The sequence below is a fragment of the Sinocyclocheilus rhinocerous genome, unplaced genomic scaffold (genome assembly GCF_001515625.1).
Source record: "Sinocyclocheilus rhinocerous isolate Xijiao unplaced genomic scaffold, SAMN03320098_v1.1 scaffold599, whole genome shotgun sequence".
In the NCBI taxonomy this organism is placed as follows: Eukaryota; Metazoa; Chordata; class Actinopteri; order Cypriniformes; family Cyprinidae; genus Sinocyclocheilus; species Sinocyclocheilus rhinocerous.
The window spans coordinates 527,698-584,248 of record NW_015652138.1 but is presented as its reverse complement, the minus strand read 5'-3'; the positions used below and the strand labels follow the sequence as shown (position 1 = coordinate 584,248).

Sequence of the window (56,551 nt, the reverse complement as noted above, 5' to 3'; positions counted from 1 at the left end):
GTGTATGCATTAGTATGTTTAGCTGGGGGAAAGCTATCAGTAATATTTTCTCCATTTGCTGTTTGACAGTAAATTAGCTACTCCAACACTAGCACGCACCACAAAACAAGAAAACTTTCCACATTAGTGTTAGCAAGATAACCATACTAACACAAGCACATATACTAACATTCATACAGACAAGCTATGCTATCTTTGCTCTGTTAAACACTGTAGTAAAATGAATGGGTGGGGTGAGCAGTAGCTCATTAGCATTTAAAGAGACATGCACCAAAACAGAGCTGGTTTTGACAAGGTAAAAAGGGTGATTTTTTTCACAACCACTGAGGAATTTTAACCAAAAAATGTTACAGACATTTCAGAAATACCCTAAAGAAACATTGAACAACTTGTGTGAAATGGGCATTCGATGTCACCTTTAAACCTTTATCAGCCAATTCCGATAACGTTCCAATAATATCGTACATCCCTACTATTTATGCTCCCTGTGTTTATTCAGGTCTTAAGTGCTTTGTGTCCTAAAACTTGTCAAGGTTGCTCATACAAGATGTAGTTAATGTAGTTCAGTGTCATGAATCAAGATGTTGTTTCTTGATATTGATATTTCAAGCAGAATAATAAAAATAACGGTCACTAAACCGATCAAAAAGAGGACACTACATTCTATTTCAAGTATAGGCATATTAAAGACAGGTTAAATACTTTGTTCCCACTATTAAATACATGTTAGGCAATTTTCAACTTTTTGGATTATTATTATTATTTTAAATAAATGCCTCCCCTAGTAAAAAAAATCCATAATTTATTTAAAATACATTTATTTCATACTAAGTATACCTCAAATCCATTAACATTTGGCATATCACTTAAGACTTACTGATATAAAATTATAATTTAACTTTATTTGGAGTATTTCTTTATTGCACAATGCACATTTCTTAATAGTATGCCTAAAATGTGTTTTAAAATCACTATTAATAAGGACTGTATGATCTTTGTATAATATCAGTCTTTAAATGCAAGATATTTAAAGTGTACCTGAAGTATACTTGCAATAGTTCCACTTTAGCACAATCAAATATACTTAAGTATATCTTTAGTTGGACCTCGGCACTACTTCCGCACAATTAAAGTGGATTAAGCACAAAATTATTTGTTCCAGTTTAGCAGACTTTAAATATACCAGTTTAGTATACCAAAAGTACAATTGCAGGGTATTTTTATTAAGCACTTAAATATGGCATTTTTTGGGAAAAGACAATGGTGGGAAAAGTTACTTTAAATAGCCGTTGCCAGCAAGGCATTCTTTCTTTCTTTCTTTTTTTTTTTAACAGATCAAGACAATATATATATAAAAATAAAAAACACTTGTGTCACATCCTTGGCCCCTTAGTCATGTTTCAGTCAAAATGCATTTGTAGAATACAAGTTCACAGAATAGAGAATATGAATATAGTTTTGCAAGGCTGCAGTCGAGCTACCCAGCAAGAACTAAGGCACAGACAGCTCTCAGATGCAACTTTTAATGTTTGTCTGAGATGCAAACGCCTGGGAATCCAAAGTGCCCAGTCAGGAGACTTAATTCAAGGGTAGCCCTACAAGCTGACAGAAAAACAAAATCTTCCCTCTCTGATATGTGTTACATAATACATCACACAGACACGCAGAATCCTCCTGGCACAGCTTAAAACTTTGAATACTGTTGTGCTCACTGTCAAATGAAGGATTTATGATTTTGCAGTTTGCATGCTTCTCCTAAAAGCACTAACAATCAATGCATGCAGCCTTTTAATAAAGTATTGAAGAAAACTTAAGGATTTAACTAAGCTGTAACTGAAAATAGACAACTTTTTAAGACCAAATAAGAAACAGAAAAATGTAGATGTATGTCAAATTTGAGAAAGAACCCTAAACCATGACCTAGATAGCTTTCAAAGGATTTTCGGGATGTGCTCGAAGCTGAATACCTTAATCTGAAAGGCATGGATAATGACTTCTAAACAAATAACGAATTTTAATGAATAATATTTAAAAAATATGCAGTATATGAAGTCACTCCTTGAGCTTCAATCAGTGTGAAATACAAATACTGGCTTTGCTTCACACCCTTAATAATTATGCTTGACATTCCAGTTTGTCCTTTGGATCACACTTTAGTTTAAGGACCAGTTCTCACTATTAACGAACTATTAACTTTAATAGTTAATAGGGTGAGTTTAGAGGGCGAACTAGTTGTTAGGTTTAGGTATGGTGCGGATTAAGGGATCTAGAATATGGTCATGCATTATTATGTGCTTTATAAGTACTAATAAACAGCCAATATGCTACTAATACAAGCAGCTAGTTAATAGTGAGAATTGGTCCTTAAACGAAAGTGTTACCATGCTTTGCATAATTACAAATATACTATGTTTTGACCAAATTCTAAGGCAGCATCACAGGCATACTTTGCTGAGTAGGCAATAATAATGGATGAGCTTAGAGAAACGCAGGGCATTTTTATGCATATTTACATATATTTTTATGCTTTGCAACATGCTAACATCAAAGTCTCTGGCATCAGTTGTGGGTTGAGACTTTTGTGTGTCTCATGAGGAACCCTGTTTGTGTGGTGCAAGCAGTCGCTGCCTAGGTATATTATTCCTAATCAACCATTTATGAGATCGTATTTCAGTTAGGATGCTGCCTTGGAAAGCAGATACCTAGACAATACAACAGTTCGCTCGATTTGAAGATGTTGGAGACTGCTGCAGAGTGATGCTAACAGCGCATTGATCGCTTAACTTAAAGATCAATTAGGACACTCACCAAACACAGTTCTGGCGGGGACAGATTCCCTGTTTAGCCAGAAGGACACCTGGGACAGGATCACGGTCATGATACACGGCAAATATGTCTGGATGACAAAGTAACCGATCTTCCTCTTGAGGTGGAATTGTGTTTTCATCACAACATACTCTCCTGGAAGTGAAAGAGAAAGAGATCTTTGAAGGAAGCCATATATACATTAATTAATGAGTATTATGAAAATTAATTCAATTAATCATGCAACCTAACCCGCACGTACGACAACAGCAGCACAGAATGAGAAAGTCTACTTCAGACAGACAGACTTGACTTCTCAAGCTACTTTGTGTCTTCTACAACAATATCTCCATTTAGGGACTTTTCTCAGCAAGTACTGATATGCAAGATTAATTATAATGAATCTGAATGGATATCATGTAGTTATTTCATTCACTATTTCTTTACCCTAATGCATATAATAATGCTTATGCAGTATGCGTTTATTATTATGCCAAATCATTATTCCTTAATCACTGCACTGCATATTTTTTGTTTCATGTTTTCTCATGGATTGTCCATATCCACGTGTATAGAAAACATAATGGTGTTTATGCACTTTATGCCTGATGCTGCTATTTTGCACCTGAATTTCCCACATGGGAACAAATAACCATATAGAGCTCATATGTTGCAGCGTATGTGTTTTCATCTGGAAGATGTGATATTTAGAGCATTTGCAAAAATCATTCCTAGTTGATATTAGAACTATTCAGGAGATGTTCATGATTTTAGAGTGTATGATGTTTATCAGATGGTTTATATGCAAATATGGTGCTTTAAATAGAACATGCTCTTTCCAGATGATGCTCTTTTTCACATTTCTGTATTGTGCTTACTGAGATGCAAAGTAGAATTCGTGTTGTAGTCTAAATTGGCTTTCGGCAAACTGGCATTTTTTCTTTAATAAAAAAATCTTTCATCACAAATTATGTTAACATACTAACAAATCTGAGAGAATAGTACACTAACACAATGCATTTCCTGCCCCAGTGAAGAGCAAACCGTCAGTCGGTCAAAATATTGTAACTGTCTGATCGATAATGACAAGGTATTCACCGTCTGACAACTAAATCCACCAAATCATATGTGACCCTGGAGCACAAAAGCAGTGTTAAGTCGCATGCCAAAAATCATTAGGATATTAAGTAAAGATCATGTTCCATGAAGATATTTAGTAAATTTCCTACCGTAAATATATCAAAACTTAATTTTTGATTAGTAATATGCATTGCTAAGAACTTAATTTGAACAACTTTAAAGATGATTTTCTCATGATTTAGATTTTTTTGCACCCTCAGATTCCAGGTTTTCATATACAGTAGTTGTATCTCGGCCAAATATTGTCCTATCCTAACAAACCACACATCAATGGAAAGCTTATTTATTCAGCTTTCAGCTGATGCATAAATCTCAATTTCGAGAAATTGACCCTTAAGACTGGTTTTGTGCTCCAGGGTCACATATTATTGAAAAAGGAGGTAGTCCATTGAACCAACTTTGGACCCTTTTGTTACCTTTATCAACTGGCCAATAAAAGAGGGAGCAGAATAATAATTTGCATATCCACAAGGGAAATGATAAAATCCGGAGCAAGCTACTTTGGCTAAACTTGCTAAAACATAACCATAGGCTTCGTTTCTAAACATCACAGGGTCAAAACACACACCAGTGCTGGACTGCACCACACCCGAGTCGACCGTCTGTCCCATCAAGTCATACTGGTTGAGACGGGAGCCATCGTCAGCCACGACCACAGACTGCGCCGCCCCTCGTGTCCAAACATACACCACTTCAGCCCTCGTGTAGGCATCTGATGCAAACAAACAAAACACAAAATCAACTGTCTGAAGTCAAAAAGTCACTTGTCAGCTGTCAGAGCTTGCTGGGGTCATATACTGCAGTGGATTCTCAAGCGCAGGGGAGACGCAGCACACGCTGAAATATTTAGAGCCTCGTGGATTTGAGTCACAAGCTTGTTTTTTATTCATGTGTCCCCCCCCCTCTCATTCTTCCTCCAGCGCAGACGCATCTGTTCTTTCTTTTCAAGGATTAGTTGGTAGCTAAATCCATTCGGCTGGTTGTGTGGACTCGGTGAATGACGTGTTTTGTCAGAGATGATGAAGAGAAAGTCCCCATCTGAGACTCTGAGTAGCATCTGAACTTTCCACGGAAGCAGTACTTACAGCTGCCGAATTTGAGAGGGCAAGCATGGGCGTCCATTGGGAAGTCCTCCAAGTGCATGGGACATTCAGCTCTGACTGTAAGCCTGAGACAGAGAGAGAGACAGCAGGATACAATATTATAACCTTGGCAGTTATAGAAATGCATTTGGACAGTATGATGATGCATATAAGTATGTATTATTTGTATAGAATTGTTATTAAGCGGTGTAAAGCAATGCATTAAAATGGAATTCAACTGAAGTGCAGTCGCTGCTCACCCATTCTGAATTTAAAGATGTAACCATACATTTTACCATTTGTGTTTATTATAGTATTTAATTCACTAGATTATCCAGATATAGGCATTAAAATGACGGGAGTGCAGTCCATATACAGTAAGTTGCGAATGCTCTGCATATCAAAGCCTAGAGACCGGCTAAATATCAACATTCCCTTGTCATTTGAGGTGTAACATAAGGATTGCATAATAAAATGTTAATGTAACTCTCTGTAAATTATTTATTTGCCAAACAAAGGTAATTTTCTGCATATCTGTGCCAGTTCCCGGGTGAGCGGATCCACGTCAGCTTTGGCGTCTGCGCTCTCTTGCTATGAATCGTCATTATTGATCTGCATTCTCATTGGTTTGTTGGCATGTTGGTGATTTCATGTGTAATCAGAAATCAGTCCACAAATTGCTCGCCCAAGCACAAAAATGTGAGGAATTGTTGCTGTATATTGTCCTGTTTCCTCAAGCAAAGAATTTCTAAAGTTCACTCAAAAAAATCTTTATACAAGTATAGCATCATATTACTATTTATTTAATAGTTAGTAATTAAAGTAACTGCCACTTAATGGCTATTCAAGACGTCAACACGTGCCACCTGTCCTCTCTGATAAATTAATGCATAAATTAACTAGTACACTCAGTTAAAGAAGTCACCACTCGCCACTGATATATAGAGTATACAGTGATCAAATATTTTAGTTAGGGCCGGCCCTAGCATTTTGGGGCCCTAAGCAGTTTTTCAAAAGTGTTTTCAAGTTATAAATATGAAAATATATTTACTTATTAAGCAAACTTTAAAAAATGTAAAAGTTGAACCATTGCTTTCAGAGAAATGTATCAAAATTTAGTGAGATTCATGCTTTAATAAAGCAAAAACACCTGCCAATGAGTTACAAAATTACAATAGTGAATATATTATTATTATTATTATTAATAGAAAATAATCTCTTTTCTGAGCTGGCATATTTTAGTCCAGATTAAAATGCAAAAATGTATAAGTGCATTTTAAATGTTTTAAAAGGATTTAAGTATTTGGTGTCGTTTGATAAACGCCAAAGCGAATACAATACTTAATATCTGTTTGAAAACATTTAAATACTGTTGTGACCTCCTTTCTTCTCCATCACAAGCAGGTGTCAGAAAGTATTTCCGCAGTATTTCTGCTGTTCCATAAGCGCCACCTACTGTCCGAGAGTGAACTTGCATTTTTATTTACCCCTACTGATTTTGTTCAGACCGAATTTTCATGCAGTGTTGTAAATGAAAATTAAGCTAATATGCGTTCTAAAATCCAAACAATTCAGATAATAAGGTATCCAGAAATATTAACCTATTTTGAAGTGCCCACGATAACAGTGCACCGCTGTTTCATTGACACAGCGTCTTCAAAGCGCTAAGCGATAAGACACGATACAGCAAACAAAATTCATCACTTACTCTTCATTTTTAAACATTAATGCACAAGACTGACACAAGCAAAGCTATTATTATTACCACGTATTACTGTCTGAACCCCTGGGCCACAGGGGCCCTATGCAACCGCTTATATCGCTTATTAGGTAGGGCCTATTTCAGACAGGAATTACTACAGCTCAGTTCTCCCCACATTTACAGTACAGAGTCGCACACATACACAATCTCACTCCAGCTTGACAGTGTGATAAATCAGTAAATGTCATCCCCTACGGTACGTTCCTCCCATTTTTAATTTTGTTGACTCAAATATGAACTTCCATCTTCACCCTAATCTACTAATTAAGCAGAATAAAGGATTCTTTATAACATGTGCTGTCCTGACCTGTGCATTAGTCATGGTATTTATGACAAAATATGCAAAACATACATTTATAGACTCACACTAATACTCTTACAAATATATATTTGAATATATTTCTATACGGAGAGAGATGGAGACCCAGATCACTTTAGATCAAACACCATCATTAAAAGGAAATGACATGAAAAGGTGATCAGATGCACCATCTGTTCTTTCCAAGCAGAGGAAAATAAGCAGCAGCTTCACCTCATGGTGTAAAGCAGAGTTCCTTCCTCTGTGATCCGCAGAAGTTTGTTAGGCATGGTCATGTTATGGGCGACTGACTTCTTTCCGTTGTGGAAAAACGTGTCGGGGGTCCAGATTTTGCTGGCCATGAGATTGTTGAGACGGAGCACAGCCATAGGACCTTTGAACTTCAGCCTCTCGTCCTTCCAGCTCTGCCTGAAGAACACATCGATGGTGTACTCCTGCAAGACCACCGATAACACATCGTTTTCTCATCCCATGTAGAAATAGTTAGTGAAACATGTTCATAGTTCATGTGATGAAATACCCGTGATTCCTGATGTCTGTGTGAACTTGAGGGGAAGGAACATCTACTAAAAATTACCTTGGAGCAAGATTAAGATAGCTTTGCATTTGCATTTTCAAATTGAGTTTGTTTCACTAAAAATGTGTTAGATACACATAACATGTTCCATGTCCTTTGCTCGTTGTCAAACGGCCAAATGCATGGCTTGGGTATGTTTGGATTATTTAATTAGCATTTTATTAATTGTCTGGAATGCTCTTTTATAGTGTTGTCATACAATTTAGGTGTGTGTTATTATTTTATTAACTCAAAATTGCATCTGATGTGCTTTATGTATGTTAACTGTTTTTCCAGCATGCTTGCATTTTGCCTATTTAGTGTGTTGTCGCTTTGTGTGCTTGCATGGCTAATTGTGGGAATGCTCTTTGTTGTTATTGAGTTATTGTGCTGATGTTTTGCTGTTCCTTGTTGTTATTTCTTTTGTTATTTAAATTTTTTTTAAACATCTTTCCAAAGGACTGTGGTTGAAAATTAGCCAGCTGGCTAACACTGGCACATTTACAGAAATGTTGATTAATGTGTGTTGTCTTTTTAAATAAAGAAAATAAAAAAGATACCGTATATATATATATATATATATATGACAAGTTGTATATATACATATATGTATGACAAGAGTGTAACTTATATATAAATAAAGTTACACTCTTGTTATACAATTACAGTTCATAGTGACCAGGTGCTGTCAAGCTCCAAATATGACAAAACAAGCCCTTTTTCATTTATCCTCAAATGCTTTGAGGATTCTAATTGAGACTTGTAGTTATAGAGTGGCTTTTGTGTAGTAATTTCAGTAAAAGCGCAGTCATCAAGAGGAGCCATAAGCTTTCTGAAGCATTGGTGGCCATAATTAGCGGCATGAATCATTCTAACAACTACTGATCGTCATAGCTTTTTTTCATTTTCGCATGATCATCCATCATGACACAGATACAGCCGGATGTTCTAGGTAGAGTCACATAACTGGGTGAATGAAATGTACAGCAGAAAAAAAAGTCCAACATAACTGCAGCATTTTACTCTTTTTATGAAATTAGCAGACTTGATTTACAGGCATGCATGGATAACATGTAGAGTTGCTTCATAAAGGAACTTATGTTTGGCAGGAGAAATCTGATTCGATCAGTATCTGATATTTTGCAGGATATGCCATTATGTTATGAAAAAAAGATTAAATTTCCTAATCAAGTATATACAGTGGCTCCAATAGATCACTAAAGATATACTTAAAAATATCTGAATGTCATTTCGCTAGATGACAACACTAAGTGGCATCTGCAAACAGATAATGCTAGAGCTCTACTCAGAACTGACTTGACTTTTTTCTGCTATTTTTACAATGTCAAAGTTTATTTTTAGTAGATGCACCTTCCCTTCAATTCACACAGGCATCAGGTAGTTCATCACGTGAACTATGAACATGTTTCACTAACGCTTGAACAAACAAGTGCCATATTATGGTGATAAAATATTTTGTGAAATGTTCTGCTTGACAAGCGTCTAGTGCTTAAATCTAAATAAATAAATATCACTTGGTTTGATATTTTATGTATTCCAAGACATTAATCTATTTTATTTATTTATTTTTTACATGTGATTGAAGTGTCCCAACCTATTTTTTTTTTATTATGTAAAGAAGTAATAAGAAATATGGGTTATGGTGTTATAATCAATTCGTCATTTCCAAGTTTACTTCCACTATTATTGAATACCGGATCTGGCTTTCACATTTACAGATTATTTGTGACCCTGGAGCACAAAAGCAGTCTTAAGTCGCTGGGGTATATTTGTAGCAATAGCCAACAATACATTGTATGGGTCAAAATTATAGACTTTTCTTTTATGCCAAAAATCATTAGGATATTAAGTAAAGATCATGTTCCATGAAGATATTTAGTAAATTTCCTACCGTAAATATATCAAAACTTAATTTTTGATTAGTAATATGCATTGCTAAGAACTTCATTTGAACAGCTTTAAAGATGATTTTCTCAATATTTAGATTTTTTTGCACCCTCAGATTCCAGATTTTCACATAGTTGTATCTCAGCCAAATATTGTCCTATCCTACCAAACCATATATACATCCATGGAAAGCTTAAAAATGGACCCTTATGACTGGTTTTGTGCTCCAGGGTCACATTTACAGATTAAATCATCACATTTCAAGCTTTTCAGTGTGGTAAAAACATTTAAGCATGTAAATGACTCTTCTGAACACTGGCTACACAGAAAACCTGTGACATTTATAGAAAGTAAAAAAGTTTTACCATGTCATGGTCCGAGACCGGCCCAATACTCGTCACGAAAATGTCAGTCTTGACTTCGGTTACACGCTCTGTTGAAGCAAGAAATTAGGAGTTTGAGTGTCAATCAGAGCTGGCCATTAGTTTTAATCCAGAGGTTCAACCTGCCTGACTTTGATCGAATCGAGGTTCAGCAAACTCTCCACACTCCACTTACATGGGTTCTGTCTCTCTCTGGCATCCCGCTTCTAATAATTCCTGGGATATTTTTTTCCCTTCTTCTTTTCACAAAGCATTAAAATTTCTAATCACATCAAGCAAACCTTACAATAACCTATAAATACGTTGGAGTCTTTTATGAAGAAATGCACCTTACTTTCTTGCCTCCTCGAAAAACAGCATGTCTATGTGCCATGGAACGATTACTGATGTTGACAGAAGTTGTTAGTCAGCTTTACTTGCTATTTATGACATGTTGACACTTTGTGGGCGCTAAGGTAATGCGTGTAAGGTCAAACAGACGCACTGAAAATTAAAAATTATATGACACATGTGTGAGGAGTTCCTTGCCAGCTCAATGAATCATTCAGTTCCATTCAAAGCTAATTTATGTCAGGTGTTAAATGATCTGCATTTATGTGGAAAACAATGTTCACTTGATGTGCTTTTGCCTGGCGGACTTGTTCAGAACAAAACTGCTCTCCACCATCGCCTTCATCACATTTTTGACGAGGCATGCTTTTGCATTTAATGTCTTTCAATGACCGCATTTTCAAAAGTTCTTTCACCATCTGATCTCTTGCTTTCATTACAATTTCTTTCTACTTTCATGATTGTTTCATAACACTAAATTAACATGTAACAACAATGTAACATGTTTAGCAAATAATACTATTTTAGTTCTATTATGTAAGGTGTACATTTTCAAAACTCTTTGTACAAACTGATCACACTTGTAACACAGCTTTTCAAACCTGATCGCATACTTTCATTACAGTTATGCATTTTATCAGTCCACATAATCATTGTTGAAAAACACTAGATTATTATATGTAATGAGAACATTTGGTTTAATCACCGAAACACAACAGTATGATCTTCTTTCCATTTAGTACCTTTGCAATAAGATCATTCAAATCACCCTGTTTGTAAATTAAAGATGTTACATTGTAACATTAGGAAATACACTTGCATTACTTATGTTATGTGACTGACATAAAATCCATATGGTAATAGTATGTTTGTATGGTATGTTTGCAATAGTATAACACACGCACACACACACACACACACACACACACACACACACAAACACATATGTTGAAATGCTTGAAAAGGGCATTGCTGATGACGCAAGATTAGTACTGAGAGTTTTGAAATGTACATTTATTTGTGAAAATAGCAAAGCTATTAGAAAATCATCATATAAAGGAAATATCTGCCACCTTTAAAGTCTCTTACTATGATGATTTAACTGTGAGGGAAAAATGCATTTGGCAAGTAAATATAATGGTGCTAGTGTAATTCTGAGGTGTTGCAATACAAACAACTTATAAAACTACTTATTTATAAATAAAAGGTGAATGGAAACTGTTTCCTCTGCAGAACATTACATTTACATCTAATACATTTTTTTATTTATTTTTATCATTATACCCACAGAAGTCCATGCTGCATCCTACCACCAAAATGAAAATATTAGCAATAATATTACATAAAACTGCTAAATAAGTGATTTAGAAACCTACTTCGATTGGAACATGATTGGTTACTGATTTATTTTCCCGACGTGAAAAAGTGCTGTTACATCCGTTTGAAGATGCAAGTTTAGAAATCTCCCACAGGGCTGAAAACTGGGACACGAATGCATGAGGCGAGAAATCCTCAGAGAAACTTCTGCACCTACCTCCGAGTCCAGGCCTGAGACGGTTGTCGTAGCCATCGAGGAGGCTGTCCAGAATCCTGGTGAAAACTGTGGTGTTGTCTTTCTGCTCATCTGCGCTTTGACTGGAGCTGACAACGCAAAACGGCAGACGTTTTATTCAAAACCCATAATCAACAGCAAAGGGTGGCTATAACACACTCTGATGTGAAAAATCAATGCAACACCCTCCTCGGGGTAACTCTGAAACATCCAGCCTGTTTAAAGGGAATGTGCAATGCAATAGCCTGCAGATAAACAACAAATCTCCTTCCGTCTTAGGAGCAAAGGGGGATATACACAGGAACAATGCATTATTAATTAGCTAAAATAATCTTTTAGATGCAAATGAGAAGCATGAGTTCTAGCAACATGAAGCCAAATCCTAAAAGACGCACCCATGGCTGCAAAGAGAATGAATTCTGTCGCTCATAAATATTTCAGACGAATGATTAGGAGCAAAATGCAGTTTAATCATATAGTGTAAAATGGTACTTTATGAATAAGAGCCTGTGAGGACGGTGGTCAATTTGTGCTCCTCTAAAAACAATCACCGGCTGACCGTTCATTCATAATTGCTTGCTTTTTTGTTCAAGTGCGTCTGCAGACTCAATAAACACTGTTTGGTGTTGGAATCAGATTTGAAGGAGAGGATGAGGTCATCGCGATTAGTTAGCATGGACCGTGGATGGAGGTGTTTTCAAACAGAGAAAAGCGAGAGGGAGAGACGCGACAGACCCCAAAAGAGAGAGACATCACGCGCACTGAAATGCAAGTTAGCCTTGTATCCCGTGTATTTCATATCTGGCATGTCTTATTGCATATTATAAATCTTCCAGTAAAGCAACATGGACAACTATTGATTCAAAGCAGTTAAATAAAATTTAAGCACAGTTGTCAGATGATATATGCTCGCCGTCGCTGAGAAGAACAGTGCATGCTTTTTGTGCTAATTTCATGCACTCATTTCAATCAGTCTTAATGTCTCCCAGCAGAACATGCAATGAAAGTCTGAGACCACTTTGCTGGTTTTCACTGTGTTTTCAAAGAAAACTTATGACGTAAAGACGCTGTACTATTTCTAGGTCACTAATCAAATGTAAGCAAATTTCGATACTGACCCTTTTAACTCTTTTCTACGAAGATCAGATTACCTTGCTTTAATTAAAACAAACATTTTCAAATCATACTGGTTTGTACAAGTTGCAGACTCGAGCCGTATGCTCTCAAATGTTTTTTTGCTATCAAATTCTGATTAGTTTTTATTTTTGTTCTATTATATAAATGCAAAACATAGGCATTTTCACAAGTGGGCTCTCACACCTTTGGACCTCACTGGATTCAACAACAGTCAACGAGAATAAAAATAAAACGAGAAGACTTCCACCCTCCCCCATCTGCGCACGGAGACATACACGCACATGCACACAGACCCCATGAGCGACACGGAAAAGGGGTCATGAGAGGAAAATGTAGTCTCATATATTACGCATGCATGCGAGTACAACACTCACAGCATGCCAGCCTGACCCAAAATTACATCTCCACTGTTACCTCAGAGAAAAATGCACAAAAACATCATAGCTCAGGGCATTTTTATTTAGTAATAATGAACTCAAATATATATTTTGGCAGATTTGGTGATAGTAGGTTGAAAGAGGAACCATACAGACATGAATAACACATTGCAAAATCCATGTGCTTATATGAGCAGCATACAGATCCCCATTGAACATTGTACAGCAACCCCATCTACAGGTCATCTGAACAGAACAGTGTGAATGCATGCTCTCACAGCAGAAGCTAACAAATGAGACCCTGTATGCTTATGGCATTTTTAAAGTATTGTTATAAAATATTCATGGGTATGTCAACATCGCTGTGACGGTCACCTGTCTAAACCTATAAAATATATCTAAAGCAAGCAAAATGTTGCATGGCATTTGTAATCACTTTACAATCTTTATTTTACAACCATGATTTTTGCAAAATAATTTAATAATATGCATCATTAAACATGTTTTTTTTCTTTATATATTATTAGTATTGTAACTAATCATTTAGAAGTAAATCCGCAGCATAATTATCTGCTAACAGTACATATAAATCCAAGCTGCATTCATGAAAATATGAACTCATTAGTTAATATTACACTTTAAACATTAAATTAAAATGAAAACCTGAGACCTCTTTCAAGCCAAATCCTCCCAAATAAATAGTCATGTTTGGTTAGAAACCTTTGCATTTGTCCTTACATTTAAAATAGCACTTGGCTGTAGTTTTAGAAATATCTTACTGCATGTTTTTGTCTAAAGAAAGTAATTCAGTGATGTTGCGTATGGATGATAGACATTCACAGTTTTTTTTATTTCCTACTTCAAAATGTATGTCAGCAAAATTCACCTATAGATGAAAAACACTCAATGAAGCATGCAGTATAACAGTGAAAGAAAGTTGCAGCAGAATGAAAACCTTAATGAAAGCTTCATTAGCATGACATCCTCTTTGAAGTCTGAGGTTCTGATCTTGGTCTAAGTTAACATTGTAGGTCTAGATCAAAGAGCTACATTTAGATCAAAGCACTTACATATTAACTGAACATTACTGTAACTACAGCATAGAGAGTGCTCTTTATCAAAAGTAGAGAATGTGTTAATCATTCCAAGATGTGAGTGAAATATGCACCAACTTCAGGTGCGTAAACATACCTTTTTCCAGCCAAAACGCTGGCCACCAGTAAACAGGCCCAAATCCAAAGCCAAGCTGCTCCTCTTCCACCCCACATCATTCTCCAAAGGATGAATCCCCACTAAAGAGGAGAAAATACAATCATTCAAAGAAACCCAGGGTTTTCCTCTCTGTTCTAACTAAAGTGGAGCAATTGCAGGAAGAAGTGAGGTATGTGGTTGTCAAAACCCATACCGCGATTATAGGGAGTATATGCATTAATATACCTCCGTAATATAATTAAAAATATGTTTTTAGACAGACAGGGTCTGCTAGTGTCAGCTCACATGCAACTACTCCCACAGTTACCAATCAATGTCTGTCTGTGGGATACCTCTAATTTTATATTTGTTATGCGATTTGTTGAGTCGCAATAGAGTGATGTGATCATCTAAATACAAATCCTAAGAAAGCACAGTACCCTATGGCAGTTTAAGAAGTGCTGAACAAAATGTTCATATTTCCCCTTTTTAACCTTTGAAATATAATTCAAAGCTTGAGCATATCTACTCTAGAGGAGCAATCACGAATACTGTGCATTAATGTGGTCCTTACCCCTTTATAGCTTACATATAGTGTAGATTAATACTAATGCAATTATATACATGATCAGAATTAAGAGTAAACACATATCACAGTTTTGCATGACACAATACGACAGTCATTACGTATGCCACACGACCCACTATGCAAATACTCAATGTTTAATTGCACTTTCCCATTTTAGAATATTAATCTGTGCTACCTAACAGAGGTCTATATATGTAGAAATACACAGACACAGCTATCGGTGTGCCTTCATTCCGCCGGTTGGCATACGCATTAACGCAAATCATTCCACACACAATCGGCGCGTTAATCCTGCATTAACATCATACAGAATGATTTACAGCTCTATGTAAAAACCGTGATCACTCGCCGAGGCACTCTCCGTGATGCCCACATTCAGATCGCACCACATAGATTTGGGCGAAACTCCCAAGGATTATAATGCTTACACAATCCCTAACGTTCTCACTTTTTGAGTTCTGTCGCGAGAGTGCATCATCAAAAGCACGTTTTAAGGTATCTCTGAATTAGTGTTGGGCGTGCGCCTCGGGGTTGCTCCTAAACGTGTAGTACTTCAATTGGAGTAATTAAGCAAACAGTGCGCATCATTTCAGACCATCGCCAAGTTCACAGCAATCATGCATACCACAAACATCATGCAGAGATAAAAGCACCCCATAATCCATTTTAGATTTCCAGGAATATGGGACTACCTTTATGCAGTTGCGATCCCTCAACCCCCGGTTTTACAATATCCAAGACACAAGCATCAAGACTTACGTTAAATCGATTGCACTGTATCGTCAAACTTTTGCACACGTCTATTCTGTCTGGATGCGAGGAGATGATGCTCTGAGATGTGAGCTGTGCTGAATTTGAGCTCGAGGCTGCTGCCGCTGCTGCTGATGATGCTGCTGCCGAGCGCGCGCAGCTCTGGCACACTCCTCATCAAAACTCTTCCCAGTTTACAGCAAATTAGTCATCTACCAACCCCAAATCCACAAGAATAAAGCGTTACTACAGCAGAACAATGGCGCTATGTCCCTGAAATGAGATCACTTGAGTACGTGGCGATTGTGATTCAGAATAGAAGGTGGTAGCTACCAATCTCACATCGAAAGACCAATCCGTCCCGTTTTTATATGCAGCACAATTGCATTTGCGCTGCTGTCGACTTAATCTCTTTCAGTGGTTGGGAAATCAAATCCTCTTCCATTTTTTTTTACCTGGATCTCGCCTCTTTCGTGCTCTCTTGCATTGCGTTGGAACAATAATACACCGCGCATAGTCTCCATCACAGTTAACATGCTATTAATTATTACAGCAACGTTGTTGAGCGCTGCCACGTTAAAGGCATGCCAGGCACGCATTCAACAATATGCACGCCAATCCGCAGTGCATGCACATGCATATACAACGCAAATAAAGTGGAATGCATGCATCTCTCACCGAAAAATCCCGATGGCTCGAATCTTTTCCAAAATCACCTTGAAGCAGTCTCTACAAACCCTCGTCTCACCGACTCGCCCGCCCACCGCCTAGAATATCGCACAGCTATATATTTGTAAATCAAACGCTTAAGGAAGATCCGCAGTCCTTACAGCGCATCTGCAGAGGAGCTTTTCTGATCATTTGCGTAGTGAGGACACAAACTAAATGCCGGTGGGTGTTTTAAACGTGACATTAACGAGGAAAATAGCGCAGCTTATTAGAGGCCACGTCGCGAGCATCGATCTCAGCCTGCTGGGTGTTGGAGAGCGATGCTGAGACGATCTGAAACATAGCACAGCTTTCATACAAACTCCACAGCGTCTTGACGTTTATGTGTCCGTGTGCATGTTCATGCATGCGCGAGACAGGATCTAACAAGAAATCACGATGAGCAGCCTTGTATGCCTCTTGCGCTCGCTGTCATTAGTATAGCTCCACTTTAACCTGATGCAATGCGAGCAACAGCTGCAACGCAAATACTTTTAGTTCTAAAGTTTTAAAGAGCACGTGAGTCTACAATGTCTTCGTTTCTTAAATTCACAGTGTTCCCATCATGGAACTACCTGAGCAAAGGAGTCGGATCTCGCGTATCCCTGCACGTTTCGCACGTGACCGTGCAGACGGCGTCATGTGCATCAGGAAAGTTTTCATTTGCGGAACGTACCCTTCATCTAATCAGCAACTAGTAAACGATTCGCATTTATAGAGTGACATTAATTCTAATGCATGTTTCGTTTGACTTTGCCCGTTTCGCTTCGGCACCACGGACAGCCACGAGACCGCAGACAGCTTTTTAAAAAGCTCACGAGCTGAGCTTTCTTACAGCAAACACGTGCACTGGAGGGTTGAGCAGCGGAGGTCTTCACAGACCCCCACATATGAGGAAACCTTTGCATGATTAAACATTATATTAGACGTAACACAGCATGCTGTTTCAAATAAATAAATAAAACTGATCATAGCTGCATGCATATAATTTTCCCTGCAAGGTTAAGCCTTTAAAATGTATAATATAAAAATGTCCCACAGACATAATTCAAGTAAAATACATGTAAATAATTGTCCTGCTATTCTGTTAACATAGTGAATTAAATGTATGCATTGAATGCACAATATGCACAATATATAAAAGTTTCTGACAAATACTCATCCTCTGTTTATTACACTGTATTTTAGTAATTTTGCACAGTAATCATTTCTTTAACAAAAAACAAAGAATGATGAATTGCAAAATGGTGGTCATAAGATTTTTACAAACGCATAACATGCCATTTCCTGTAATGAAGTTCCAAACGTTGGTTCGGGAGAAGCCTAATCATTCAGTCCTGCCAATCATTACGAGCCTATATAAAGCAGCAGTCATTGCACCGTCCCAGCGACAATTCTTCCGGCATCCGTCCACCTCCCCATCTCCTCCTCCTCTTTCTGTTATTCTGCCTCTATGTAGTCCCACAATGGGTTGAACTCGGAGCTCAAGCAGAGCATCGGGTTCGAGCCTCCATTGAGGACAGCAAGCCAAGTTCGCTTACCATTAACCATCAGTACTGGATGGGCAGGTGAACTCGTGACATGTTTGTAAAATGTAGTTATATCCTCGCTCCAAAACGGTTTTGTTTTACAATGCTTTTACTTTTCGCAACTATCTGTACTTAATATTGCTCAGAATAACCTTTGTTTGGATATGTTGAGATGTTCTCATTCTGTGTGCTCACCATTCTTGAAATCATTGTAACAGATCTTTGACTGACTGTGTTACATTTACATTTAGTCACTTAGCAGACGCTTTTATCCAAAGCGACTTACAAATGAGGACAATGGAAGCAATCAAAATCAACTAAAGAGCAATGATTTTTAGAATAGAATTAGAATAGAGAGTGCTAGAGTTAGAGGGTCAAATAAAGATGGAAGAGATGTGTTTTTAGCCGATTCTTGAAGATGGCTAAGGACTCAGCTGCTCGGATTGAGTTGTTACAATATTCTTCATTTACTTGGTTTTAACAGTTACACTGTTGAAGCCAATGCTTTGAAATACTTATAATTAGTGTCTCACAATGCTAAGCAATGCACGTGTCATTCTCTTCTAATGCACGCTTAAACATATTGTGCATCTGATCAAAATCTCCATATATTTTAATAACACATCCTTCCTACCAACACTGGCAACCTCTGTCCTTTGACACAAAGAAGGCTGGGGAATGCTGCATGCGTGGTATGCCAAGAAAATACGCCAACGGTCTTCATCTTTTGATAGTGTGCATTGGTGATGCTAACTGTTAACTGTCAGGCTGTGCATCTATGGGGGAGCAGACAGTGAGCAGTTTATGTAACAGTGAGTAGAAGATCGGGATTTAGTAAACCACTGCACACATTAATGCTTCTCAGGCCATCTGTTTTGCCTCTTGCTTTTCTTCCTTAACATTTAGTATTCTTAAGCATACATGAACAAGTTTTCAGTGTTTGTATAATTAGGTAAACTTAACAACTGACTTTAAAGCAGAAAGTAAATTGATTTATGAACACTTTTTTTTATCGCTCAAGTCTCAAGATGTTTCAGCTTGTTCAAGAGAAAAGTACATTTCAGATTCCCAATACTGAGTTATGAGTGTGTCACTACTTTTGGCCTGAATTTATGACAGAAACTGTCAGCCCACGCTTGAAATAGGCAGAGAAGGACGAATCTCAGATTCTTCACGCCTGTAAATGAAACGCTGGAAGAGGTGACATAATCAACACCTATGCACTTCAGCTGTTCAAGACTGCCAGATCTGTCACTATTTTGGGAGAACCGGCAACCAGGCTTCCCGGTTTCTGAAGCGCGAGATGGGACGCGCAGTTAATCACATGACGGGTAGGAAAGCGTCGACAGGTACTCATAAGATTTGCCTTCTGCACCAGGTGTGAATGTCTTCAGTCAGGACACCAACACATGGAATTCATTCTGAGATGAGACAGAGAAAGATGATAAAATATAGATGATAAAATATTGCTGCATCACTGTATATATATATTTTTAAGAGATATGGACAATGAAATTAAACCGAAAGGCTGACAGCCCCTATATGATACATATTTGGCAATGAAAGTGATTCTGTAACTGTGATGAAACCGTATAACCATTATTATGAGTATTATCTAAAGAAAAGAAAGTCATGGTGGAAAATGTGAGGAGTTTCAGTGCTGAAATGCTTTGCGATCCCTACCTCAGGGATAATGCTGGTGTGGAGCTCTCCATGGTTCTGAACGCTGAGCACTGGATACACTGTCCCCGACCGTATGACTGTCGCTTTCTGTTGGTTCAGGGGATGACAGGGTCTACAGCGAGCTGTCACACTAGAGTGGCTCATCTCAGCATGGGCCTGTCTCATCAGCCTCCAGTGGCTCGGAGAGTACCTCTAGACACGCCATTGCAATGCAAAGCCAAGCTTGTACTAGAAACAGTCAATTTGAGAGCTATTTCAGTCTAGTCTGAGGGCAGGCCACTGTCAAGTCAGGCTTAAAACACAACTATCATGCAGTAGATAATAAAGAAGAAAACATATGTTGTCAAGTCCTGTCATAAATTAGGATTTTAACAATGTGTATTTGCATGAAATCGAAACCTAGTGGACTGCCTCCATTGGCACTCTCCTTATTTTGCGGAATTGCCTTCTCGGCAAAGCATTGCATCCAGCTCAGAAATACATTTTAAATGATGGACGAAGTGAGAGTGTTGTGTATTTTATGTTTATTGCAGTATTGTGCTTTTAGCTTACCAACATGTCAACTAATTGTGTGTTTTCTAATTGTACTTGGATGTTGAAAATTCCAAGTTCTCAGTAGGAACTTTTAACTGAACGCCCGTCAAATTCGGGGTTGCGTTCCATTTCGATTTTATACACACACTTGCAAAATTCCCTAAGCACTGCTGCCGCTGCCATTTAGAAGTGCCTTCCACTTCGTGAAGTGGACGAGGGAAGTTTATTTGCAGACCCTTGACCCCTTGATTTTGACCGAAGGAGAGAGTCTACTTTCAGGCTGCTCCATATACCACAATGCAGCACGATTGTGACGTCATGGCAGATTGCATTTAATTTACCCCCACCCCAAACAACTCTATGATATTAATTATTATTATTATTAATATTTTTTAAATATATAGAGCAGTCCAAGCATACCTATATACATAGAATGCTGCATCAAACAAGTACATAAGGAAAAACAAATGTACATAATAAATCAACTCCATCGTGGATTCCAAGTGATCAAGGGCTTAGGACATTCCACTTCAGCCCACTGCAAGGGTTCCACAAGTAGTGGGCACTCGTGCAGCGTAATCAGTGCCGAGACGGAGGGAAGATAGCGAGTGAAGGGCATTAAAAAACCTTGGAGGAACCGCAACAACCCCGACTTCAGAATCCAAAATGTATGCTCAGTGCATCAACCAAATGTGCCGCAAACGTCCTGAAAAGTGAAGACACAACATTTCAATATCGGCTGGCTGCGGTATAGGTCAAACCCCCTGCCCTCTCCATGTAAACGGATAGGACATGAGCCAAACTTAAAATCAAATTACACTTCAAACATGTACATGGGCATGATATTTGTGCAAAATACTGCTTTATAACGTGTTTTTATCGACTGGTAATGCTAACAATGGACGCATCCATTTTGGTTTTTCGACTTGTGTACTGGAACGCAGTCAACTCGGGTATGACATCATTTCCAGATCTGACATCCGACTTCTGATGTAAACGGAACGCAACAATACCAACAAAGTCTACTGGAATTACCCACTGGTCAAATATCGCATGTGGCTTGCTGCTTGTTTTGCTACCTATGTGAGGTGTTCCAAATCAAATCACTTAGATTCAATGTCAGGAAGCAACAACAACAAAAAAAGGTCATAAAGACTCACTTCTGTGTTTGTCTGATCTCATCAATGCACACTACATGGCTTTGTCATTGCTGATACTGCTGGCCTCTCTGAATTTAGCTCTTGCACTGTATCTCCATCGTCAAATCTCCTTCGTTGTTTTCCTTGTGAGCTCCACCTCAGTAGTTTAGATGCTGACAAATCTGCAAGGGCTAGCAATCACCCTCAAGTTAGACTTAGGCCATTCTGTGTCTGGGTTGTGCCCACTGGCTGTGCATGTTCTACCCTTTATCTCTTTCTTGCTCCCACCTCTTTTATCACCTCTTCCCACTCTTTAAAGCTAAAGCACTTGACATTGCTCATCCCAAATATAATCAGTTCAACATGGGAACACAGAATAATTGCATTTTATTTTGGTGAGGCAGTTCCTTTTTTTATTTTCTCGTTCAGCTTCCTCCACACTTAAATGGCACAGGGTGAAATGCCCCCTAGTGTGCATTAAGTACCAGCCTGTCAGTGATTAGAGCTCGGCTCAGTTTGGTGCAAGCTACAGTCAGAACCGTTTACACAGCGGTTCGGTTTTAACATTAAAGTGTTTTGACTGTATAAAAGAGTCACAGGTTAAAGCAATATATTTAAAGCTACACTTGAGCTTGTTTAATTTACTGGACATTTTTCACTATGTCCAGGAGAAAAAAAAAGAAAAAGAGGAGTCATTTTTAGATGCATAATACGTTTGGTAAACATTTACATTGGTAAAGATAATAAAAACAGAACAACATGATGAAGAAAAGGAAAAATAAATCTTCCAGCTTTCAAGTGGAAAAGATGCTTTAAAGACATGGTAATTACCTCAAACAAGCACTATAATCACGTTCAAGCCTCCTCTGCCACCGTGGTAAAGGTCAAGAGTTTAGAGGGTTAGACAAAGGCTCATTCAGACTGCGTTACTTGTAAGGAGCCCAACTTCATCATCCAAAGATACTGTTAGAGCGTTAACACACAATTTCCTAAACCTATATCACTAATTGACCAAACTCTGCTGTAAGATGATAGCGTTGTAAGTGCTTTCCACAAATAGGGTACAGTGTATAATAAGACCTGAAACTATTAAAACATTATAGAAATAGTTCACCCAAAAATGAAAATTCACAGAAAATTTGCTCATCCTCAGGCCATCCGAGATGTAGATGAATTTGTTTCTTCATCAGGTTTGTAGAAATGTAGCATTGCATCAGTGTCTCAGCAATGGATGCTCTGCAGTGAATGGGTGCCGTCAGAATGAGAGTCCAAACAGCTGATAAAAACATCACAATAATCCACAAGTAATCCACACCACTCTTAACATCTTAACATCTTGCGAAGAGATGTTAAAATATGAGTCCACAATCCATAATAGTGCTTCTTTAAGTGAAAAAGTCGTCTTCTCTGAAGAGAAATCTCAGGAGAGAAATCTGCAGAAATCAAGCAGCGTTTACAAGCCAAAACAGCTTCATGTGAACAAATATGTGGCTGGATTTTGATGTGACAGACAACAGGAGATGGACTTTTTCACTGGAGGAAGCGTTATTATGGATTATGGATTTTAGTTAAAACTGTCTTAATGGTGAATTTGTTTCTTACAAACGCGCAGCTTTTTTACTTCACAAGACATTAACTGATGGACAGGAGTGTATTCCCACAAAATGAAAGATATAATTTGTTTGCTCACAGTTCTTCTTTCAACAACTTGGTTATGAAGAAAACAATTTTTTTGTAATGCAGAAAATCATGAAAGCAACAGGTTTGAGCACAAAATGTACTATAGTAAGTTTCTTCTGCTAAATTGACAATCACCCACGGGATCATTTATCTAGGTCATTAGCATCATCAGCATTACAGCAAACGACTGGAGGCTGTGTCAAGATGCGGATTTTGCATAATAAGCATTTCGTCTTCCATGATGCATGCACTAATGCATGAATTGATTAAACAAGAGTAATATACTAATAAACATTTGACCATGCTTCATTCTCCCTCCCGCATAGGTTCATGGAAAGATAACAGCTGGTGACAGGCGCTAGAAGTTTTTCAGAAAGTTAGCTCGAGCAGATGGAACCAGCTCGGCACCACTGTGTTTCCATGGTAATGTGAAGTTAACCTTATTTTCGTGTAGCATTTCTCATTTCCTTCGCAACACAGACAAATCGCACTTGAGCTAAAAGTGTCCTTGTGTCACACACTTACACAAATAACCCAAGGGTGTTTTCATCTACATTAGCATAGCTTCTGTCCAGCGCACTCAAGGCGCCTTCAATCATCGCTTAGAAATATGCAAGCGTTTGCCGTAGAGGGAAAATATGGAACATCAGAGGCAGGGGCTCCCTTTGATCTATGGCTAGTCCTAGATTGATAAATATTGTAATGCTCCTCCAGATTATAACAGCACAGTGTTTGTTATCAGTGTTAAATCTTAAACCATTTGGCATAGTCAAAAAGTGCAATTCTTTATTATGTACATTTCATCCATCACTAGACAGATATGCAGAGATAAGAGATCATTGAGATTTGCAGTCGCTTACATGAAGAGATGTGAACTGTTGTGCATGTAGTATAAAATTCATCTTCCCTTGCAGTTTTGGCGTAGGAATTCAAGGTATTTAGGTTATCTGCAGCTATATATTTATGTAATTTAAGGCATATCTAATTTTATTAAAATAGGGGGAAAAACTACACTCATTAACAAACAGACACTGAAACTTTGATATTCAGCATGATGCAATGTCAAAAAATTACTTTGATTGACTAAATCTCAAAAACGCTGATAATCAGCAGACATTACAAAATAGCCATTCATCAAGATGCACTTGACTTCCAAAGTACGGAATAAAAATACCACGGATGTCGATAGTAAATGTTTGGTTACCAAAAGAATATCTTCTTTTGTGTTCAGCAGAAGAAAGCAATTCATACAGATTTGGAACTTAACTAAAGGGTGAGTAAATGATGACAGAATGCTCATTTTTGGGTGAACTGTCCCTTTAAAATGCAAAACTTCTATATTATAAGTATTATGTCAAGTTCTTTGAGTGTGATGCAAGCTGGTCAACTTTTGAAAATGTATTTGGCTTCAGTAAAAAACATTTGCCAAATGCATAAATTTAGATGTGTATATTCTTATATTGCTTATGCCAACCAATCCCAAAACCATAAATATTTTCAATTGCCCCCAATCAAGACCAGTAGAATAAGCAGGTAATCATTAATGTGCAGACATCCTAGCATGGTTATTGGAAACTTCTCCTACTGTGTATTTACAGTCAGCTCCCACGCAACAGGCAAGAGGTGTTGATGCTAACTGCTGTCCCTCCAGTGATCACATGCTCATCCAGGACAGGCTCAAGTCTCTACAGGCTCTGACCCAGCTGGTAAACAAGACTGTTTAATTCACACCGAGAGATCATTAGAAGTTCCTTGCTACTTTAATTGCTTAGCTATTAGAGAGTTATTGTCCCTTTACTATCAATGTTTGTCACAAAATGCCTGAAAAAAAAAAAACATTCAGAATACATGAATCCATTTGAAAAATGCTGAAATTGCTGCCATTATTGAATAGAAAAACCATCCATTGCATCCAGGAGGGACAATTGGTCTTGTGGCCATTGATCAAACACTGTCCACCTCTAGGCAGAAAAAGATTCCTCAATGGGGTTGAGGACAGAAAAAAGCAGAGAAAAACAGCAGCTGTACGGGGGAGAGGAGATTAAGCTTTAACTGCAGCAATTCTGTCACTCATTGTTTTTTCTACTGCACATTCTATAGCCATGAAGATTTTAGGTTGACATTTAGTATGTTGCCAAGAAGGCGGTGTCTTTGTTACAGTGTAACTATACATTTAAATACTGAGTAATATTAATTAACTACATGTACTTACTATTATAATAACAATTAATTATGCATAATTAATTGTTATTATAATAGTAAGTACATGTAACGTGTAACAAGGACACCTTAAAATAAAGTGTCACCAAAACAAACAAACAATGGATTTCATTTAGTCTGTTGTATGCAGGTAGAATTGAAACATTCCATCAACTGTTAGTATTTTGACAGTTGTTGTGTATGATTGACTATAAGTTCCCACTGAACAGAAAACTTGCTAGTATTTTGACAGAATGATGAAATATTAGGTCAGGTTTTGCATGTTTTAATAGAGTTAAGTCCAGATTTACTAAACAGCGCGAGAGCACAATTCCAAAAAATCGCCAGTGGGAGTGGAAAGTTCTGCTGTTGATCTATGATCATATGAAGAATGTATAAGAATACTGAAGACTATATGAAGAATATGTACGGATAAATTCTTCCTCTGGCATTCCAAATAAATTTATATGAGTGGAGAAAAAATTCTCTCCGTTCTACCACATGCTCTCTGTTTTCTGCGGGCCCTCCTTCTGGCAGCAACAATCACAGCCATGTGTAAAATGGGTTAAAACACGCTTTTTTAGGGCGGTAAATAATAGCACAAATACCAGTAAATCGACTACTGCAAACGTTAGTCAATCGTGTTGCGTGATTCATTTGAATACGCTCCTCCTACAAATGCATATGCAATAAGGTCAGCTGCAAAAACGGCTGTGTTCATCGCTAGTTTTTCACTGTGCGTCTTTAGTAAATCCTTAATGCCGAAACAGGGTTTGCGCAAGCTGTTAGTAAATCTGGCCCTTAGGGTCTGTTGAGAAGCCGGGTGACCAGAAGGGAGGGAGCATAGTGGCTGGGTGCAGATGCTGAAGTGTTCTGAGGAACACCGGCCCCAAGCACTAATCTACTATGGCCAGCGCAAAGCCCAGTGCTTTTCATCACAGCCAGACTGACAAGATGGACTGCATCATTAAATGAGAGACTGTCACAAAATGTTATTACTTTCTCATTGAATCATGGGAAAGACAAAGATGGCAAGGGAAAGATCACCCACAGTTTTCAAAAATAATTATTGGCATACATGATTACTGACGCCACATTCTTCATCCATTAAAATGCATTGCACTGGAATTCCTGCACACTCTAAAAAATGCTGGGTTGTTTCAACGCAACTTTGGGTCAAATATGGACTAACCCAGCTGTTGGGTTAAATTTTTTAATTATATTTTTAACCCAAAAGTTGGGTTAGTCCATATTTGACCCAAAGTTGGGATGAAACAACCCAGCATTTTTTAGAGTGCCTCCACCACAGCCTCCAAATATGACCGCTGAAAAAAATGGATAAATCCGCCTACTAAGGGCACTTCAGATTGAGCTGTCATATTGAAGGGTCGTTCCAAACCGAAGTGCTCAAAGTTGGTCACTTCGAAAGAACCTTTGGAATGAAGGATTTCGAAGGGTACAACTGATGCACACTTCGCTCCCATGATTCTTTTGCGCAGGATTAATTGTGCAAAGATGGCACCCTCCTTAATTGACCTATCGGTAAGCCCCGCCCCCCTTAGTTACTTTTGTTAACTCAGACAAACAAACGGAGTTGCTAACAGTCTGACAATGACAGTTGTCAGAGTGAAAACCTTGTCCCAAGATGTTTTTGATAAATTTTGGACACAGAAGGACCACCTCTCATCGAGGAGCATTCAAGTGGGACTTAAATATGGCATGGAGGGATATATAAAAGATTTTAAAATAAATATGGTGGGTAAAGAGATTAATTTGGAAGCGAGGGTTTGCAGATTACAATGCAAGCGGGAGAAGCTTCATGTTACGATCATCACGATCGCAGATGACAACATCCAGGATCAACACTTCATGTACCGCAGGGTAAGATTAAATTAATTTACATTTAACCAGTTTAATATGAAGAGGGACTAAAATGTAGACCTTCATTTATGTGTTTTTGTGAACAACTTAATCTGGGGCCTGTACCATGAAGCCGGTTTAGCTGGTTGCAATATAAATATGTTTTAGAATCAATAGCTTTAAACATGACTACATATGAGCTTAGATTTTTAAGTGTTTTTATACCTATAAATATTATCAACTCTATAAACTAACTTTTACTTGCACTTACATGGCAAGATGTTTTCTTCAAGTGTTCCTTTTTCATGGATAGATCGTTTCATCTTGTAAATGTGTTTAAATTCTTCATATTGTTCAATATTTTAATCTTTGGTAGTGAGCCAGGTAAATTTCAGTTTAGTTTGCACCAATCCTGGGTTTTAGGTACCATGAAAGTGGGTTGGCTTTTAGCGGCGTTCATTGCCTTAGTAACTTACTGTTCATTACTGATGTCACTCTTTCATGTGCACGTGCTCCATTAACTTAGGATCAAGCTTGAGTTCACAGAGAAAGTTGATGATCAGCTTCATGGTACCAACAAAGCCGGATTGGACTGGTTTGGTTTTGTCAACTCAAAACTAATCCTGTAACCCTGAGTTTGTTCAGCCACCATCATGGTACCCACCCCTGGTCACTGGTCAGGAGTCAGAAGATATATAAAAGGTATACAGGTATAAATAACATCTTTAAGGAAATGTCACTTATTCCCCTCATAAGCAGAAATTGTCCTGTTCCCCCTAGTGACAGCTTTGTGCAACTGTCATAACTCGCTGCTTAACCAGCAAAGTACGATGCATCATTCTAGAAACTAACTAGCTAGTCACAACTGTTTTCCGAGCGTGGTTGCATCCCCGTCGTTTGAGCCACGCTGGTTCAACAATATAGGACGGTCATTAATAACATCACACGCAGGTGCTGGAGTAATAAGTTCTTCTAATTAATTGATTCGGGAGCTCCAAAATGCTGCAGTAATGAACATGGCAGCTGATGACTACTTCATTATTTTTTGTTCCTTGTCATTTTGCTTTATGTGATGCTTAATTCATCATGGGTTCCCTCTTATGTCATACTCCGGGTTTCCCTTACTCATTTATGCACGTGCACTCTATAAAAATAGCGTCTTCTGGGATTTCTAACGGTTCGATTTTCTCAAGTCTGCATTCGATGCATCCTCGATATCAAGAACACATCCGGGCACTTTCATGAGTCCTCTGTACTTGCGTTCTTGAGTATTGGAATTGAACTTCGACAGTTAATGATGACGTAGAGCGAGAACACAAGGACGCAAGATCGCTTAAGAACACATATTGAGAAACAGCCTCTATTTTTTTTTTCAACAGTGTATGCAAACTTGGCTTCAGCAGAGCCAATGCGGCATCAATGGACTTGGTGAAAGTATTTGGAGACAGTGAAGAGCCAGACAGTAGACATTGCCCTCGAAGCAGGCAAGCCTCAGAAAAGTCTGTTACAAGGGACTATTTGTATGTGATAGTATGTGTTATTCAGGTCTACAGATCAAGTCCTCTCTGATGGAGAGACATGAGCTCAGAGCTATTCTTTTTTTGTCATCCCCAAAGCCTTAGAGGAAGGTAATGGCCCATACTTCCACGACATTTGAGGCACAAATGAGCTTCCACAGTCTCAGACTGGGTATGGGATTGAAAAACGCCACAGTGGAGTGAAATGTCCATGTATTCAAGCGCTCACAGCATGGACATGATGATCAATCGAGAACATCACAACACAAGCCCACCATCTCACAAGCAGTCGAGTCAACCGATCAATTCAGTGGAGAAAGTGTGCAAGTATAAACCAATCTTTCATGAGTTTGTGAATGAATACTCTTTCACAGCAGGCTATAGTACACACAACCCCAAAGACAGAAAATTCTGTATGGATGATTCCATACTTTCGCTTATAGACATGGCTGCGTCACACAGGGTGCATTGCATCGTCTGCCAGTGAACTGACTTGATTTTGTAGTGAGTTCCCACAGCATCATCTACTGACGCATTGAAGTTCCTGAATTGAAAGAGATTATTTTGTTGTTAATGGTGTTATACTTTTGTACATGCCTTATATTAGCATAGTGATGTCTATGATGTGTAACATGTCTATGTTAGATAGATAGATAGACAGACAGACAGATAGATGATAAATAGATAGATAGATAGATAGATAGATAGATAGACAGACAGACAGACAGACAGACAGACTGATAGATAGATAGATAGATAGATAGATAGATAGACAGACAGACAGACAGACAGATAGATAGATAGATAGATAGACAGACAGACAGACAGACAGACAGACTGATAGATAGATAGATAGATAGATAGATAGATAGATAGATAGATAGAGAGATAGATAGATAGATAGATAGATAGATTCCTCTGCAGTTTAAAACAGTGAAGCTAAAATGAGAACGCAAATCAAACAAGGTCATTTTTAAGTGATCTTCGTAATATTTTTAGCTGAAACTCAAGAGGATTTTAACTAGAACATGGCTTTCCATCTAGAAAAAAACAAACGAGAATGTAAAGACAGTTTCATAGAGGTTTATATTAGAAAGCAGTAATTTATATAAAAACAGAACTACATTTACATGTATTAATTTAGAAAAATAAATAAATTAAATAAATAAAAAACAAAATTACATAAAAAATAAATTCATTAAAACAATCAATTCATGTATTAATTAAAAATAATCAAATGAAATAAAAAATATATCTTAACCGTCAGCAATATTTACATTACAATATTTTAACTATAGGGGAGGCCTGTTGTTTTTAATGGAATAGAAAATAAATAAAAATTCTGTCATCATTTACAGATTTTTCCAGTTTTCCATTTTTCCCCAGTTCCATTTGCAGATGATACGAGTTCTCTCATTTAAAAATCACATTTATGGTGTATTGACAACTGGCCATCCATACAAGGTGCCCCCTGACTGTGGATGAACGGGTGGATGGATGGTGCATGGACATTTATATGGTGCTGACTACAACAGCTCAGTCACGTATCTTCAATATAGGTCAGCAGGACACATGAGGATGTGTCGCTGCTCACAGTTCATGATCAGATTGAGTGTTACTCCTTTGAATGCCTAAACATGGAAGGTGGTCATAAGAAGCTTAAGGCAGACTGGAAAGAATTTTATCCATGAGCATTCAAAGTGTTGATGGCTACAGTTTGGCTTAACCACATATTGAATTGATTCTGCATATCATCCTCAACATCAATATGCATAATGGCACATCAAATGAGAAGCCTTTAACTGTAAAATATTTTCACAAGACTGTCCTAGATTTGTCTAGTTTGGTGATATCGTTTGTACACTGATGGCAGTAACTGATGCCCCTTTAATAAAAAAAAAAAACCTGAAACATGCTCCTATTACATCATATTATAATGGATTTCATTTAAAATGACCATTATTATTATTGAAGTGGCCATTATTATAATAATGTACAGCTGATACTGTGGATGAGAATCAAACTCACCAATTAGTTTCGTCTCTCTTTAATGAGACACCTGAGATGTTGCAGTCTTACAGCCAGCAAAAAACGGAAACATTTCCAAGTACCCCTGGAATGGGCCTAAATACCCCCTTGGGGTGCATATACCTCTGGTTGGAAAGCACTAGTTTGGTTAATATTTCAATGCACTTGTCTATAACTTCCCATGGACGCACACATGTCCACATGGATACCCACACATGCTTGCAAAATGTGATTGAACCGTGGCAGGGTAATGGATGAGGGGACATTTAGCCGTAGTCTAGAGTGGATCTGGACTGAGCTGGATTCTGCTGTCATGTTTATTGAATGACAGCTTGGCATTTGAAGCACAAGAGTCTGCCGTGATTCTGCATGTGTGATTTTCTATTTATTTACCCTTCTCTGTCTCTCCCTCTAGTCACTTTCTCTGCTTTTGCGACGTCAGAACACAGAGTGAATAACATGGCATGTGACAGTCTGCTGTTGGAGCACGGCCAAGCTAATTTTGGCATGGTTTTGAAAAAAAAGAAGAAAAATATCCTGGTTGTCATCACAAGAAGAAGAAAAAAGGCTAAATCCCTAAATCATAAAACATATGCAAGGAGTCATAAATTGATGTGGTAGCTGACTGTTGATTGGGTTGATCAATCAACACAATAGGGGTTCTTTAAAAACAGAACAGAATGTTCTGTTTTTATGGTAATGTAGTGTTTCATGCACAAAAGATTCTGAATCAACCCATGATGCCTTCTGCAACTCTTCATCAGCTATCTCTTCTACCGAACACACTGCTCGCCATCCCAAACAGCACAAACTGAGCATGGAACAAAAGTTGCATGCCTGCTTGTGAGCATATACACATGCACATTCATACAGGTGGAGGTAGAACGGAGGAGTAAGTGCACAGGGCAGGTTACAAACTGTGTACCAATAGGTGGCACTCTACCCTTTTTGACTAGAAAGGGCAACCTTGAGCATTTGGGCATCGGGAGGGTGGGGGGATTGGATGGATTCTGGCATACTTATGCTGTTTATCCATACAGACAAGCTTTAAAAATTCCAATGTGGGCTGTGTGTGGAGCTGTAATTGGATGGTTGATGTTTATGAGCATAATCTCATGCCATTTGGCTGTAAGAGAGACAGAGAGAACTGCCCAGACCAATATCTACTTAGTCCATGTCAGTACATGAGTCATTCATTCTGAGACACGACCCCGTTGATAATCAGAGAACTTTCAGAAAATGCACAGAATGTATGCATAATTGTGGATGTGCATTTGAACTTTTTAAACACTTTATATCTCCCAAAGATGTATCCCAAGGAAAACAATATTAAAGCTAAAATTGACAAAATGTGCTTCCAAAGGGTGATCATTTCTGTCCATGGACACTGTTACATATAATCACATCTGTTTCAGTATTTGAATTGTTTTTAGACCAGAGAATATTATTCCGTCAGCAATTAAATCACAATTTCCATCCTAATTAAATGGCACAATCATAAATTGCAACAGTATTTTTGAAGCCAACTTTTTACATAATATACTATATACTGTATATATAATATATATATATGGAACAACAAACATTACAATTTCCGAATTTAAAAAGAGAGAGAGAAATAAAATCATGTTAAAATAAATGAAATCTTTAGACACTGCAGCAGCATTTACAAGAACAGTCTACATGCTATGAATACCAAAAAGGCTTTAATATAATTAACATTTGACAACATATTACATAGACATATTAAAATTGATTTTATTGTGACAAAAACAAAAAACAAAAAAACAAACAACAACTTTACAATGCAACTTACACAGAAAAGGAAAAACAATTAAAAAATATTAAATGGCAAAAGAAACACGCTTAGGGTAAAATAAAACTCTTGGCACAAAAGGGGATAAAAATCAATAATAAACTACATAAAAGTCAAACATCATATGGAGAGATCAGTGTCATATGTTATATGGAGATATTAGTATATATATAATGTTGTGCTTTCATCATGTTATCTCATCTCTGCATTTGCTTTATGGTGACAGGCTCAAAGCTCAGCATCGATTGCTTTAGCAATTCATCTCTCTCTCTCTCTCTCTCATACTGCATAATGTAAAGATAAGCAGGTCAGAGAACCTGTCAATCAGTGTACAGCATGTGTGCATGAGAGGCCATGCAGTCCACAAAAACAAAACAGAAAAGTCAAACAGTATGCTTATGCATATTACAAATAGCCCATAGTTACACATGTACGTACAGCACATCAAATTGCATGCATTTGGCCAGGGACAGTTTTCATGGGTGGATCCCCATTGTCACGGGACCCAGTTACCCCCAGATGACGAGTCTCCAAATTAGCATTTACTTGTCTAAACTGGAAATTTCACAGTTGTTTGTGAATTGGATTAATTTGCTCTTATTAAAAAGTTTATTATTAAGTGATAATGCACTTGAGCATTTAAATGCAAAGAGGGCAGTCAATGTACCTGATCATAAGCTGAGAACTGAACATCATTTCAAGCCCATTTATAAATAAAAACCAAATGAGATAGTCTAAAAACAGCATAAATAAATGAATTCATTTCCCAGCAGGTGGACTGTTGCCAGGAAACCCTCTTCAGATGCTGGTTTCTGCCAGAGCTGGCTTGGATGGTGATGTTTTTAAATATAAATGTTATAATATGCTTTGATGGAGGCCAACAAATAAATAATCTTCAATTATAATAGCACCTTATATAAGAAGAACAATTTATCAATGGCAAAAAAAAAAAAAACCCCGCACAGCAGCACTGAATCTGCTAATGCACCCTTGAAAAGGGCATATCTGTAGGAGTGAGAGTGTGTCAGTGTGTTTTTTTACAAGTGTGTAAATAAGTCAGTGCATTTGAGACTCATACTGTTCACAATCATAGTTTCCCCAGGAGGGCTGCCTTTGTCCAAAACGGCAGAGAGTTCTAAAGGAACTCTCTCCTGAAAGACCCCCATCAGTTCAATGAAGCGAAAAGAGCGGGACAAAATGATTCAAGAAAACAGCAACTGTCTGAAGATAGCACGCATTCTTTGCCCCAGGTGGACTCCAGTGTCTGGAAAGACTAGAACTGTTTGCGGTTGTGTAGAGGAAGTGGACCAAATAATGGAAACGCCACAATAAATAAAGCGCCTTAACTCTGAAAATAAACCGCAACTATAAATGCCGTTGCAAAGATGAGTCACATTAGGCCGACTGTCAGTTAGCAGTAGTTGTAAGCAATGGAGATAGAGGTAAAGGAAGCTAAACAAATTGCAGGTGCATCAGCTGCTTAAACTGCAAAAGTATTCAATGTGCCAAGAGGAAAATCCTGCACTTCCTGTTATGCATTTACATACAAAGTAATTGTAATAACTGTGTAATAACTAGGTACTAACCGTAAACTAAACCTAAACTCGTAGTTACGTTATTTTATTCAGTAGTTTGTTGTGTAAGTAAACTGTACAGTAAGTGCACGCACTTTCAAATATAGTGCAAATGAAAATTCCCCTAGGCACAGATGGACAAAATCGACACCTGACCGAGTTGTTACTAAATTCCAAAAAGTACCGTATCGGACCCTAAAATCCATTGTGTACCTCATAACCATCATGCATGTCTCAGCACACTGGAGGATCTGTAATGGTTTGGACAATTACAAGACCAAGTGTAACTTATGAATAGTAATAATAATAATACTTAATGTAGAATGGTTCATCTCGCTACACACTTGTATTCCTTCAAAAATCGACTCAAGCTGTTATGGCAAAGGATGGCTTTAAATTTAGTTTAGTGTTGCTTGCTGCTTCTTTTCAGGGTAAAAGTGACATGGCTGCTATAAGGCTTGCAATTGCTGGAAAAGTATTACCTGCACATTATTGCGAGTGTCTGCAGAGTTTTTTATTTTTATTATTATTATTTTGTATGAAGGGAGAATGTTGAGTGTGTAATTATGTGACAGTGTCAAAACAAGAGTGCCACAAATGCCATTGCACCTTGACTGTCTTTAGGAAGGAGGAAAATCATTCTGCAGTCGGAGAGTTTCATACCAGAGCGATGAGAGGTCAATACATGCTATCGGGCTGAAGGGAGGAAGGGGGCAAAGATTGTCCCCTTTTAGCACAATCACAGTTACATCTTCAGCAGCAGACCCTGAATGTGTCTCTCATCCATCCATCCTTCCATCTATCCATCTGTCAGTTTGTTAGATGGCCATGTTTTCAGTCGCCTTTCTCTGTGGTTTCTAACAGGGCTTACACTTCCCTGAAAGAGAGAGAGAGAGAGAGAGAGAGAGAGAGGAAAAAAGAGAAGAAAATAAGCAAAAAAGGCGAGGAGGCAGGGACTTCAAGCACCAAGTGTAAATAAAACCATTCACATGTATGAAGCTACTGTATGGGTTAACAAATATGGCTGTTTTTGCTACCCCATCACAGATGCATAAACATGACATTTTAACTCTCATAACAGGTGAATAGTTCATGGTTTTCAACCACATTTCATGTTTGATATGCCTTGAAAACGACTGTGTTGACAACTATTAGCAAATATAACCGACTGTCAGCTTTTATTCTCCACATAACATTGATTTTACATCACTCTGTCTAGACTTCATCAACAAAGCAAAAGGCCTATCCAGTGTATGGCTGAGAAGTGTATTTATGTTCTGAATACAGTCATAGGTTTGCTTATTTGTGTTGACAGTTTTTGGATATAAACATGCAGCAGGCCTGGTTCTTGCCAGTCATGGCAGAGTGACAATGTGAGGGATCCTAGGTGGAGGATAGATAGATAGACAGACAGATAGATAGATAGATAGATAGATAGATAGACAGACAGATAGACAGATAGATAGATAGATAGATAGACAGAGAGATAGATGATAGATGATAGATAGATAGATAGACAGAGAGATAGATGATAGATGATAGATAGACAGATAGATAGATAGATAGATGGATGAAGATAGCTTCCTCTCCTGGAGATAAAATATAATTTAGTTCCTGTATTGATCCAGTAAGACTGCCCTAAGAAATCTGCAGAGAAATGTGATGAATTGCTCAGCTCTTAGACACTAGATTTATATGGAAATGAAAAAGGCTCCCTGACAAACCTGTTTATCAAAGCTTATGTCTGGAGGCCAATCAGCTTTCAGACACGACTTTCTTCTCGTTTTAATAGTTCGTTTGAGATGGTTTCTATGGAGTTATTTTAATGACAAATGTCCAGAGTGCATATTGCCTATGCGAGAGCACATTTGCGAACGCAAATCTCTCTGCTTGCAGGTGGATTCCCATTCATTCACTCTCACAGAATACGGACGCGCTCTCTATCGGTCAGACATTACATGTGTGCGCTCAAAAATCTTCTCTCCCGAGTTTAATAAACGCAACCTGGAGTGTGGGCATCCACCGGCAGAAAATTGGCGCATATATGCCAACGAATGTAAATCAGTAGCCTATTTACATAGCATAACAGTAATAAATGTATCTGTTTCGCACAAGTCCCGCATTGTCCCGTAAAATCAACTAATTTAAATCAGTAAATTTTAACGAAAACAATACATTATAAAAATGAAAAGAAGCAGTTTTTTTTGCGATCAGATCAGCCGGTAAAGTCCTGGAAAGTCTAAGAATCCAGTAAGCGAATGCATTCAAACAGTAAGTTCAAAACAGCGCTAATGCAGAGAAAACACGGCCGATGTCATCAGAGATAGCGGAGATAATAGTACTCACATACAGATGTCAGTAAAAAAAATCAGCAAGCTATCTAACTTAAAAGCACGAGTGTTTTATACTGGATGCTGGCTGAAGGTGTTTTAGTTTACGCAGTAGTGGTTTAGTAAAGCTGGATCAGTCAGGTCAAGGTAGCTCGTTTAGTGGTCTTTTGACGTCCCCCTGTGTTCCTGTTTGTTATCGCAGATTGACTTGTGCAATGCTGTAAACTACTAAATGTAATGTAGAAATGTTAATTATCTGTGAAGCTGCTTCGCAATAGTGTATCATGAAAAGTGCTATAGAAATAAACATGAATTGAATTGCATGCAATATATGTAACTTAAATAAGTAATAATAAAAAAAAGAGATAGTTATTTAATAATATGCTAGTAACATTTGTACAGTCTTACAGTTACAACCGGCCCTTTGATGGCAGCCATAATGTTGAAGTGGCCTTCAGTGAAAATGAGTTTGACACCCCTGTGCTATTGCGTTTCCAGTGAGAACATGAAAAGAGCAATTAAACACTATAATTTTTTTAGTCTTTTAGTCTTTAAATAAAATCTAAAAATCAGAGCAGAGGTATTTTAAATAAATGGTGGAATCAACAAGCCCATACCCTATTCCCAAATGATGATGGCGCTCAGCCGGGTGATGGTGCTTCGATTGGTGCTGGTGATCATTCAGAAGGATCTGTGAACTTTCTTTGACTTAAAAGGCAAACAATGATGTAAGTGACAATGTTATTACATATTCAGCCCTCAAACTAATTTATGATTTGTGGTCATTGTTTACAAGTCATACTCCCAGTTCTCATTTCAATACTGATTATGTTTCCAGGTTTTTGAGTGTGCACATCTGTTTCTTGTTTATCCCCTTGTTATCCCTTTTGTATATATAGCACTTATTTTCCTTAGTCCTTTGTCTGATCCTGTCTTGATTTATCTATGTTAAGCTGTTGTTTATTTGGGATTGGATTTTCTCCTGTGTTCCTGGATATCTTCACCTTGTTCATTAATTAAAAAGCTGCACTTATATCTGTAAGTGTAATTACAAAAAAGTCAAATAACCCAAAATTGAACCCTGAGGGACACCAGCGTGGACAGAGCTGATCTTTTTATCCAATACATGTTTATTCAATATACTTTTTGCAACCTCCATTTGCTAAGATAACAGCTCTAAGTCTTCTCTTATAATGCCTGATGAGGTTGGCGAACACCTGGCAAGAGATTAGAAACAAAACCTTTCCAGATCATTCAAATTCAGAGGTCCATGTTGGTGTCTCTCTTCTTCAGCTCACTCCACTCATTTTCTATAGGGTTCAGGTCAGGGGACTGGAATTGCCATGGCCGAACCTTCATTTTGTGCTCAGTGACCCATTTTTGCGTTGATTTTGATGTTTGTTTTGGATCATTGTACCGATGGAAGATCCAGCAATTGCCCATTATAACATTTTTTTATACAGCTTCATACAGTTTTAATTTTATGTGCAAATGCTTGTGTGTTAGTGATGTTTGTGGGCTCTTTACTAACATGTTTTATCTATGATAAAGTATTTATTATGCACATTTGTGAACCTTATTGTTGAAGTGTGACTAGTACTGGGTAGTAACCGATTATATGTAATCTGGATTACGTACAATATTAAGTACTTCTAATTACATTACAGTGCATTTTAAAGTACTCGGAATGAGACTACAGTTACTTTTTAATTGATTAAATGATTACATATTATTCACACAATAGCAATAAATTATTCATATAAATTACTCAAAAATTCTTCTTTTTCATCTTTTAAATGTACCTTTCTAAAATAGCCTGCCACTTATAAACATTCAGAAATGCTTCCAGTGTTGATGGCATTTTATTTTATTTCATTTTGATTGTTGTTATTTAAAAATGATTTATCTTCATTTTACATTTTTTTATTTTTTCCCAGTTTGGGAAACCATGACACAATGTAATGTTTAGTGCACTTCATATTGTTAATAACAACAAATGGAATATATTTTCTTTCCCTTTGTATACCAATCAACCAACCAATCAATCAATCAATCAATCAATCAATCAATCAATCAATCAATCAATCAATCAATCAATCAATCAATCAATCAATCAATCAATCAATCAATCAATCAATCAATCAATCAATCAATCAATCAATCAACCAACCAATCAATCAATCAATCAATCAATCAATCAATCAAGCGGATGCCCTGGAAATACATAGGTAACAAATGCAAACAGAAACACATACACACAAACAAACATCTACTATGGTACCTCAGACTGTGCTATGTGAGTGTGAATCCATGAAGATATGATAAATCTGGGTCTCTGCGTCTCACATCCAACATTTCCTGACATATCTAAGATGGGCAGTAATTGAATGATCATTACACCAAAGTTATGGCAAAGGCCTGCGTGAAGATGGGAAAATGGGGGATTTCGGGCTGCGCTGACATTTATTGCCTTTGATTTATGAGAAAAACGCTTCCTCTCGCGTCAGGCACTCCAGTGAGCAATAAAGTGTAGAGCTTATCACCCCCAGGTAGCTTCTGTGAAACTGCCACATATGTGTGCACACACACACACACACGCCAACTCAGCCAATGTGCCTCCTTAATGTCTGCACCTGAATGGAGCTATTCATTAAACAGCCACCGGCAGGCTGCAATGCCCACTATGATTTCTATGTCAGACGCGCACCGACATACTGAACGTGTGTGTATGAGAGAGTCGAGGTATCTCATATTTTCCTTTTGTCCCGTGGCAGCGCTTTCATGGAGGCTTTGAGGCCTTTTTCTTTCATTTCTTTTTCTCTCTGGATTTGGAAAGAGAAAGGTGACATGAGGACAGTGAAAATCTGACCCACGTTCAGTTTGGGAACGATCAGCTGAATATTAATTAACTTCTTGGAACAAAAGTCTTTCACATTTTAGACATTCCAAAATTACACCATTTGATATTACACTATTTATCTCTAGAATATTATGTAAACAATGACAAAAACATTTCAGTACAGCAACATTTAAGCATTTTAATCTATTAGCTCAATCAAGTTACAATGTATTTTTCATGTAGAATAATGAATACAATATAAGATTAGATAAATACAATCCTTATATTGTAATCATTATGATCACAAGCTGTAAGCTGCTCTGAAACGATATGGAAAGTTCTATACAAATAAACGTGAAATGAATTGAACCGAACTCTTATCATCGCCTAAAATATTCATTATGTCTACATGATCAATTATTCTGAATACATGATGCTAACTAGCCACATAACCTGTATTATCTTATAACTGTATACTACTGCCATAAGGATACACATGTCTGACCGGTTATGAGATTACTTCCAGATCGTACCACTAAAATCAATAAAAAAAAAAAAATGCATTGTGAAAAGTGCTATACATATTGAATTGAGTTTACCTAAAATGTGTTTAATGGCGTTTTTTTTTTAAGTTCTCAGCTGTTTCAACCCATACATACATTAGACTTCCTCACAAGTCGTGGATCTAATTGCAGGCTTTATTAGAAGGAGAAGAAGAGAATCCAGTGGAATCAAAACAAAGGAAAACATCCGAGGAAGGTTTAAGCCTGCGACACACCAAACCGACATCAAAGAACTATAGCAGCGACGAAAGCCGATTGTGATGTCGCCTAGCATGGCCTGCATCTGCTCCTAAACGTTGCGTATAAACACACCACAAAGACTACAGCCAACGGCCAGCTAGCACATACGTTCTGTGCCTGCCTGAGAAGAAATACCTGTCTACACCAGCAGGTGGCAGTCGTTTATATGCGTCATTCAAAAAAGGAAATCAAAGCCGTAAACTAAGCAGCTTTTTATTATGATTTTGAATATGCATCATGTTGATAAGTCGGTCTTCATCTTCCTCATTCCAGACTAGAATATGAAATAATCATCTATTGGAATACATAGAGAAGATGAAGGTCTTTCAGTGTGTGCCCTCTTTACGTCGTTTGCTTTTGCTTTTCTTCTCATGCACTGGTTCGCTAAGCTGAACAGCCAATCAGAGCGATCTGTCTCAACCCTGATTCAACACGCTCAATCAGCCAAAAAGCACTGGGCACTGGGCTGACAGACGCTCACTGACGGCCTGACTTTGGCCAACGACCGACTGTTGGTTTGGTGTGTCATGACCTTCAGAACTGACTGGAATTTAAGTTGTTTTTGTATGATAATCTTCCCCTTTGCCTAAACTCTGAAATCGTATTTATGTCAGAGTTAATATTCGACAAATGCTGCACAGAAACACCACGGCAGAAGCACCTGTGTTCGTTGCAACATAGGCTCATTGGAAATTCGTGCCTTTAGCTAAATTTCTGCAAAACTCAAAAAACGTACCTATATGTACGAATCGCTGCAGTTTCCAGTTAAAATGAACACTAGAGGCAGTGAAACTCTGACAACTTTTATTCCTTTTCACACAAAGTATGATTTACAGAGTTTTGATTAAGAAAGCCTAATTTTCACACAATTCCTTGCACAATATTATGTTATGACTTCAAAACGATTTTATCATGCTGTGAGATTTGGAAACTGATACTTCTGACCGTTAGCATCACACATACAGCTTCATATGAATGGGTTTTCTAACGCAGTAGGTTTGTCGGTGGCTCACGCGATACGGTACGAATCCTGTAAAACTACTGTACAGTTCGACAAAACAGCTCAAACCTGCGTAGAAGGAAGTTAAAATAGCACGGTTGCATCAGCTAATGTGTTTTATATCACTTTTGCATTCGTTAACACTATCAGGTAGGTTTAGGGTTGGGTTTGGAGGAGGGGGTTTGTTATTTTTCAACACGATAGAGCATTAACCTTTTAGCGACACTCACCGGACATTTCTCTTTGAAACTGCTGTGAAACGTGCAATAAGGTATGTAATATTGATGTTGCAGAAACGTCGCCACAAGCACGTCTTTCCAATGAGCCTAGGTTGGGTTTCTGATATACATCCACTGCTTTGCAGTAGCAATTTTGCTTTGTTTATTAAAAGTTGTACACAGGCCAGTTTTGAAGTCTGGACCACCCTTGTCAAAAGAAAAATTTTTTTTTTTTTTTGACCTACACAGTTCTTTATATTCTTAAAAAGAATGAAAAGGCAAGTTCTACCGAACCAACAGAGCTCCTACCTGGACTCCATGGTGTCTTTGGTGAGATAGACAATCCAGTAGACCAGGTTGAAGGCCCCAAAGGACAGAGGAAAAAGGATGCGTGAGTATTTGTCAATAATACTAGTTGCCAGCATGTTGTTGGCAGGGACAGTGGAGCCTTGCTGATGGAGATCAGGCTGTGGTGCTCTGGAGAACCTGTCAGGAGCATCTCTTTGAGAGAGAGAGTTCAGCCTTTTCTTCAGCACACCTCCAGGGTCCAGAGGATTCTACACACACACAGATTCATTTGTGAGATGAGAACAAGCGAACAGTTATCAAACTGTTTGACTGGTGACACAATGGACACTTTTCACATTTAAGTTTGGAACACGGACTAGCAGGGAAACAGGTGTAATGACAGACCACAGAAAATGTTATTACAGTGATACCTTTTTGCTCCAGTGATACAAACAAACAAATACAGCATGAAAATAATAACATCCACCCTTTTAGTGTTTCTTTTGATTTTGTTGCAAAGGTAAATTTGTTGTAATAGAAAGCCACTTTAGGGAGGGTTGTGTAGTGATGTTGTAGCAGTGTTGACTAGTGTTTCAGACCAGATGGTGGATCAGCACCTAGAAAGGACCTCTACAGCCCTGAAAGACAGCGTAGACCAGGACAACTAGATGAGCCCCAGATACAGATCCCCTGTAAAGACCTTGTCTCAGACGGCCACCGGGACAAGACCACAGGAACCAGTTGAGTCCTCTGCACAATGTGACTTTGCTGCAGCCTGAAATTGAACTGCTGGTTTTGTCTGGCCAGAGGAGAACTGGCCCCCCGACTGAGCCTGGTTTCTCCCAAGGTTTTTTCTCCATTCTGTCACCGATGGAGTTTGGGTTCCTTGCCGCTGTCGCCTCTGGCTTGCTTAGTTGGGGACACTTCATTTCCAGCGATATCGTTGACTTGATTGCAAATGATTGCAAAGAGACTAATTAAACTGAACTGAGCTGGATGATGGCATCACTGAATTCAGTGATGAACTGCCTTTAACTGAAAAATTAGTGTTTACTATTGTCATTTTGCATTATTGACACACTATTTTCCTAATTAATGCTGTTCAGTTGCTTTGACACAATCTGTATTGTTAAAAGTGCTATATAAATAAAGGTGACTTGACTTGACTTGACTAGTGTTGAAGAGCTGTGAGAGTTATACTGCTACATTAAAGCAAACTTGCTAAAAAAACTTGCATTTTAATGTTTTATACACACTGTAAATTGATGCACTATGCTATTCTTTGGCTCTGTGTGTATTTGTTTCAAGGAGCCCCAGTATCTGCAATTATATTTTATTTTATTTTTTTTTCTCCTGGAGGCAAACTCACCAAACTTCAACCAGTCAATGTCTCTATAAAGAGCTGTTGGCCACACTTTATTTTAAGGTCCAATTCTCACTATTAACTACGACTTTTCCCTCAATAAACTCCTAAGTTGCTGCTTATTAATAGTTAGTAAGGTAGTTGTTAAGTTTAGGTGTGGGGTGGATTAATGATGTAGAATATGGTTATGCAGAATAAGGCAATCATATGTGCTTTATAAGTACTAATAAACAGCCAAAATGTTAGTAATATGCATGCTAATAAGCAACTAGTGAGAATTGGTCCCTAAAGTGTTACCGAAATGTTGTGGGCAACATATAATGTAATATTATTAATAGGTCGTAACCACTAAATATGATATTTAGAGCAGGTGGGCAACAATAACATCTGTAAAATGAACTTTAATTAGTCTTTGCTCTGAGTGAACAAGGTTATTCATGGCTTTTGTTTGCAGCGCCTTAGCCTTTTCCCGGCTGGGGAAAGTTTTGGCATGGAGCAACAGCTTTGACTCGGTTCCATCATTGAGCAGGTTTCCAAGCTGTGAGTGTCAGCTGCAGATTACTGTGTCACCCAGGGAGCACCTGGCTCACGCTGCCATAATATCGCAGCTATTTTTGACACCGCAACAGGCAGCACCTAACTCAGGCTAAATACACAAGGCAATGGGACATTCACACCCTTCTCTGGCTCTTTACATGTAGTTCCTTAATGTGCACCATTGCACTGTTCTCCAAAAGAGCCATCATATATGCTTATTTAATCTTTTTAGCTCCAGATTTGCTTACTGCTGCCATTGGTTGAGCGAGAAGCTGACATGTTGAAGAGCTGTGCTTTAAAGAAGCTTCAGGAAATCAAACTACAGACATTTTTTTTTAAAGCAAGACCACTTTTTTATTTTTTATTTTTTAGGCACTGGTCAATTTTGGCTATTTTGCTTCAATTTGCTGTCTTATTTCAGACTAGTGGAAAGTAAACATCCAAAATGCATATTTTATTACACTTTATCTATTTACTGTACGTCTCTAGATTTCAATTACAATACATAAAATTAAAATATATTTAAAGGCAGTTTTCTCAGTGACCCACTAATCCAGAAATAGCACTTTCATACACCAAACTTTTTTTTTTCTGGCTATTGACATTATTTTAGATTTATGGAGTGATAAAAAAGAGAAATCCACAATCATCTCTGTAAAAACCTTTAACTCTAATAAGTCAACAAAATGAAACAAGTTTTTAAAAAGGGCTCTATCCAATATTTAGATTTCTGTTCTGGAAATGTATGCAAATTAGTGCATATTGAATTTAATAATGCCTAATCTCCATATTTATTTATTCATATTTATCTATATTTATTTATATCAAGTTACCATTTCAGAAAACTTGTAATACAAAGCAATTGTCTGTGATTAATCAACTGGGTAAATGGTGATCTCTTAGTAATTACCCTAAACAACAGTTTTTTACCCTGTAAACTTAGATATTGGAAACGTGGAAATTTAAATATCCAAATTAGGTAGCACTTTAGTTTAGGGACCAGTTCTCACAGGGGAGTATTCAGGAAACCTGCTGGAAAAGGAAAAAGTAACACTTGTATGGGTCGATCATGTCATGAGCCAGTTACTGTAGAACTGTTTTTACACAAGTCTTTTGTCAAAAGAAGCACTTCCAATCCACACTGCTACAATTCTGAGTTTATACCATGCACAAAACTGAGATACAGTCTCTGTCGTTATGCCTGTGACTTTACACGCAGTGGAACTCTAATGTGACTTCACACATTAATTTACTCACTCCGGGCAAGAGTACGATGGCATTGCGTCGACCCCCTCCAGCAATCATGCGAGACACAGAGGATAGATCTCCTCGCTTTGAGCCTGGCATGCTTTCGCTTGGATGTTTTGCTACATTGAACTGATTATATAATCTGCAGCAGTATAATGGCTAGGGAGGCCACTGGCTGTCTCCTTTCGTCTAGTGTGCCTGTTATCAACTAAAACGAGAGCGAACCATGAAAGGGAGAGAGGCTGGAATGAATGGAGGCACAAAGAATTACCGTAACAACTTCTCCATCACTTCTGGCCGCAGCACAGGCCATGTTGGCGCGACGAAGTTCCTTATTGGCCTGCAAGGTGGAGAAATAGTTGACAGCAGCGAACTCGATAAGGGCTGAGAAGACGAACGCGAAGCAGACGGCGATGAACCAGTCCATGGCGGTGGCATAGGAGACCTTGGGTAACGAGTGACGAGCGCTAATGCTCAGCGTGGTCATGGTTAGTACTGTGGTGATGCCTGTCGAGAATACATGAAAAAAAAGAAAAAAGAATCCAGTTAGCTTGACTGATCTTAGTAAGTCTAGTTAAAATTCCCGTTCTGTTCTCAGTCAATTAGGTTCAACTTGCCTCAGTTCAACCCAATCCTAAACATTAACGAAAAAAATAAAGTAAAAATTGCACAACTGCAACTAAACTTTCTGAACGATGAAAAACTCTTGATTGGAAAATGTAAAATATGAAAATTAAGTCACACTTTAGTTTGGGGACCAATTCTCACTATTAATTAAATATTGACTATGACTTTTGCCTCAATAAACTACTAATTTGCTGTTTATTAATAGTTATTTAGGTAATTGTTAAGTTTAGGCATGGGGTGGATTAAGGGATCTAAAATATGATCATGCAGAATAAGACATTGATATGTGCTTTATAAGTACTAATAAACAGCCAATATCTTAGTAATATGCATGCTAATATGCAACTAGTTAATAGTGAGAATTGGTCCCTAAACTAAAGTGTTACCGAAAATTGTCTGGGAGCATTTAAAACATTTAATGCATTTCATCAGACAAATGACACTGTCTCAGGCAACACACATTTATGGACATTTACTTGAAGTGCAGCCTTTTTTTTTTTTTTTCCTCATATGATGTTTATGTGTTATTACAATTCAAAGGAAGGCCAATTATTCATGTGGTTGAAATTTGTAATTTGTAAAACCAAAAGGCACCAGGATTTTTAGACAGGGATATCGTGATAGCAGTGATATCAGTAAAGTATGCATTCATTTAGTGGTTTTCAATCATCCTAAAACGAGTATGAAAGCTGCAGTACGAAAGCTATATCTTTCAGAGAAGATAAAAATGTTTGAAAGCTATATCTTTCTGGTTGTTACGATATGACAACACCTTGAGTCCAACAAGAGAAGTGTCAGTGTTCTAGTTTTATGCAGATTCTTAGTTTGCACATGTTCTATTATCTTGTTTGTATAAATTGTGTTTCCCGTGTTTCTGGTCTGGTCTTGTGCTTGTATGGATGTCATGCTGGTGAACTCAGTTCTGTTTCTCGTTTTGCATTTTTGCTTTACTCTTGTTGTTATTATTAAAAGAACATGCAGTTGGATCATTTCTCCCATGTTTCTGAGCACCAACATAAAGGGGCTGATGGGAAAATGCAGGGTGGGGGGCAGTGTACAGTTATTTTATAAAGGATCATAGAGACCAATGGGCCGCTGGTGCGTGTTAGCTCTATTGAATAGGTCATTTACTCAAAGCTCTGCATGAACTCACATGGAAAAGCTCCAGGATAAATAATAGGCATTAGTTCAGTAAGGGCTGGAAAGCCTTTGAGATTCAAAGTGAAGAGATGGCAGATAACATTATTTAATAATTTGGTCATATTTTATTTCACATCTAAAGCAGCACATCTGTTTGACAAGTATTGCTTCATTTAATAAAATATATTTATAAAATAGTAACCCAAAGGCAAGGGATTTTTATTTTATGAGAAAATAATGGCCTTTTTATATTTCATTGAGTTCATCTTTTCTTAATGTTTGGAACAATACTGTGTTGGATACACTGATGACTTGGTTCTTATTTCTCTGTCAAATGGATGTCAATAGTCCAACTTGTTTTGAGTACATTGGAAATCTTGTTAAGTGGTTTGACAATAGTACATAATTAATCTACTATTGAACATAAAAAAAACCCCAAGGAATTATGTTGCGGGGATCAAAGAAGGACAGGAATGGTTGAATGTTCATATAAACAAGTTACTATTAAGGGTACCAATGTAGAGCAAGTTTCAAATTCGAAATATTTGGCCACAATTATTAATGACAGGAAAATGTGGAACACATACATAAGAAGGCAAGACAATGTCTAGGTCTACTCCGGAAGTTAAGGAATTTTAATATTGATCGGAAGACCCTGACCATGGTCTATAAAGATCAATGGTTGAAGGCATTCAAACACACACTATTGTTTTGTGGCACGGTAATTTAACAATGATATATGAACACAAATAATTAAGGAAGCAAATAAGTTGTCTAGTTGTCAAGATGCCAGTGTCAAAGATGAATTTCTGTTTGGTGAAAATCTGAACAGACAACATTTTAAGTAAATTAAATCCATAACTGCAACATTGCATCGTTTTAGCGGTCTAGATTACTGAATGAGCCTGGGTTGCAACTTTCATTGTTTTCTGCTGAGAGCAAACTCTATAACATATCTAGTCATGCTGTCACTTTACTTTACATTTGCTAAGATTCAGTTTAAAATATACATCTCACATAAGTAAAACAAATCTGGTCTTTCTGTTTTTTTCCCCCACACTATGCCCCATCTTCTCAAAACCTCTTACTTTGAGGTCAAAGGTATTGCTGATACAATCTGCAAAGCTATCCACATCAGGACTGGCTTGCTGTGTTTTTGTTGGACTGCTGTGGGTGATCTATAGGGCAGCTCATGGTGTCAATGGGTCGAGCAGATAGAAATTAGATACGTTTTGTCACCCAAGGAGAGACCACATTCAAGAGAGGGAGTATCTGCTATGAAACAGTAACAATGAAACATACCCAGGTCTTAATAGAGACACTGATATTATATGGCAAGCACAAAGCTTGATTCTAGATGACCAAGCCCAATAGAGACATAACAGCAGTCCATTATAAATGAACCTTCAGGATCAGGTTTGCTTGTAGCATAGGGTGACCATACGTGCCATTTTCCCAGGACGCGTCCTGGCCAGGATTTCTATATTGCCTAAAATATCTAGGTTTTGGCTTTGTTTGCGTGTGCAGACCGATCAGTGTATGACATCAAAGTTTCTGAAGACTTGGAATGTAAAGGCTTGTGTTTGTAAATGTACTTTTATGCAGCATAACCTAATGCATATTTTTAAAGCCACAATGCTATGATGAGTTTTTTTAAATGATTGATTTATTTACTTAAAGCGGGAATTGCACTGGTTAAATTAACTGAACCGGATCATTATTACTGTTTTCATACAGTTAAAGAGACTTACAGTATTATTCTGAGCTATCTTTTTTAAACAGCTCTCAGGTGTTCAATAGAATCTGATAGATGTCCAATACACAAAGCTGTGTTTCCCAAAAGCATCATTATAGCCTAAGTAGACTGTAGAAGCCACATGCATCTATACAATCTGCACACAATGCTTTTGGGAAATGCAGCCTAGTATAATTCCTTACAGAAGAGACATGAACATATTATGTCTAAAAGCAATGTACTTGAATAGATCAACTCCGGTCTCATAAGTAACACTCATAACTACTACAATAAATATCCACATAGCTCATTTACTCTTTTCATCCTCATGGTCCTATCAAACTGATGTCTTTCACAGATAAATATAACTTGAGCTTTCGTCTCCACAATCTAATTAAAAAACTCACTGAATATTCAACTTCAGCTTCAAATCAAAGGTTAACATCTAGACAGATTCGATTTACAAGAGAACACGTTTAACGGATCCTTAGCATGACAGGAAATGTTATTAACATTACGGTATTTAACTGTAAATTTAAGTTAAAACCGTAAAACCTAAAACGTTGCTACCGTTGCTAAAATTCCGGCAACCACAGCACATACAAAGCTACAAAACAGATTTCAGTACTTCAGTAGGTTGGTATATTAACATTACGGTATTTAACTGTAAATTTAAGTTAAAACCGTAAAACCTAAAACGTTGCTACCGTATTTTTTTACGGTAAAATTCCGGCAACCACAGCACATTTTTTTTACAGTGTGTAAAAGTGTTTGGTTACCCATCAAGTGTTTGGTTACCCACAATCTTTAAAATAGATTTTTTTTGATGTTCAAAAAAGGACTTGAGGGTGAGTAATGATGACAGAATGTTCATTTTTGGGTGAACTATTCCTTTAAGTCTGCAGGCAACTTTATTAAAACATCTTTATTATCGCAATCTTTGCACTAGTTTCTATGAGAGTTTGGATATATAGTGCCCCAAACAAGACATATTACATAAAAAAATTCAAATATGATTCCAAAACCGTTTCACCCTCTTATGCAAATTGAATATGACAGCTTGCACAGGCTTTAATTGTTTCATGCTGATGTGTTTTTCACAAAGAGAAAAACTTTAGCTGTAGGTTATAGACTGATACACTCCTAATTGCCCAATAAGCTCATTCTAATGGCCCCATTCAAACACAAGAGGGAGACCACAAAGACAGATGCTTCATTCGTGCATACCAAATTAATCAGCCGAAACAGCAATGAGGACAAAGTAAACGTTAAGAGCCTGCAACTTTAAAGCGCAGCAGTCTGGTTCAGTCAAAGGTAAAATAAAATAACAGTAAAAAATATATATTTGCATCCTCTGAAAAACGGATTATTCTTCTCGTGTTTCTGTTTGGAAAGGAGGGCAAACAGAGGAAGGCAAGGAAGAGGATCTCAGTATGTTTGCTTTTATCCTACACCACCACAGAACAAGGGCCAAGGCACTTTAACTGATTTAGGACCTTCGCCAACAACTGCCAAGAAGAGTGCATTAAGATAATGAAGCAATCTACATAAGAAGACAACAGAAAATGTGCATCATCTCATCAAGTTATAAATGACTGCTTAGCAAATTCGTCTGGTTTCTTTTCTGTTTATGAAGAAAGACTTTGATGTATATTTATGATGGCACAATTTTGATGAGAACGTTCTGTATTGGTCTTGCAATTCACACCTCACTTTAAATTGTACTGTACCTATATAGATTCATTTGTTTCAAATCTGTTGTGTTTAAAATACAAACACCACCTGCTTTCTGTGGCTCAGTTCCAAAACTTAGTGAGCCGCCTTGCACTTTACAGCCTACATAGACTGCTGCCTTTTAAAACAGAATCCTAACTGAAACTGAGCCTCAAAAGTGACTGATTTGTAACAGTCGATATCATGCAGCAACTCACAATGTTTAGCATTAGTGAGTTAATTATGAACATAGAATAAATTGGTGAAATAGCCTTAGTAAAATAATTCAGTAGTCCTCACTTTAGTCTGTTTAAATGGTACTGATTACTTATAAGTAATTTCTATCACTTCGTCCACTGCCTTGATTTTTTTCACTGAGCTTGTTGCTATGCATGCTAGGATTGCATTCTGTGTGAGGAATACATTAGAATGGAATACATAATGATCTTAGAAGACATAATGTTGCTGCCTACCTTTTAGAACAACCTTAACGTCAAGAAACTATGATCTATTGTGCCTTAAAATGCTGCAGCTCACTAGGTCTAAAATACAAGTTCTCATTTCAAATCTGATTTTGTATGCATAAAATGCCATGCACTTTAGTATTAGCATATTGGTGCCTGTGCAGTGAGCCCAACTAATGAACAATTAAAAAGGAAATAAAAACAGAGGCTTACCAAACACAGTTCTGGCCGGTACTGACTCCTTGTCGATCCAGAAGGAGACCTGTGCTAGGATCACAGTCATAATGCACGGGATGTATGTCTGGATCAAGAAGAAACCCATTTTCCTCTGCAGGTGGAAGTACACCGTCATGACTATGTATTCACCTGTGAGAGATCAGTGGAATAGGCAATCCTAAACTACAAACCATAGATTCTGTAGAAATGCATTCAAGACAAATAGAAAAATACATCAGCACATTTTCAACCCATCATGACAATGTTTTAAGAGGTTTGCATTAAGAAATGCTGTCAGAATTGGTAAACCAGAAAACATTTGTCATTGAATCATACGTCTCAAAGCTCATACCTGTGCTTGACTTCAGCCTCTCACTAGACACCGTCTGTCCAATGAGATCATACTGTAGCAGACTGGAACTCTCCTGAGGAACCTCCACTGAAAATAACGGCCCTTTCTTCCATGTGTAAACAATCTCACTCATTGGGTAGGCATCTATATTAGGCACAAATCCAGACTGAAGTCAGTCATACCAGTAAATCCATTCAGAGGAAATATGTGGCATTTTAAACATACTTACAGCTGCCAAATTTCAAAGGACATGAATGTCCATCCATTGGAAAATTGATCAGCCGCATGGGACACTCAGCATTGATGGTTAACCTGAAAACAATAAAAGCATCACTTTTAATTTATGTGAAATAACAAATGATCAAATTATTTCTTAAACTCTATACACAGTGAGCACCCCCATATGGGAAAATCCTTCATTTTGTATTTGCATTAAAGGGACAGCTCACCCAAAAATCAAGATTCTGTCAATCTTGTTCCAAACCTATGTGATTTTTTTGGTAACACTTTAGTATAGGGACCAACTCTCTCTATTAACTAGTTGCTTATTAGCATGCCTATTATTAACAAATTGGCTGTTTATTAGTACTTATAAAGCACATATTCTGCATGACCATATTCTATATCCCTAATCCGACCCAATACCTAAACTTAACAACTACCTTACTAACTGTTAATAAGCAGCAAATTAGGAGTTTATTGACACAAAAGTCGCAGTTAATGGTTTGTTAATAGCGAGAATTGGACCTTAAAATAAAGTCTGTTGAACACGATTAAAGATATTTTGAAGAATGTTGGTAACAAAATAGTTACCGGTAGCCATTGACTTCCATAGTATGGAATGAAAATGCTATAGAAGTCAATGGCTACCAGCAACTGCAACATTCTTCAAAATATCTTCTTTTGTGTTCAACAGAAGAAAAAAATCATATAGGGTTGGAACAACATGAGAGTGAGTAAATGATGACAGGATTTAAATTTTTGGCTGAACCATGTCTTTAATGTTGTTTTGCACTGATTTTATACACTTCCCCCTACAACTTTTATTATCAGCATTTACAATTTTAAGTATACATTTTATTATAGTTACAGTTAACCAGTACATGGCATATAATAGCATAGAATAGCAAGTGTGCAGTGCATCTTTGACTTGGAGAGCAAATGTTTTGGCACGCAGGTTACCTCATGGTGTACAGAATAGTTCCGTTCTGCATGATGCGGAACAGCTTGTTGGGAGTGGTCATGTTGTGCGAAATAGAACGTTTGCCATTTCGGAAGAAAGTGTCCGGTGTCCAGATCTTGCTGACCATTAGGTTGTTGAGACGCAGGATCTCAATGGGGCCCTCAAATTTCAGTCGGTCGTCCATCCACGTTTGCCGAAAAAACACATCCATTGTGTATTCCTAAGAGATTGTTTTAAGGGTTTTAGAAGATATACACATGACTGCAGTTTTAAATAAACACAAATCAAAATTATGTGTGCAGGGCATGCAAAAAAAACAAAAAAAACAAACAAACACATCAGCAAAGTTCACTCTGGAGTGGTATTTTTTATGCTTTATCTTGGCGGAGACTTATCTATACTGTCTTTCGGATTGTCACAGTGGATCACATGGCAAGCGAGGTGGCTTTGCACACTGTAGAAAAATAGTGTAGTGTGTAACAGAGGAAAGAAAGCTGAGCCGGGACCCTCACTGTCAGGGATTGTCAACCAGATTAAAATCCCTAAACTGCTGTAATGACATCCTGCTCAAATGTCAGAATAATGAAGCCAGGGCTAACGTGACTAGAGGCAGTGGGCATAGAAAACATGCAATTACGGTGGGTTTATGTTTGTATGCATGTTTACTTGTATCATACATATAACTGTTTTACTCACATACCATTTCCACATCAGAAACTGGACCAAAGCTGGTGACAAAGATGTCCGTTTTAACCTCTGTGACAGGCCCTACAGTTTATTTTTTAAATACATACATAATAAAATTGAATTAGTTTGAAATAAAGAAAAACAATCTTAGTTTATTCATTACACAAAACACATTAAACAAAATAATCTTGCAAAGCGATAAGGCAGTTTCTGATTAAGAACTTGATGAAGTCTCACACGCAAAGACCAGAATCATTTACAGTGACATTTTTTTTGTTTTGTGAAAATTGGATTCAACTCCCTAAAGTAAGACTTTAATATGTAAAGTGATTCCAGCACGTGCCTACCTCCAAATCCAGGTCGCAGTCTGTTGTCATATCCATCTAATAATCTGTCCAAAATGCGCGTAATGTTATCCAAATATATCCTCGTCTCGGTTGGCGGATTTGCAAACACCTGACCAACACTGTAAACAGACTCAAAACTTTATTTCCATTTTCACACATGAACAAGCAAAGCAGAAAAATAAACACGCATGCAAAGTCCGATAAAAGCACTTTGCTACTTACCAAGAGAGGAAAAAACATGTGCGTATCCAAGCCATGCTTTGCGCGCGCTCTCTATCCAAGTGTCCCCTTGTCAACTAGTGTTAGTTGCACGTCCCATAATTTCTGTGTGCGAAAGGAGCTGGTGCGGTCGCGAGGCTTGTGTGCGTAAATCTCGAAGCTTTTATGCCTGAAGTCTTGCTGGAGTTCCTCAGTGGGGTTGCGCTTCTTCTGACTCACTCCGAAGGAAAACTAAAGTGCTCTCTAAGAGGCGGAGTAGATGGAACCGAAGGACTTTGACAATGATCGAATAAAGCATCATGAGAGATTAGAGGAGAACGATAGTTTTGTCAGGGAATTATCCAAAGATTTTGGGAAAAGCGCAAATGTTCTGCATTTTCAGTTTACATTATGGTGCTATTTTATGCGTTTAAACTCTCACAAACTTTGTTAATGTGCATTCAAATACTTGAAACTTTAATGAATGCATCTTTATATTCATAATTAAATGCGCAACTACTGATCTTTTTAGGCATTGCATAATATTTTCCAATTTCTTATTAATAAGCTTTGTTTTAAAGTGTTACCAAACGCATTTTGAAACATATAGCCAGCATCTATTTAAATACTAATCTGTTTTAGAGTTTTTATCAAAACATTAAAAATAGCTTCTAGGTTAGATTTCAGCAGTTCTTCTGACAGTTTTCACTTGTTCATATTTCGTGGCTGTCTTGCTTACAGTTAGGGTGAGAGTGTATAATATTAAGAAGAAAGATATTGTCGTTATTAGTTTTTGTTCTCTTTGTGATATTGTTGCAGAAGACAATATTGCATTCTCGAACAGTGAATTCATTCAGGTCACTTACCAGTCAAAAGATTTTCATAAAGAACTGTGTATGAGGCAAAATGTTATGTATGCTGAGATTAAAGTTTATACACTGTCAAAAATGCACAATAGTTTTGGATGAAATATGGGTGTTTTTTTTATGAACCATGTTTGTTTATTTTTGTTTCGTGATTATTTGATACAAAATCACTAATGCTATAAAATTTCATGGCCAGCAATGGTGATAAAATGGCTCTCTCTATGCGGATACAGCCTTTTTCACTCACTCAGAATTGATGGGATCACTTCTGCACTAGGATGGCTCTTTCCACAGGAGCTTATACAGATGATGCTGTTTGAATCTTCTTGGCATCACTGTAACAACACTGGGCCATTATCCTAATCCACAGTCATACGGTTTTAATGCATCAAGCCCTTATACATCATTTGATTCGTCTCAAATTTGATGGGCCCTTCAGTGTGCATTGTCAGGGAATGACAATTACATGCTGATGTGGGATTTAAGGCAGGATTTATAATTCAGTTTCATTCCAAACCCTGGATGGGAGAAGTTGCCACCAGGTCACTCCTTCCAGTTGTTGTCCACTCCATGAAATAAGGTCGGTTCTATTTGTACCAAAACCGAGACATGATAATCGTGGAGCTTTTAGAAAATATAATGATGGCAGAGGAGGTTTCTGATGTGACCGTTGAACAATGAGATTGCTGGGATGTGAAATACCAGCAGAGGCAGGCCTGTTGAGCACTGAAGCATAGCGAGAACTGGGAGGCAAAAACCAAGCAGAGCGGGTCACTAGAGCGTGAACGGGGGTAAAGGTGTGCCAACAGACATGGATACTGTGCTTCTGGTCACAATAACAATACACCCAAGCAAATGTTCTCTGTTTGGTCAGTATGGCACTCTGTAAACAACTGTGTAGCAGCTGGCTTTTAGAGAGTGGGAGATATGAACACTGCACTCATGCAGTTGTGTGAACATCACACCAACTATTAATTCTGAGTTATGCAGAATGACCTTGTATGTGAAATCCACAAAATCAAATTAACTATGGCGAACTTGAGTTTACAGATTTGTGAATACATAATTTATTTTAACCATGTTCATTTATGGGTTTGGGAGAGTCTGTTTCCCCTTTAATACACACTTATCATTAAAGTATCAGGTTGATTCATCCATTCCAAATCAACTTAACCACAAACAGAAACAGTGTGTCTAAACTGGATGCTAAAATTACAACTAAGCTTTCTTTAAGCTTTCTTAAATTATAACTAAGCTTTTTTTCTTTAAAGGAGACATATTATGCCCCTTTTTACAATATGTAATCAGACGCTTGCAGAAAAAGGCTTCCCAAAACAAAGTTACAGGGTTAATCTTTTTCACGTTTCCTTGGTAGGTAGATGCACCGGGGACCTGATTATAGCACTTAAAACCTGGAAAAGTCAGTTTTTCATGATATGTCACCTTTAAATTTCTTTCATACTTTTATTACAGTATATATACATTTTGTTTTAAATGGTAAAATCTAAAATGCCCCCAAATTCAAGATAAAGGGACAAAAAAAAAAAGGCCCATACACAGTCTAAATCTATTATGGCTGTCAAAAGTGACAATTAACCCCTTCAAAACTGTTTTGTGTGTGTGTGTGTGTGTACTTGCTGGTTGATTTCATACATATATGATCGTGTGCATTGTAGCATCAAGGAATCAGTGTGTGTGTGTGTGGTACATTCTTCTTAATATCATAAACCTCTATAACAAATGAAAAACTGAATGACAAAATCATTTTAACACTCAATAAACTTTTTTTTTTTTTTTTAAATGTTTAATTTATAGCTCTTTATTTTGAAATGCTTGCACAAATTTCACAACCTGCCACACAACTACGTCATGAGGTTCCCACTGATATCGTTCAAGACCTGATGTCCATTGTGTATATATATACAGAGGCGGACAGTAACTAAGTACATTTACTTGAGTATTGTACTTAAGTACACTTTTTGAGTATCTGTACTTTACTTGAGTATTATTTTTTCTGGGAACTTATGACTTTAACTTCACTACATTTGAAAGACAAATATTGTACTTTTCACTCCACTACATTTCTATCAAGATCCTCGAAGTAGAAAGTCGTTAGCAACTTTGAAAGTCAGTGGGTGATTTCTTTCTTCTCTAAAAACTGTATTTTTTTCAGACAGTTTATCAGTAATCACTCCTGTAGGGCTACATGAAATGATTTCCCAGCATTTTTTGAACACTGACCAGTTGCA

General features: G+C 37.6%; 2 protein-coding genes across 5 annotated transcripts in view; both read right to left on the bottom strand.

Annotated features, from left to right (window-relative positions):
- Positions 1-17,144, bottom strand: part of LOC107713598 (gamma-aminobutyric acid receptor subunit alpha-1-like) — a 26,420-nt gene extending 9,276 nt beyond the window's left edge. Inside the window, exons 1-8 of one of the 3 annotated variants that reach the window (XM_016519155.1) lie at positions 16,560-17,144; positions 14,543-14,643; positions 11,820-11,926; positions 9,938-10,005; positions 7,322-7,542; positions 5,031-5,113; positions 4,514-4,657; positions 2,809-2,961 (exon numbers count right to left, since the gene is read on the bottom strand). In XM_016519155.1, coding sequence (XP_016374641.1) covers positions 2,809-2,961; positions 4,514-4,657; positions 5,031-5,113; positions 7,322-7,542; positions 9,938-10,005; positions 11,820-11,926; positions 14,543-14,622 — 856 coding nt within the window. In that variant the 5' untranslated portion in view covers positions 14,623-14,643; positions 16,560-17,144. The other 2 variants (XM_016519157.1, XM_016519156.1) reach the window with 2 other exon arrangements.
- Positions 17,145-32,648: 15,504 nt separating this feature from the next.
- On the bottom strand, positions 32,649-53,674 carry LOC107713597 (gamma-aminobutyric acid receptor subunit alpha-6-like). 2 transcript variants are annotated; one of them, XM_016519152.1, is made up of 10 exons: positions 53,461-53,674; positions 53,239-53,357; positions 52,905-52,972; positions 52,204-52,424; positions 51,251-51,333; positions 51,022-51,165; positions 50,667-50,819; positions 45,046-45,281; positions 41,648-41,895; positions 32,649-35,025 (listed from the first exon to the last, which is right to left on the bottom strand). In XM_016519152.1, exons 1-10 carry the CDS (start codon positions 53,493-53,495, stop codon positions 35,016-35,018), a joined length of 1,317 nt encoding a protein of 438 aa, XP_016374638.1. In that variant the 5' UTR covers positions 53,496-53,674; the 3' UTR covers positions 32,649-35,015. The 2 variants fall into 2 exon arrangements, with proteins under 2 accessions (XP_016374638.1, XP_016374639.1); XM_016519153.1 differs by lacking the exons at positions 52,905-52,972; positions 53,461-53,674 and having other exon boundaries at positions 53,239-53,296.
- Positions 53,675-56,551: the final 2,877 nt, after the last annotated feature.

Coding starts and splice junctions, on each gene's coding strand:
- LOC107713597 (XM_016519152.1), bottom strand. CDS start 53,495: ATGGCTTGGATACGCACATGTTTTTTCCTCTCTTG. Junction 51,334..52,203: donor ACTATTCTGTACACCATGAG/GTAACCTGCGTG, acceptor TATTGTTTTCAG/GTTAACCATCAATGCTGAGT. Junction 45,282..50,666: donor ACCGGCCAGAACTGTGTTTG/GTAAGCCTCTGT, acceptor TATTCTCGACAG/GCATCACCACAGTACTAACC.